The sequence below is a fragment of the Balearica regulorum genome, chromosome 2 (assembly GCF_011004875.1).
Source record: "Balearica regulorum gibbericeps isolate bBalReg1 chromosome 2, bBalReg1.pri, whole genome shotgun sequence".
Taxonomy (NCBI): Eukaryota; Metazoa; Chordata; class Aves; order Gruiformes; family Gruidae; genus Balearica; species Balearica regulorum.
The window spans coordinates 93,759,859-93,828,781 of record NC_046185.1 but is presented as its reverse complement, the minus strand read 5'-3'; the positions used below and the strand labels follow the sequence as shown (position 1 = coordinate 93,828,781).

Sequence of the window (68,923 nt, the reverse complement as noted above, 5' to 3'; positions counted from 1 at the left end):
CGTTAGTCCCTTGGGGAATCTTTTCAATGCTCAGTACAACTGGAGACTTGCATTCATTTCTCTGTGAGTCCTGTCTGCTCTGGGGAACTTCCCCATCTAGGGGGAAATCCACATTGAGCCACAGCTGGGGCAGTCCCAGGCAGCTGGACAAGAGGAGAGAGGGGTGTAAAGGACCTAGAAATTGCTTCAGAGAAACAAAGGCATCTGTGTAGACGATCTTCAGTTCACATCCGTAGACTTAACTGGACTTGGAAGACCTGTAGTCTTGAGAGCTAAGCCTACTCGTTGTTCCCTGATGAAACAAGCTGGCCACTGGTCCCACTCCCTGGAAACAGCGAGTTTGGAAAGTTGGTGAAAGCAAGTTGTGGGAAGTAATGGGAATTTTTGCCTGATAAAACACTGGGGAAAAGCTGAGTAAACATGTCAGGATTTCACCAGATGAAAGAAGAACAGACGAGGCCTCTGATGTTTGCAAAATTAAAAAATAAAGCTTAGGGTCACTAGTTGGAATGTAGAAAGTTTATCATCTACCATGTTGGGTCACAGGCTGGTAAGACATTATGCAAGGAAGATATCGATATGTGTATGAATACATGGGCAGGTACAGTACAACAGGAAGATGGCTATGTAGCTCAGCTGCTTGTGAATATACTAGAACCCATTCTTTAATATTTATTTTCTGGTCAAATTTTGATTACTGGCATTATGCCATTGATCTAACACATTACTAGGTCAAGCTAACTGTGGACACCATCCTATGCTTATGAGAATTTATATATACATTTGCCACCATTTAAGTAGTTTGTTCTGTGAGAACAAGTCAGAAAAAGAAGTTGTCTTCAACCTCAGTTTTGAACCTATGCAAACCAATGGAGGTTTTTCTATTTCTTTCACAGGATCTTTAGACCAGAATATAATTTTCTAGCTGAATGATAATGGAAGTGTTAGTGGTTTGATCTTACTATAGATGAAGGACTAGAAAGAGTGCAGTGCTGGGTTTTTTCCATCTTATGAAAACTATAAGATAGGTGACAGCAGAAGATGTATTAAAAAATATTCAAATGTTGATTAAAATGTTGATCAAATTTGGATCCCATCAGAACTTCCCTGAAAGGTGAAAAGCACAGGTTTCTTTTATTTTCCTTAACTTGGCATCTCCTTAAACAAATCAGGTATGTCACTCAGCAGAGTGTAGTGTTACATTAATTATAGCATGCCACACAGCATTTAACGAGAGCAAACTCATTCATTTAAATTCAGAAAAAAATCTAAAAGTCAAATTACTTCTGCTTCTTAAGAAGTTTGTATAATGTGTAGAATTTCTATTTCTTAAGCTATTTCTATCATTGCCACCTTTTCCTAAAATTTTTACATGTGTCTCTGTATAGTAAGTGGTTACATGATGTATTTATAGATGTTCTTGGTTGCCAATTCACAGTTTTATTTTCTAGCAATTTTAGGATATTCCTCTGTAGCTGTTGTTTCCAATTATAATGTTGTAAAATCTTATATATAGATCAAGAATCTGCACTGGTTAAGTAAATCTCTATATGTAGAAAGCCTTTTTTTCGGTCATGCAACAACATAATCAGCTCACATGGCACTCACATCATATTCCAGTAGTGGCATATGTAGCTGTATGTCTGCAATGCACTGGATGCTGATTTATAAAAAAAGTATTTTTTTAAAAAAACTGCTCAGATATAAGTGTTAGGGAGCTCATCAGAGCTTTTCATTTGCACTGTATTTATTTATTGGTTATTGATTTCCCAAGGTGTCCAGACTGAAAATGTATGTTGTATGGTGTTGCACCTGGAAATTAGAGTGAAGCTCATTTGCAGTAAGCTTTGTGCAACACTTTGCCATTGTAGTAGAGTCTTTACAGTATACTCATTTTACTTCACTCTGGTGGCATAAGGGAGCCACTGATGCATCTAATCTAGTAAATGAGTATGATTAAACAGTATAATTTGGTATAGAATCGTCTGAGTTATGCAAGCATTTACAAACCTTAGCCAGGATATTTTAGAAGCAAATTTTATTTGGAAATTGTGTAATTTACAGAAGTGTTACAGTGTTTAGGAATACTGTAGAGTACCATAGCATTAATACAAGGACAACATCATTATTTATTAATTTGTTTATTAATTTGCATATATTTCTATTAAAATTAGAATTATTACTCAGGTACTGTAAAACCCATTGCTATCAAGGTCATTCTCTCCTCTTAGAGCTTATAATCTAAGAGTAACTCAAAAAGGTAACAGAGGAACACAGCCTGGTAAGGAGGAGGAAACTTGAATTGATCTCACTATAGCATAATTTTTTAGGACTTGCAACAAAGGAGCATTTTAAAGGGAAATGTGAAGGTCTGCATCAGTAGGATAGAAGAAAATACAAGGGTGTAGATCTCAAAATTTGATAGATGGCTGTATCACAAGTTATTTGGAAGGACCCTCTCATACTCCCTCTCATACTCCTCTCATACTTTTCAACAGCAAACAACACAGTAAGTAGATTCAACTTAATCTAGACTATGACAGGTCCTACAAACAGAAGGCTAATGGGGTAACAATATGATAGAAAAGCAAGAATAAGAGGAGAGACATCTCAAGAAAGGAGAATAAATCAAAATATCAAGGTAGAAAATTCATCTTTGCTGAAATGTTTGCATGGTGCAAGACTCTGTTGCCCAAGCTAGGAAAAGAAACTACTGGGGGAGAATGATTAACCACATTAAGCTTACACTGATAATTACACATCCACAGTGAGTTGTCAGAAAGACAGGCTGAGTTGTTAGCTTGGCTAAAATGATTCATGCCTGGAGTGGAAACGTGGATTTGTAAGCGATGAGCATGAAGTTGTTAAGCGCAATGGGGGAGTGATTATTCAGTGATAAGGGGCAGAAGAAGAGAAGGGAAACCAAAACCAGAGTTTGACAGAACACCCCGTCCCCCTTGGAGCGCCGGAGAGGAATGAAGATGCCTCCAAATGGCTTTGTGAGCTGTTATAGAGAGTGGAGGAGAATTAGGAGAGAATGGAGACCCTGAAACCAATGAGTGTCAAATTTACAGAAATTACTTTGTAGTTGTGTCAAGAACAACTAGCAAACCAACAACGGGAAGCCTGCGGTGCTAGAATTGTAAGCTTCAGTTAAGAAGTCACTAGAGTCCATGGTGAAAATAGTTTAGTTGAATTCACTTGCCAGGAACTGAACTGGAGGAGGCCTAAGATGTAATTAAAAAAACAACTCTAGACAGCACTTATAGGTGCCATGTTCAACAAATTTGGATCATTTGAAATCATTAGTTAGGTTTACTTGATAAGTGAGACCACATAGCTATATAATTTTAAAGGAAAGAGCTCTTCCATGTTGGAAATATAAAGCCTGGAGGAAACAGCTGTATCTAGTTAAGGGAGAAGACTGGTAGTATAGGAAGAATTAGTTAAAAGAAATAAAAATGAATGTACAGAATAAAAACTGAGTAGCTGGTTTGGTAAAAAAAACCCAACCCAAACCCAAAACCTCACCAATGCAATACAAACTAGTCAACAAAAACCCAAACTGATACAGATAAATGATTAAAAGGGAAATAACACAGATATTGGAAATTAACAACTAGAAATAATTGATAGATTTCACAAAAATATGTTTTAAACTCAACAGAAAGAGCTATGTCAACATTGCACTGATTTTGAAGAGACAAATTTGCTGCTCATATTTATTGCATGTAAACATTGCCCATCATTTTAGGCATTTTGCCTCATTAAGAAAAAGTATATTTACCTGCTCCCTAATGAATCTTACTTCAACAGAGATGAGAGAGAAAAAAAGCTGTAGAAGCATCAGACTTACGGATAAAATCTAATCAAGGTTATTTGTGTTGGGAGGAGAAACAGACAGACAGAAAAAAAGGTTAAGAAAAAGGGATAGGGAGTGATGCAAGGAAGTGCAAAATAGACCAGAAGTTGGAATAGGGAAGAATCGCAATGGCAAGAGAAGATGTTAAATGAGGACAGCAGATAAAAACTTCTACTTGTGAGGTGGGAAGGAGGAAAAAGCTAAAGAAAAGGCATGAGCAACTGAAAGCAAGCTAAAATGAGGAGGAAAATCACAGCATATTTAATCAGTTAGCACTTGAAAGAAATTGATGGCTTCTGGTATGATTTAGCACATATTCCATAACATCCTCAAAGTTCTCAACCAGAAAGGAGTCCCATTCTGTTAGACACTAGATAGCTGTAAGGTCTCATCTGAACTCTTTTGCCCCACTGGGCTTTTTTGAGTGAAATCAACCTCTTTCCACAAGTATCTTCTTTCTGATCATAAATTCTAGCTCTAAGTTTACATTTTCCTTTCATGAAGATTTTTTATTTTCATCTGAGAAAGATGGTTAAAAGAGTTTACTTTGTTCTGGATTATTTGTTCACTCTCCAACTCTCGCTTTATGGACCCACCCTCTTATATTAGAAAGAAGTTCTGCTGATTATTACTGGCATGAGTGATCTTTCTGCACAAAAACATAGTGAAGCTATCTTTTATTTTTTCTTTCTAAAATGGTACCAAGAAGCTGCTGTCAGTATGGGTTCAGTCTGCTTCAGTCCTGTAGAATTCATCTCCATTGCCTGTGATGAAAGATCAATTTTTTCTTCCTCATTTAGACTAAAAGTCTTTTGGAAATCACCAGAAGATTTGTTTGAATGTGGTCTGTCTCACATACAGAGGTAACATTTTAGAGCTAACTTCAGGATGGCAGAGTAAAGGAATAGATCTGAATGATGAAATGAAACTTGGAAGTACTTGGAACACTGCAAGACAACAAAAAAAAATCAAATGTTGTCAGTTCTAATTGGAATGCACCCAAAACTAGCAAAATGTTTCAGTCAGGAGCAAAGGGTGAGAAAGGCTTTGGGAAGTTCCAGCAAAAGCTGAGATTTGATTAAGGCTAATCTTGAAGTTCCCCCACCCACATATGTCACCTGACATTCAAAAATACGCACAGAAAACAGAAACTGTATGGAAGATTTTAGTTTCAGCTGCATTTCCAGGCCTTACTTGCAGGACCAAGATGAAACGACAAAAGTTAATCTCACTGGTTCTCTTAGAAAGTAGGAATCTCTTCTGAAAGGCTGCAGCATAAAGATGCATTTCTTAAAAGACTGCCCTTTAAAAGGTGAAGCAGTAAAACCTGTTAGTGTTTTTCTTAATTTCTGCTTAAAACCCTACAGTCCTTCAAAAGAGTGGATATGTGGTTGTGCTTTGCAAACATCTAATAAAATATGTTCTTGGCTGCAAAGATCTTAAGATCAGCATAAGCAGATGAAGAAGGTAAGAGAGAGAAAAGAGCATCATGCCCATTTTCCTGATGTGCAATTTTTAGCATAGCCTTTGGATATGTTTACCCTTTAGACTTCAATAGATAAATAGACCCCAAGCATAGCTTTAAATAAAGAATCCTACTTTCACAATGTAAATTAGACATTTCAAAGTCTTCATGTACTCCAGCTGAACTAACGTTGTCTCTGAACAAATTCATACGAAGCTCTGCACTGTAGACCCACTGAAATACAGGAAATAACCCCGTTTTCTGAATCTCAAATCCAGTACCTTTGCTACCACCCTTCCTGTCATCCAATTATAAAGATGGGACATGAGAACTGGGAGGAGAACTAGGATCATGGAATTAATCTTCATTTTTAGCTTACGGAAATTATTTTTTTTAATTAACTGATGAGATGAACTCTTTTAACAAAAGAAAAAATAATGGAAAGAAAAAAAATCTGTGATACTCTAGAATACCTTAAACGAGTCATCAAAGACTGCAGAAAAACTACACAAAATTATGTATATAAGTATATATAGTACCAGGTATAAAACTCAGATGTCTTGATCCCTATCTTAGATCCCTGATGACTGAAAGGAAGGGATGAATGTAAAAGATCTGATGTACAAAGAAATTGCAATGTTTAGATACAGCTTGAGTATGTAGGTTTACAGAGCCGGGTAAGTAAAAGATGGCACAAAACAGTGAGACTGAGCTGCAGATGTTTGTGTTGCCATGATGACTGAGATTATGGGGAAGGTTTTTGGGAGAAAGGCTTAAAGTTCTGTCTGTGTTGTCTTTAAAGCTGATGTCTAGGCACCATGAGAAAATACCGCAACAGGGTATTCATTAGGATGGCAGAGGAAAAGTCCAGGGAAAAAACTGTGAAAGGCGAAGGGTAGCAGGGGAGAGCTACAATAGCTGCATTTTTATGTGAGATCCCTCCGCAGGAAGTGATATAAGGAAAAAAGAAGCAGAACCATTGAGTCCGAGACTAATTGAGGTTGGAAGAGATCTCCGGAGGTCACTTAGTCCGAGCTCCTGCTCAAAACAGGGAGCATGTCACAGCCGGATCAGGTTGCTCAGGCCTTGCCCAGTTGGGTTTTGTTACACACGGTCTCTCTGGGCACCTGCTCGAGTGCTTAACCACCCTCCCTGTGACCAGGCGTGAAACTCTAGAGGACTATGCTGGATGTTGGAGAATGGTACAATCATTTAATTTTAAAAGGATGATTTCAGCACTAGGATAAAGTGCCAGAAGTTGTCAGTGAGTGAGGTTTGAGGACTGGCAGGTGAAAAGCAATTTTGTATAAGCCCTTGAAGCATGGCACAGCAAGAGTCGAGACTTTTATAAAAAACTCCTACGAGCTCCTGCGATAAGAGGACTTAAATTTTATTCACATTGGTTAATTGACAGTTAATTCTTATGTGATTCTGCAGACATTATCTCTTTCAATGGCTGGCCTGCCCATATTTCTAACCCAGGTTTATGTCCCCATCTGTCTGAAATGTTCATGGTCAGATACCTTTCCTAACGTTTAAAGTATTCTGGGGAATGAGCGCCAGAATTAAAAAGGATTGAATTTAGCCAGAATGCCTTCAACAGTGGGTCTTCTGTTGAGAGGTTCTTTTTGGCTTTCAAAATACAAGATGAAATCCCTCATAGTGTGCAACCATCACCTAAACCAAAGTCAATAAAAATGCTGTTGATTTTGGTGGAAGCAGAGTTAGGCTGACACTTCGCGGCTTTGAAAATTCTACCCATAGATGACAATTGAAACTACTCAGAATATTAACTGTGGTGGAAAAAATGCATAAGTAATAATATTTGAGACTGGGAGTTACATCTCACAATCTAGTAATGTCGTGTACTTGTGTAGGTGCCAGACCAGCTCAGTTTTCTCACCTCTATGCCACACACACCCGGCCCGAGGCAAGGCAGAACTACTTTATTATCAAAGGTGGTCTCAGAGGACCACAAAATAATGAAACTATAGCTTGACTGTCACAAGCACACAACAAGCACGCAAAGCATGTAGCAGACTTCCAGCTAAACAGCAATCTGGTCGTTCATTCAACCGGGAAGTAAAAGTCATAGTAGACATAGTACACTTCAGGTTCTAGGGAGGGACTTGCACCTTGTGGAAGTTCTGGATTACCTGCTGGAGTGTGCTGCAGTTCCTTGCAGGTTTGTGCATCTAGGCTTCACTGCTGAGGTGAAATAAGAGTCGTTCTGAGGTGAAACTCCAGCCAAGCTGGTGTTAGGATGTAGCTAAGGTGGGTACCTGGTCTCAGGAACTGGATAGTTTTCTTCTGTTTCTTAATCTAGAGGTAACTTCAAGGCCTGTCTTTTTTTTCCAAGAAGTGTTGTGCTTCTGACTTTGCTGCTGTCCACATAACTGTCACCATTTCTCCTGTTTTTTTGCCACAAATCACAATAGGGTCACTGAAGGTTCACTAAAAAGAGATCTGTGTCTTAAAGCCAAGAAGACCGAAAGGCCTGTTTAAACATGGCTCTATTCTGAAGTCACCATGGAAGAATTCCACTTTCTGTAGGAACAGCTGACATCATCACTTGCATTGGTGACCAGAAAAGGGGTTTTCCCTCTATCCATCTTGTAGTCGTGACCAGCTAAAGGAGGTGATACTTGATTCAGTTTCAGTGTGAAAAAGTTCAGTCGTTTGCAGCAAGGATTTCCACAGCTTGACTCAATGTATACAAGAGCACTTCCTCTGTTTCACATTATATTTCAGTCACCCTGAAAGCAGTGAGTGTGCACAGAAAATATTGAGGGACATAATATGGTATTCTGGATTAAAATTTCAAGAAGGAAAGAAGCCATCGTGAGCTCTAGAGATCAGGCTGGATTTCCGCTATCATGTTATCCATGAAAATAAGGACATTTATGATGGGAAATACTGAAGATAACAAACATGAAGCCCCATAACTGGAAGCACTTTATAGAGTAGAACTGCCCTTGAGATGTTAAGTCTGGCTGAATTCATAAACAGAACAATACCTTTGGTGAGCTCAAGGAGCAGTGGGTACTGCTGTATACAAAAGATCCTTATTTTGAGTCAAAGTTGAAGAACAAAAGAACAGTTGTGCCCAATCAGACCAAATGTCCTTTTAGTCCTTTTCCAATGGCGGCTGACAGCAGATGCCTAGGAGGGAATTAAAAGGTCAGGTAAGGATATAATGAAACTTTTCTAGAATATTCTTCTGGCCTTCTGTAATGTGTAGCTGATGGACTTCCATTGCCAAAGGCTTTCCTATTCAGTGATCCTTTACAGGTTTTTCCAGTTGCTTACTGAGCCCATACAGCACCTTTGTACACACAGGCTTTTGCAGCAAGGATTTCCACAGTTTACCTCAACGTATAAAGGACCACTTCCTTTGTTCCAGCCTGCTCTGTGCAAGTTTTATCTGATGCCCCTTAGCTCTTGTACTGGAGAAGAGCCTAGGGATAGCCATTACCTATTCACCTTCCCTATGGCACCTACTATAATAGATGTCTAAACACATCCTTTGTCAGCCACCTCTTTTCCAGGATGGAGTCTTCTGAGTCTGTATCTTACACAGAAGCATGTTCCACACTCATGTAGGTAATATATGTACCTGTGAATATTCTCAAGCTCCAAAGCTTCCAGATGAACAGGTAGTTTGGAGGGAAGGCTTACTGACTTAAGATGTGTTTTCCCCATAAAATTTCAATTAATTTTAAATAATATATTATTTTCATGGAAAATTATTAATTTGGTGGTAAAAGCATTAAAGTTTTAACAATACTCATTCTCATCTCTCTTCATCCCATTTCTTCCCATAAGCTGGTTTAGATAGTAGATATTTTGGTTTTTTAAAGTCCAACTTTACTTCTATACTAGAAATCATTTCAGCCAGAAAAATTCGGCCACTCCTCTGGAAAAAATGTCCCAAATCAAACTCCTCTCCATGGTTGCTTCCATTTTCAGTGGCTGAAGCCCAGATTCCTGGAGGGCAGAAATGAAGGTAAAAGGCAGACTTTCATAAGAAGGGAAGCAAGCAGTCAGTTTTAACTAGTGTTTGACCCATTTACCCTTCATGTTTTATTCTTCTGCAGTTTGGTCTGTAGAGAATGAAAGCTAGTAAAGCTTGAAGCTGTGATTTGGGAGCAAGAAGGGGACTGGGAGGAATGGTGAGATGAGTGAGTGGCAAAGATTAAGGGGAAGGATAAAAGGGGAGTTGGATAAACATGTACTGCAGAAACAGGGTAATGTTCCTTCCACATACGCAGAAAACCTGTGTTTTGGCTATTGGATTAAGTAATGATTCATCACTACAACAGAATAAAGAAAAAAAATTATATTTTCTTCCTCATTCTGGCTTTGCCACATGGGCAGAGGAAAACAGCTTCTTGATTTTAAGATTTAGCATCAAAGTTTTCAGTAGAGAAACAAGTATGCGTTGAAGGTACCAGATTAATAGCACAGAGACCGAAATCATCTGTGTAACCACAGAAAGGCTCACAGAGGCAGCAGCAATGTAGAGTTCCCAAACATCAACATATAGCAATCTTATTCTGAGGGAATCACTCCTTCCTTCCTTCAATCCATCCATCCATGTGCAGTACTTGAAATGGTTGAGTGACCTCTTCTATGCCAGCAACTTGTCAGAAAACTTTCAGCCTTAGGGGCAAGGGATACAGCTCTGTTGATTTCAGTGAGTCCACTTGGTGGACTGGAGCTGGCTGACTGTCACCTTTTAGTTTCCAACAAGACATAAACTACGTTGGGAGTTTTTGAAGACACAGACATACAATAGTTTGATTTGACTCAGCAAAATCAACCCCTTTTACGAAAGCTCTATTTCAAATGTTTTTAGGGGCAGAGAGGCACTAAATGTGCAGCACGGACAGGGTGTCATAGCTCCTGTTCCTCAAGAGTCAGTACTTTGCCTTGTTCTGTTTCCTGATGAACTGCAGAAAACATTATTTCCTGTCACTTGTGTTCTAAAATAATCTCCGCTGTCAGAGTGAATAAACCAAAAGAAGTCTGTGTGTTTCAGACAGCATTCTGCTGCTACATAGATTGTTCACTAAAACATCAAATGGAAATACTTTTCTTCTGTGTGATCACTCCTATGGGTGTCAATTATGTATAAGTGGAGGAGGCTGCAGCACGGAGAGGACAGAAGAGCCAGTGGAACAGCTGTGATCTCTTTGTTTCCTGTATGAACTTTCTTCCCCTTGAGCTTCTTGGGATTGGTATTTCAACCGGCATAAGCTATTGCCACCTGGACTAGCACCAGCTCTGCTGCTCAGCTGTGAGTTGTAGCAACACACAGAGCAGAAATATGCCTTGGGAAAGTCACAGCAGCAACTACCCACCCCAGGGGACATGTATCCCAATACCTGCAACTTCCACTAGCCCTCCTCCTTCCTACATCATTCCTACTGAAGACTCTTCTTTCAGAAAAGACAATACACAAATGTTAATTTGCTCATCTCTTTATGTTGCTTCTCTGTTTCCTGTACCGAAGGAGCCAACATATTTGATTAATATAGATGTTAGCCTTTCGGAAATACATCTGTCATCCTGCTGACCCCAAGATGTGGAATGAAGGTGAATCTGGTGAAGGTGTTTATATTCATGCATTGGGTTCATGAAGTTCTTCAGGTCTAGCAAATCTGAAGTTGTTTTTTGGCTCTGGCTTTTCAGCCATGTTGTCGGGGCACTGAATCTCTGGAACCACCTCCAGGAAAAAGGATCTTGTGGTCCAGCTGCCCCAGCTCATTTTTGAAAGCAGTTTTGTTCTAGTAGCTTTTGTCTTTGTTATCTCTTTCCTACTGTGATATTTTATGTTCAGCCCTGCAGACAACCTGGTGCCATTAAGCCACAGCCATCCTATTGTTCTGTGGTGCTTCCAATTTGCATGGAAAATTATTCATGTTAATAACTCTCCATTGTTCATGTCTTATCTTCCTAAGTCATGTCAGAGAGCTACACAATACAAGCCCTGCTGTCAAAAGGCTTCTGTACACTTTAAGGCATGAAGTGATTTGTGTTCAGTGAATTCAAATGAATTCAAGGCTTTTAGAGACTCATGTAAAATCAGCCAGAATTCTTCAGATTTTCTTAATTTCCCCTTAGGTCATGTTGCCCACCTTTGCCTCTGATAGCAGTCTTTGACCCAAATATTTCTGCTACTGCTGAGCCTTGTGTTTCAGAGGGAGACTGCTTGTCATCCTGCATGGTGATGGAAGGAGTTCAGCTCGCAGTGCAAGGGAAGGGTACTTTCTCAGCTGGGTCGGGTTAAGATATCGAGTACAGATATCACCTGAATTCAGCAAACAATATTTGGCCTACCCTTGCATTCGCTGCAAAGGGGTTTGCCTGTTCCTACAAACTGACAGGATAATTACTGGCCATGTGAAGATACTGAGGCTTTTAGGTTCATTGCCATTTTTCCCCATTTGTATATATAAGATAATGCTCTGGAAAAAAAAATAATGGTTTTTAACAGTGAGGATCATGAACATGTTTTCCTAATCTTCAAAAACTGCTGACATGCTCATATTACAAGAAAAAAGGTAATGTTTGATAGGTATAATCCAAACTCCAGAAGTAACACTAATATAAGATGCAATGTTTTGTACATAACTGCAGAAAACTGTAATGTGTTTTTAGAGTATAAGGGAGTGCTTTAAAAAACATCAAAGCATCTTTTCAGTTGCTGTTTAAACCACTCTTGTTTCTCAGTTTTTAGGCACTATCACTCAGCACTGGTTTTGCTTCCTAATGTTGATTTGCTTTCAGATGAGCTTTTGTTTCACAAACTTTGTGAAACACACCTGCTTAAACACTTTGGCAATATGGAGCAAATCTGAAAATGGCTCAGTATCTATTATTTCATAACTGAAACCCAGTCAGGTTTCTTTTGTATTTTAGTATTATATTGTAAGCCACACAGGAAACCTACCTTCATTTCTATAGTGACTTATTCTAGAATATTTGGTCAGATATTATCAACTATATAATATATTAAAATTACTCAGTGTTGGCACCACTCCTAAATACAAGCCTGTCTACATGCATTATAGCTCTATTCGGATATTAAAAGAGTATAACATGAGTTTCATTTTCTGCCAGACGACAAATAAAGTAACCATCAAAGGAGGTGAAATAATAATCAAATGAAAAAAGACACTGTGAAATTTCCTGAAATGTCTTCTTTCTTTATTTACAAAAAGATTAGGTCAAGTGAATCTTTTATGACAAATGGTGTTCCTGTTCCTGCTGAAATCAATGACAAAGCTGAATTGGCTTCACTGGCAGCATAAGCTGTTCCTGTTAGGCAGTAAAAATACAAACCCTGACTCTGTCTTCGTTGACTTCGGTGTAAATCTGCATTAACCCTACTCAAGTCTAACTAGAGTTTGGCTACTGCATTCCCTCCAGGTGGGTTTGACTTTCTGAACAAAGTACAGTTGTTCACAATGCGGAGACCCAGTATTCTCGCGTACAGAACCAGGTTCAAAGACATGAGTTAACGAAACAAAACTTAGTAAGATAAGCAGAACAGTCAGCCTGTGTCATCAGCATTGCCAGATGGATTTCAGTGGAAATACACTGCTTTTTCACAAGTAGTGCTCTGGCAGACTACACAATTTTCTCAGGTTAAGGGGAAGCTCAGACATAAGGAAGACTAAAAACTTTCTGGTCTCAGAGACAAATACATCTCCCTGCTCCCCACCCTCCTCCCCATTCCAATTTCCCCCAGCATTTGTATAATGGTATTTTTCAGAGATCTTTTCACAGGATTCCCAAACCCCAAAAGGCTCATTAAAAAGCCTTAGTTTGAAGGACGGTCCTTTTGTGGGTTAGTAGCTGGTTAGAGGATGAAAAGCAAAGGTGGGAGCTACTGATCATTTTTCACAATTAAAGGAAGTTGCAAGAGGAAGGCAGTGGAAGGAGACCGTGCCAGGCCCTGCATTGTCCAACACATTCACAAATGGGCTGGAAGAGATGGTGGATAGCCAAGGTGGCTGATGATACACAGTTGTTTCCAACAGTCAAAACCAAAAGCTGCCTGAGAACGTAGTACAGGGATCTCATATTATCAACTGACTGGGTAGTAAAATGGCAGAGAAAATACAATGCTGATAAATACAAAACAGTGCATATGGGAAAAATACAGCCCTAATAAATGCAAACAGTTGTGAACGAGCAGTTGTCACTCAAGAAAGAGATCTTGGAGTCACTGTAATTGTTAACATAAAAACACCAGCTTAACATTCAGATCAGGGACTGGGTGTGCCCTTGGCTCAAAAAACTGACCCGCTGGTTGCCAGAAACTGGAAGATAAAAAAGGGGAAGGAACCCTCTGTACTCACCCTTTTTCTCATAGGTGTCCACTACTTGCCACCGTTGAGAGAAGATGTGGAGCTATATGGATCTTTGCTATGACCTGGAACAGCTGCTCTTATATCTTTATGTAAAATGAACTGTTCGAGAGAGTAGATCTAACCTGGAGTCACAAAGGAAAGTGAAACTACAGAGAAGTATACAACCTGAGAATCAATGTCTCAAGTTGTGCATGTAATCACGTCCCAGACAAAAGACAAAAGGATCAGAACAAACAAAACAGCCTCAGAAAAGACCACAAGGAGACCCTGAATTAACCCTCCACAGGTTAGAAGCTTGCTGGGTGTTGCTGTTGCTTTAGCACAGGGGATGACCGAGACTCCAAAATACCACAATAAAACATCACAGAAGCACTTGAAGAGCTGAGAAACAGATGCGAGCAATACACCCTGGAACTGCAAGGTGCAGAAAGAGACAGGCATCAGCCTGTACACTGAACAGAGTGTATACAGGGAAAACAGCATAAGCAGTTCCAGCAGTTCTTCCCTTCGAGAGAGATACTGGTTGGAAAGAAGATCAGTGAGCCATCAACCTGAAAGCAAAAGGGACCCATCCCAGACCAGCAGTTATCTTCTGTGACATAATTTTACTGATGACTGTGCCTGTTGTGCTGGACAAGGCATAGGGGATATTATAATGTCTGAAAATGTCTTTAGTTTAATGACCCTGAATTTACACCATGTGCAGTGGAGTACAGGTTTACATATCAACATCAATCTGTATTTAACTGGGCCATATCAGAGGAACGCAGTTTGTCAGCAGTCGATACTTTGCTCAGCAGACACCACAGTGCTCAGCAGGAGGTGATGTTAGAAGAACGTAGGATTTGCAAAAGTACAGGGAGACCGATATAGAGGCAGACCGATATAGAGGCAAATGATAGAATTTGAAGTCCTGGCATTGTTACTGCTTCCTGAGCTTGACATAATTCACATCCCCAAAGGTACTAAACAGTTGCTGAGAGTAATTGCAATCATATTGATCCAGAGTGTTAGCAAGTTGTGTCTCAGGTGGCTGTATACTTAGGGAGAAAACATTTTTTTAATAATTTGCTGAAGGTGGGCAGCCAAGGGGCACTGAGTCTGCTGCTTAACCTGAGAACATCTTTGTAGTTTACACTTACACACCCAGAGAGTTTCTTGGCTGTAAGCATGCTCTGTGCTCTACTTTCCACTCATCTCCTGTTCTCAGCTGCCCCACAGACCACTCACTGAGCAGCCAGTGAAGTGCTCTGGACACACAGAATCCCAGATGCACTGCAGACATACTGCCAGACTTTCTAGGTAACCAGGTAGCTTGGAGGCAGCTTTGGAGGGACTCTCTTGTCACAGTCAGATAGGTAACCACAGCAGGCCAAAATAAGCAAACCAAGGGACAACTCTGCATGGAAAATCAAATAACTAACTCTGGGTGATGACAGTATTGTATTAAGAGCAAGCCACCAATACAAGCAACAGTGCAAGGACCTCAAGAGTAACTGAATGTTCTTGGAAAATGTAGTGAATATATTGGAAATGTAAGTACTTGGATTTGTTTTTTTTTTTAAAAAGTGGTATTTAAGGGCTACTTAGATTTTGGCTGAGAAAACAAAATATGGACTAGAGAACTGTATCTTTCACTGGTTTCCATTTTTCAAACACAGGAAATCTTAAGACATATCCCATTAAGCAGAAGCTATTGGGAAAATGTCATCAAAATAAAGATCTCTGCCCAGTATTTTGGCGGGAGGCAGGCCGCAACTACTGAATACCACAGTCTACGCTGAGTATCATGTGATGGTGGAGGGATGGGGAACGACCTCCTGGCACTGACCTCAGCTGCTTCTGCGGCCGATTCAAACATTTCTGATGACTTTGGTGGGTCACACCCTAATGGCTCTCAACTGATGGCTGAATATCTCAGTGATGTTCACCGACTTTCAACGGGAACTTCAAAACTGACCTCTTTCTACTCTGAAGAGTTTTCATGGGCTCTATAAACAAGTCCAATGGATATTATGGCCTACTGGCTTCCTACAGAGAGGTGTTGTGAAGGCTGTGTTCTCCTAGGACCACATGCATACTAACTGCAAGCAGAGGTTAGGTTATTATAACATTATTTTGCCATTTGAGGACACTTTTTGACGTGTGCCTAGAGAAACAAATACATACCTATCTTATCAAGGGAACGCGTTTGGATATTTTCATTCACACTCAGCAATAGACTATTCTTAGTAACTAATAATATACATGTGCCTTGCAGTATGCTTTTTGATAGCTTTGTTTCTATTCTTTAGGGATCTAATATTTTACTATATTTCCAAAGAATCCTGGATTAAAAGAAAATATTTTACTCTTTTTATAACATGGCAGTTTCTCACAGTGAAAAATAAATAAAGCTGCTGCTAGGACTGATTTCTTTCTTATGTATGCATTGGAGGTAAAGGTTCAGATTGACCTGGTAAATATGTGCAAGTCAAAGCAGCATAAATTAAGGGTTAGAAGTGACTGCCATAAATGTTAAAGAAATTATGCGTTTTTAACCATTTAGTAAAACCAGATTTTTTAAGGCCTATTATTTTTTCTATCTCTATTATCTAAGTGTTTAAACCAAGTACTCCCCAGCAATTGCAGTATCTGCACTTCATTTGCAATCCGTCATGAGTTTGAAGGTGAATTCATTTTTGTTTAAAGCCTGGAGTACACACAAACAAAAGTATCGGCTGGCAGGTTTAGAGACATTGAAGTGTAGTAATTTGGTACATGGTTGCCATGGTAGCTAACCTACATCTAAATTATCCTGTATGCTTTTCTCAGCTATTCCCTAGCATTGTTCCTCCTGGCTGAATTGTCATTTCCTTTTTTTTTTTTTTTTTTGGGACCTGCTGTTTGCAAAGCCGTGCTTGTGCCACTTTGGCCTCATCTGCTGGCTCAGCCCATTCTTCCTGGCATACTCCATACTCCATTGATATTATCCGTTAATGGAAGGGGAAGCGAGAGGAGTACGAGGCAGAAGGAGACAGTCTTCCAGCTACTCTGCCGGTTGAGAGCAGCTTCTTGAAAGCTGATTTTTGCTGAAGTAAACCACAGTGGTAACTCCCTTCAGTTTCGGGACTTAAAGCTTGCTGTAACATCATCATTTTTGATGAAGTTACTGCAGATTCACAGTGACATAATAAAAGTCAAATTTGGCCTTAAGACAGTGACTTTATCAAATGACAAATGAATTCTGCTCTGTGGATACATGGCAGTAAATCAGGGTGATATCTCTTCTACCCAGAAAACAGGCTTTGAAATTCTTTAGAAATGTTTATTACCAAGTAGAAATATTAAAAGAAAAGGCAATGAGTCCTCCAAGCTCTTTCATTTCCATGGACCTCCCTCTCAGCACAGTTAGAAAACAAGCCCAGTGCTATTTATGAATTTTAAAGTTTCGTTATTTATTTCTAGTGAAGCAGTTCCTTTCTATCAAATTGCTCTATTTCAGAGGAAAACCATTCCACTGGCTACTTCTGACCAATCATCCTTTTTATCTCCCTTCTTGCCACCTCTGAGAACTAAGTTGTGACGCCGCTTCAAGGGAACCTAGCCCGGGTCTTATCAGTTCCTGACAGATCATGGATAGCCGACATGCTTTCTGCCTATGGCTGAATGTGAGCTCAGGGTTTACAGAAAGTGAGATCAGAAGATAAGAAGTAGAGAGTATTTACTTACTTATTTTTAACATGGTAAGCTTAACGTACTGTCAAAGCAGAAGTTTTGCCTAATTTTTTTAAGAAGGTTCAGTTTCGGTATCAGTTTGGTTGTTTGTTAGTTTTCAGGCAATTGCCTAGAAGACGATCGCTGCTGCTGAAGACTTGGCATTGCCAGATACATTTGCGTGCAACGTCAAGAAGCAAGGATTATTCAATTTATCATCCTCATATCACAAAGAAGTAGAAAAATCCCTGGATTTGTAGGATTACAGGCCATGCTAAAGCGGTATCTCTTTTCAGGGACACTGAAAGCTATGAGATTCAGCAAGAGTTTTTTGCTCTTATTTTCTGAGTTCATTTATTCAGTCCAGTCATCTCAGGATAGCTTGCTTTTTAAAAAGGACTTTCAAAATATATAAAACAGTGTGGATACCAAGCACAAGGAGCAAGATCCTGAGAGGTGACAATGAATAAACACTTTAGAGCAATTTAGGCTTGCTGAAGACCTGCCCCCCCCAATAAATGCATTATGTGGTAGTTTATTAAACAACAGCCGAAGAACTAAAATAATCAGGCTTTGGAATAACTGTCAAGAGAGACAGGTCTGGCAACAGTATCAGGATTCCCCTTCTAGACCTGTGGAGAAGAAAAGGAGATACTATACCTCATGGTAAATGTTTAAGAGAGAAATGGATTTCTTCCCACTGCTTTTTAATCTTGGCATTTTACAACCTCCCACTCTAATTTTTGCTCTTTCCCTGTAGAAAGCTGCATGCATGCAATAAAATTCTAATAAGGGAAAGCACTGCAGGCTGAAGTAGGCATCCTGAAGGGAGTCATGAAACTTGAAAATAAAACAGAGAATCACACTTCCCATTCAGAAAAATGGGAATGCGTGACACGTCCCATTCAGAAAAATGTCAGATACTAAGTTAGATATATTGTATTCCACCTGTATTGCCTAACAGAACAATTTCACATGAATTGTCCATGCACAGTACTTTTCAGGGCTCTTTGCAAAGGTCAGAAATATTGATATTTGCATTTTACAGATGGAGAAACTGAGTTCTGGGGAAGTGACTTTGAGCATATTGACCGCAAGGCCTTCCAGTTATCATGGACCTCTAGCACAACACAGATATTATTTATTGTTTATCCTTTTGTCTCACAAAAAGAAACTACTTGCCAGAGTTGCTGACAAGGAATTCTTTCATTTTGAGGGCACAATGTGTTTAGTAGTTATTATGGCAAGCTGTGATTCATACCATTTGGACCTCAGTTGTATTTTGCACGGCATGAGAATAAAGTAAATTACATTCTGGAGAGCTTTGCCAATGAAATATTAAAGCCAGTATCTGTGATAAAGCTCACTGCTATGCTTTTCAGCAGTATTGAGGGGGAAGGGAGAAGTGCAGTACATTGTCAGGTGGCTATCCTTTGTGGCCTCACAGAGAGACTGCTCTGATGCTTTTGAGGCCGATGATGACATGACACAGGCCCCAAACTCTGTGGAGCCTCAGGGAGGGAGATGATCAGGAAGGGTTCGAAAGCTGAATCAGTGTCTCCCTGGTGTTCCCCTGTTCTGCTGCGAGCTGAGGCAGGGCCAGGGCTGGGGCAGTCATGAGGTGAAGCCAAGGTCCTGATCCCAAGCAATCCAGGTTGAAGCATGCGTGGGTTCCTGCTGCCCTGCTGGCACGGTTCCACGAGGGAGACCCAGGGATGCAGAAAGCAGCGGGAGCTGGCTCACTCCAAGCCCCCCCTAACCTAGGTTGAGGTGTAGCTCGGCATGGCTCCCAGGGCCACCCAATTCAGAGCAGAAGTGGCCTAGCTTCAGCAGCCCCTGCTGCTTGCTTGCTTCTTACAACCCCAGAATAAGATTACGCAGCAAAGCTCTTGCTAGCATCCTGCCTCCTCACCAGTCACTCCATGCACCACTGTCATGGAAGTTGGTGCAACACTGCCCACCAGCTGCAGTCCCCTCCAGAGCCAGTCCTGCCTCAGCTGCCCTGGGCTGTGCTCCTCCAGCAGCGCTGCTCTGGGGCATGTTCCCTTCCCCTGAAATTTAAGCATCTGTGGTGACGATGTGGCTGTTTCAAGGCAAGTTTTCCAGCTTCTTAGGCAGTTAAACTGATGGCTTAAATTCTGTTGGCATTCAAGCGTGTCACTGGCTTCTGTGGGAGCAGCAGTAGTTTTTGAAGACACGGCAATCCAATGACAAGCCACTGCAGAGGCAGGTGGTCCTGCTCCCTGTCTCTGTGTGCGCTGGTCTGACCCCACAGGGAGCCGGCTGTCACCCCCCCAGCTTTTTTGTGGGGTTAGTTCTCTGAACGAGTCTGGTGTTGGGCCAGGCAAGTGTCAGGGTTGCTTAGGAAAGGGTCACAGCTGTACTGTTGAGCGTAGCGTGGAAGATGTGCAATTGCCTCTCTGGCAACAGCCGGCATTTGATTGCAACTGGAGGCTGTGAGATCATCCCTGTAGAGTATGCTCGTACTGGCAACCCAAAACTCATCTACCCATCATTTCAGAGTTCATCCATCAATTATTTGATTCCTGGCCTTGCTGCCTGTCAGCTTTACCCTGTTCTCCATCTTTCACCTTTCCACTGCCTACCTCAGGCTACAGATGCCCCCGGCCTGCTCAGTCCTACCGCAGTGTGCCCAACAGATGACACCTAGACATGACAGAGCTTTGAGTCACAGGTGACACATGAATACCCATGTAGTTATGTTTTGTTGATTTTTGTGGGTTTTTTTCAGTATAGTATTTGTTTACATAACAACAGTTGCTGAGAATAAAGATGCAATTCTCTACACTAGAGTATTTCAAGTATTTCAGTGTTTCACACTGACGCATGTATAAATGCATAGGGAACCTAAAGGTAGCTGCAGAGCAGCATCCGTCTTGCCTTTGCTTTGCGTTTGAGCCACTAAGGATTTCAGTTTTGGGGGTGTTATTGGGCTGGTTAATAGGAGAGATCTTAGATAGTAATGTCCTATCCCCATGTATTTAAACTGTGTGTATCCCTTAAGTCCTTGCCTGCACTCCCTATTATATTAACTCTTCAGAGTAAATTTCCGTCACTAATGACTAAATCCCCAATCACTACACTTCCCAAAACAAATCCCTGTGGCTAGCAGGATATGGCTGTATCATGTCATGTTTACCCACGCATTAGGGAGCAAAAGCACGAATCTAGAAGGACCGAGCATGGCCTTGCAGCCACGCTCGCCAAGACTGCGACGAGCATCTTTCCCTGCCCGAGGAGGGCAGCTGGGCCAGGTGGCCTCCAGAGGTCCCTTCCCACCTCAGCCAGTCTGATTCGGCCATGTTTGCTTCAAACTATTTGCTTTCTGCTCTCTGTTCATCTCGGTTAAGGACACGCACGTTCTTTGTGTACTTGCCAGCCTACCGTGCCTGCAACGTGGCCGGGATCAAAGACCAGGAGCCCAGGGCACAGGTCGCTTTGGGAGGCCCTGCTCTCCGTGCAGCCCGGGCCTCACGCCTGTGCCAGGCGCCTCTCCTCGGCCCAACACCTGGCCGCAGGCACGGCGGAGAGGAACGGGCTGGCAGGTGGGAGGCTGCTGCGGTGGCAGCCCCGGCGCCCAAGACCTGGTGCCCACTGCGCCTGCCATGACCCGCTTGAGGTCGAAACAAACCCGGTTTCAGTACCGCAGAGGCAGGCAGGCAGCACCTGCCCGCCCCGGCGCCGCAGCCCTGCCTTCCCCGGGCGCACCGGCAGCGGGCCGTTCGTGCCGGGGGAGCCGCGGCGCGGGTCTGTGGGGCTGCGCCCACGGGAGACGATCCCGACCCCGCCACCGGCGCTTACTCATCCCCTCAGGAATGGGGCGAGGCCGGGCCGCTCTGAGCGCCCGCTGGGTGCCGCCGGCCGCTACAGGTGGGGCAGGTCGGCGGCGCGGGGGACGCTGGGAGTTGTAGTTCCGGCGGGCGAGCGGCGGCAGGGCGGCGCGGCGGCGGGGACTACAAGCCCCAGGGCGGCCTGCGGCCGGCGCGCCGGGGCTTTAACCGCACGTGGGGGCGGTGGCGGGAGGCAGTTCCTGGTGGTGCGGCCCTACGGCTCGCCGCTCCCGGGGGTGGCCGAGCGGAAACCCGCCTCCAGCCGCCCGGCAGCTAGGAGAAAGCCCCGGCCAGGGCGGGGGGAGATGCGCCTCACCCTGCCCAACAACGGCAAGCCGCGGCCGTCCTTAATTAACAATTAGCTCGTCCCCAGTCATCCCCGGCAAGCACTGTCCCATGCACGCTGACCCGCCGCCGGCAGCTCGCTAGCCGGCAGCCGACGGCTCTTCCCGCGGTGCTGGCGTGCGGGTCGCTTAAGCCATGGGGAATGGGATGAACAAGGTAACGCCGCTCGTCGTTGTTCCTGTGCGTGAGTGCATGTGCGCGGGCGAGGCGAGGCGCAGCGGTGGCCGGGGGTGGCGGTCCCTCGCCGCGGCCCCCCTCCTTTGTCTCGCCCCGGGCGGCGGGCGCCGCCGGGGCAGTCTGCGGGCGCCCGCTTAAAAAGACGAAAGCCAGCGCAGGAGAGGCTTTTCCATTCAACTTTGGGGGTCCCCCGCCCCGGGGCGAGGGGGGGGGAGGGAAAAAGACCGTGGCTGCGCCGCTCCCTCGGGGCGCGCCTCCTTCCCAGCCGCAGCGCGGGCAGGGAGGAGGCGGGCAGGCAGGAGGGGGGCCCTGGTTTCGGTGATGTTCGCCCGGGCTTCCCCTCCCCGGGCGAAGCGAGCCCGCGGGGCTGGGGGCGGCCCCGCACCCCCAACGGTCGCTAACCGCCGCCGTGCCCCCCGGCGCTGGCTTCAGTCAGCCGCAGCGCCGGGCCCTTCCCCGCCGCGGGTCGGGGCCGGCTCCCGCCTCGCCCGTGCCCCCCGCTGGGGTGGGCTGACGTGCGGCAGGACCTGGAGTCCCGGGCTGTCAGTCCGGCGAGGGCAGCGAGTGCGGGATCAAACCATTTAATTTCTGCATCCCTTGCTCCCCTCCTCCCTCGAACAGGATTTTGGGCGCTGGCCCGCGCCCCCTCGGGGGTCTGCCCGCGCTCTGAGGGCGCAGAGCGACCGGCGGATACAGGCTGTGGCTGGAGGGCTGGCCCCGGTGCTGGTGGGACAGGAAAGCGCTTGGCCCCAGTGGAGATCGCAGCGAGGAAGGAAGATGGATCTGTTTTGCAAAGGGTGTTGGTCTTTTTGGCAGTGGGGGCTTATTGTAAGTGCCGATTCCCCTGGCATGTCCTGGTGGTTATCAAGGGACAACTGTGATTTTTCTCAGTATCTCCACCTCTCTTTTAAACCCAGGTTTGAAAGTGTGGTAGTACCTAGCCTTTTATATATAGCTTACTATGAGGAACAGAAGTTGAGTCATCTCTTCTGTCTTAACATCCTGCTTTGAGTACTTTGGGAGTAGCTTTGCTGTGAGCGTGGCCTCTTACAAAGCAGAGGAGAAGAGCTAGGGATAGCTGCTCACAAGTTACTCAAGTCTGACATCCTTGCTTCTGGAAGTCAGACTGGTGAACATCCAGAGTGCTTAGTGTGCTGCCTGGGATATCCTATGGATAGAGATGTCACAATAGAAACTTTAGGCAGGGGGAAGATCTGGCTGGTAGCCCAGCCGAGTTAGTGGGTAGGAGGTAGAGCCTCCCTTGGTCCTTCCTTCCATTTTTGGTTTCAGAGTCTGGGGATAATATTATGATATGTAGCTGCTCCTTGGAGGTAACTTCCAGGAGTGGCCAGTTAGGAAGAAACACAGCTGGAGATATTTCTTTTAGACTTCTGGTATGTTTGTAGTATTTTTTCTGGGAATGTTTGAAATTATCCAAACATTTAGAGTGACAGGATATGGGATGCTAAAGTTGCAATCTAGGGCAGGAGGGAAAGGACAATTCTCAACCCTTTGAAGCTTAGCATTTTCTGTGTTACATCTAGCTGTGGTACAGCATGGGCAGGAATTGGCAATCTGTGACCCCAGGCAATTTGGTCATTTTAATTCTGTGAAGTGTTGCCCTAACACATACCAACCAGAGCTTTTGGGACAAGCATAGCACTACTTTATTTTTTTTTCCTCCCTTCCTATGGCTGTATCCAAGAGGATGAAAAGTTCAGCAGTCCAGGAGGAGCTGGCTCCTTTAAGGAGGCTACAACCATGCTGGGTACTGGCCATCAGGGTTTATTTTTGTAGGGGTCCCACGTGTAGGTCTGGTACTTGCCACCTTCAGAATGTGCCCCAGGATCATCTGTTCCTTTTGATCTTGTGAGTCAGCGAACACTGGAGGGGCAAGAGGAGGCATGGAGTCATTGGCAACAATGTCGAGGGGAATTTGCTTGACTCAGTGTAGTCTATCAATACAAATTGCCTTAGTTTCCAACTGAAGTGTGTTTTTTGTGGTAGAGCTGTACGTAGACAGTAGGAGAAAATAAGCAGCTTATCCGATGGTGGATTATTTCATTTAGGGAATCTCTTTGTACTGGTGCCAGGGGAAGAGGATTAGTGGTGACCTGTAATGGGTATAGTAAGGAAAAGCTCAAGAGATTGCTACAGCTGCTGTTGCTGCTCTTGGATGCTGAGCCTTTCTCAGTGGCATGGTCTCCTCCCATTTTTCTGTCACATGATATTGATGTATTTTGTAGCAAACAGCAATCGCACCTGACTTTGTGGCCATTAGTGCTGATCAAGGGCTGGAGGCCTGGTATTCTTTTTAGGTGGGGTTTGTCTTTTGTTTCTAGTTTTCTCTGTAAAATTAACTGTGCTTAGTTTTTTTCCTTAAGCCCACTCAAACCTCCTGACTTTTCCCAAATGAAACTGAAAGCATTGGTTCGTAAATACCCTTCTTATTTTGCTCTGAGAAGGAGAATTGGCTAGTGAGTGTGCATTGACTTGGCTACTATTAATTTTCAGTGCTTTACTTTTTTTTAGTGTCTTTTAAGTACAGGATGAGTAATGGGGTCTGACTTAGGAAATTGTCTGGGTGGCCTGATTTGTCTTCAGACTTAATGTCTAACTCTGACTTGTATTCAAAGTTCAAGTTGAAGTCTGTGGTTGAAAATTACAGTGTTTTCCAGGAGCTCAAGTCTAGCAGCTGAGATGGTGACAAGAGATTGTAGTACTTAGATTTGATTATCTGTGAACAGGATATGCTTAGTGAAGAGGTTTTTCCTGGGTTTTAGTTCTTGTTAGTCCTGTTACGGTTAACTGTCCGTTATTCATGCGGACTCTTAAGTGGTGAGTTGAGTGTTATCTCTACAAAGAGAGTTGCTTTGTAAGAAATGTAAATCAGTGTGGATAGTTACAGCTGATGCAACCAGTTCTATGGAAGCCAGCGAAGCTGTGCCAGTTCATGTCAGCAGCGAATCCCTCTCCCTGACCCGTGCCGCTCTCCCGTACTGCTGGACAAGGTGGGCTTGTCGGCTACTTCTGCAGCGCCTGGTCATCTCACAGAAAGCCCCACAAACATCTCCAGAGCGCCCATCGATACTAGTGCATCTAGAAGCAGTGTCAGGCAAGGAGTTAGATGCTTTATCATAAGTGTTTGTCTATGTAGGAAACAACAGCAAAGTAGCCCTTTAAGCCATTTTCCAGAGCAGTGTATTTTCAGAGAGGACTGATGAGAAGCATTAGCAACTGGAGCAACTATAGTCCTTTGCAGGGCTCTGCCTCTGTGCAAGGTGAAGAACGTGAGCTGTTTTCATGCGAGGTACGAACGAAGACAGATGTTGGTATCCTTGTTGCTTGGTTGTGCAGTCCTCTACATCTGTTATTTAGTCCGTGGTCATTATCTCAATGTTTCGGATGATATAAAGAGGCTACTGTTTTTATTCATAAAGCAGTGGTTGAAAAGTTCACAAAAACAACCACCTTATTTTTCATCTCTTCTGCCTCCCACCCCTTCACTCTCACACACCCCTAGCAGCCATCGGCCTTCATTTTGCGCGGCCTGGAGTTGCAGTTACTGAAGGCAGTGTGAGATGACACAGCTGAAAGTTCCCAGCCATAGTCTAGTGCCGAAGTATTAGTCAGCACGGCATGAAGATTCACTTCTTTCCAGGTAGCTTTCACCCATAGTAATGTTTCTTGCTTCTAGAATGACTAGGACAACAGGGGTAACATCTGCCCTTGGTTGCGCTGTGTCCTAATTTCCTATCTAGCATACAACGTTGCTTCATGATGGACAAATGCAAACTTCTGGATTTTTCCTCCTTTGCCAGCACCACTTTAGGAAGCCTCATTTTTGCAACCCTCCGGTGTTTCTTGGTATCTTTAATTTATAATGCCTAGCCTTAATGATTGTGACTGGAATTTAAGCTTTTATCCTCTCTTGAGAGCACGTATTTGATGCAGAAATAATGTCCTGGAGTCTAAAAATGCCACAGTCTACAGTAGTGGTGTTATGATTTGAGATTTGTGTTGCAGATAGGAAGTACCAGACAGCTATTTAGAAAGATCAGAAAGGCTTTTTTCGTTTTTTTAACTTTCTTAAGCTTAAGTTGAGGGAGCTGACTGGAGTGATATGGTTGGTGAAATTCATTCATAGCTTGACTTTTTTTTTTTGCTTTAGAGCATGTTTTTTGTTTGCAGAATTTGGCCCTTAGCAATGAGCATCGGTACTCTGCTCTCTGGAGCAGCTACTGGCTTCTGATTCCTAGCCTGGTACAGCGGCCTTTGAGCTGCACTTTTAGCAGAATCATCAAGCGTGCTTAAAATCATAGATCAGTCTATGAAACCATGAGCCTTGTGCATGTGGAAGGGACAGCAGAAAGTTGCGACGGAGCTTTTTCCTACCTAATAACCTGGCATTGGAAACTGTCCTACTGTTTTTTGGGTTTTTTGTTGCCCTTATATGAATGTTGAATTTGTACGAATGAAAAATGAAGAGGCAATGAAAGGGGAGAAACCTGTCTGAGCTTATCTGTGCAAAGCTTACAGGTGCCTGTTTGTACCAGACTAAAGAAACATTTTCTTGTCTGACTGATGTTGTCATGCAGCCCTTAATTTGTAAGCAGTTCAGGTTACGGCAAGGGTCCCAGAGAAGTTGTCTTTCCATATTGGTGGCAGAATTGAGCCCAGTGGGTAGAGCTGGTATGACACAGCCGAGAGAGAGAGATCACCTAGCAAAGCTGAGAGGGAGGAATGTTTGCACAAATCAAAGCTGCAGGGAGTGTGAAAAGTGCTGCAGCCCTTCTGTTTTCTGCAAGGCTAGATAAATAAGACTGAACCTGACATTTTTATCAGATGAAAGCCCTGGAGTTAAGGCAGATCAGAAGCTATTTTGCAGGCCCTTCTGCCAGCCTGCTAACCTTTGCGTGGTAAGCTGGGTCACCTTTCAGCAGGAAGGCTGCAGTGAAGTGGAGGCTGGGGCGATAATCCCTGATGAAAAGTCCTTCATGGCTTTCGGAACTTCGCGGCTGCTGGACGGAGCAAAATGGGTGGAGTTTTCCCTTTAAATAGCTGTGCCTGAGTGACTGTTGCTGCTGTTGTGGTGACACTTGGGTGTTGCTAAGGCTTTAGGAAGTCAGCGCTGACATATCTGTATTGGTGGTATGCTCTGCATGCACCGAGGAAAAATGGATCATATGGTCTCACCACCACAGTTCTGGTTTCTTCAAAGGATGTGGGTCAGAGACTTCAGGTGGCAGAGAATGAAATTCTTGGCCAGAAAGCGTGTGTTTGGTGTGCTTAGGGGTTTTTCATGTCGTTATTGCCGTTCCCAAGTTGGAAGGGTTATGAGAGGGTGAGAGTGGTAGCACTGCAGTGTCACCTGCCTCTCTGTATGTGTGCATGCACGTGTCCTCAGGCTGAACAGGCTAGTCCTCAAGATGACCTTGAAAGTCCCCAGTAAAGGAAGTCCTGTAACTGAGACCTGTGCAGGCTTCTGGGAGTGTTGGGGTGAGTGGGCAGATCTGGGAGAGAAATGCGTAACTCAAGGACTTTCATCAATTCTCTATGTGAATACACACTCGCTGTTTGCAGTGATTTCCTCTATCAAAGAGCCCCGACTTCCATGGCTTTGCACTTCAAAAGACTTGAAGGATGTTGTTCTGTGGTGCTTTGTCCAGCTTGCTTAGCAACCTTAGGCAAATCACCTTTTCTGTATGAAGTTTCATCATTAGTTAAATGAGGGTGACTCTTATCCTGCTGGGGGGGGGAGGAGGAGAAGGAGAAGAAGGGGTGTGTTGAGGCCCACTCTGTATTTTTAAACCGCTTTTGCTATCCTCAGAGAGCCTCCATTATGTGAGAGTCTGCGTGATTAATAACCCCTGGCTGTCAACGAACACTCTCAAAGCATGGCGTACCTAAAGCTATGTAGTTTGAGAAGGTTGCAATAAGGCACAAAATGTTGTCAGCGCTTTTTAGACTGCATTTCACAATAGTCTGCTAAAGTAGTATGTTCCATCCTGTATGCAAATTGAACTTTGTCAAATTGTCTTACCACAAGATATCTATATTTGATACTATATTTCTTTCTCACAGATTCTGCCTGGCTTGTTCATTGGCAACTTTAAAGGTAAGATTAGTTTTATCATTATCTCTAGGATTACTTAGCAGGGGTCTTAAGGTGTTGTTTCGGAGGCCTACAGAATTATCTGACATCTCTGCAGTTTCTTTAACCCCATCTTGCTTCGTTTCTGGATTCACCTGGTAGCACTTAAAGAAGAACTTGTTTGCTCTCTCATCCGTGTGCTGTGCTGCAAGTACTTTAAGAAAAGAAAAATGAACACCATCTCCTCGGAGCATGCTTCAGCTGGAATTCCTAAACATTGGCTTGCCTTAAATCTGTGCTTGGCCCACAAGCCTGCGAGCCAGGCAGATTCTTTGTAAGGCTTATTTCAAGTCCTCCTTATAAGTAAAGGCTTAGTATGCCTCCTGTTCGTTGCTTTCATTATTTAGGTTATATATAACAACTGCTAAAGAGCTCTGTTATCACTGCTTGCGAGACCAATAGGTCTGCAGATTTCTGTCTGACCACTGATACTCATGCCATCAGTGTTGCGGATGTAATATTCACTGGATTTTTTTTCCTGTTTGCATGAGGTTCATTTTTTGTGTACAGAAAGATAGAACCATATTTAGAAGACACAGGAAATTTTATGTAGACATCCAAATAAATGACCTATTCTCAAAGCACTGTTAGCAACAGTTCCAGCTGACCGTTTCTACTCAGAAGTAAACCAGTTGTGCCTGTACAGTCGTTTTGATACATGTAGACCCTGTATTTCCTATGCTTGGGTACAACAGCAAAGCAGGACTCACAGGGGCAACCGAGATACCTTGCCCTTCCTGCTCTGTCTGATATCACAGCTGGTCTCTTAAAACTGGACAACGTCTGCATTGGATTTAGATGATGCCATACCTCTGCTCTGCCTTATGCCCACCCTTCCTCCCCATCCCAAAATCTGTGAGTTCAGTGGGTTTTGCCTGATCACCTTGAGAGGCAGCCCAGAGGTACATGTGAAGTTAAAAGCTGCCTTTTGCTGCACTGGGATACAAACCCAAGTACAACAGCTAGTGTGTGAGAGGGACTTAATCATGCTGTGGTAAGGAAAATGAGAGGATGGAGGCAAGTTTATAGTGATGGAAGTGGGTAATGAAAGGAGAAAAAAGAAAGCAGGAAAAAAGGAAAATAAGGGCAAGAGGATCATTTTGAAAACACTTTGGACAGAACACTGCATGGGCCAGTGACAAAACTAGCTACCTTGGTCACAGCCATGTTGCTTCCTCTTTTTGTTTTCTTTTTTGTCTTTTTCTTTCCTGTCAAGTAGTTTGGGAGAGGGGTGGGATGGAAGGATGTTTGAGAGTAGAGTCCTTTAGGTTTCAAACTGTCTGGCAGGATGGGCCCCAGGGAACATGGCGCTAGGTCAGTCCCTCTGTGCTGGTAACCCCTTGCCAGTCTGCCCAGGGGAGCAAAACTCAGCCGGAGCATCTGCTTCTTAGTGCAGTTCTGTTTTCAGCTGATGAAAAGTTTGACCAGCTGAGGGGAGTTGGCCAAGGTTACGGAGTGAGTCAGCATCTCTGCTGATGTCAGGACCTGCAACCCTCTCGCTCATGCTGCTCTGGCCACTCAGCTGTGCGCCTTGCAGATGGTCCTTAAAAGGCATGTCGGGTCACTTCGATGCCTAGAGTAGAGGCGTGCATATGAAGGTGGCGTGAGTGGGCAGTGTTTCTGGGAGTCTGACTGAAAAAAAGCAGAGGCTGAAATGCTTCAGCTACCTCCATAAAAGAGAATAAGGGTGGGTTGGCTTTAATCTCAGTGATTGTGTTATGGAGTCTGTTTTTTAAATTGCTTAACACAAACAAAATGTTGGTTTATTGCTATGACCTTTGCTCGTGCTGCATGTAATCATTATGTTCTACTGTTATGAGTATCTGTTGTTACAATATCAAATTAGCTAGTGTACCTGCAGAGGAAGAGAGAAGATTGGTGTTACAGTACTTCACTAATAAAACCCCAAACTTTTATAATTTCACTTCTTCTGCATCCCATGCCCTTCAACACCACCTTTGCCTCGCTGCTTAAGAGCAATTGCAGGGAGCTGTCTGTGCAGTGAAGTCATCCCATTTAGGAACAGGCTGTTGGTTAATCACCAGTGTATTTTTCTGGAGGAGTTAGATTACCATGTTCTTTGGGCATGTTCTGATTTGTGGCACGTTTTCAAAAAGTGACTAATGAATTTTGAGATTGCCATAAAGGGGATCGTTGACTGAGAAATACTCAGCAGCATATACAGTTGGGATTGGTTTGGGTATCCTGAGTTGGGCAGCTGAAATGACTAGATACTTTGAAAGACATGGGTTTACAAAATTATTTCCTGTAACGCACTTTTGAGCAGTCTCCTATTTCTTCAGCTTGAGGCTGATAGCTTGAATTGAATAAATCTGGTTAGTACGAGGAGTAACACTGAACCCCTGGTGTTGTGCATCTTGCCCTGACACAGGGCTGAGGCATCATGGCACCCTCCAGGTCTCTGTGGAGGGAGCTTCTCCAGGAGGTGAGTCAGGGGAATCTCTCTGAATCGCTCTGATCTGCCCTCTGGAGGATAGCCTCCCCTCCTTTCTCTAGTGACTCTTCAGGGAGCCTGAGCAGGCAGGGTTTCCATAGCTAGGAGGCAGAAATACCCTTCCATGCATGCTCCTCTCCCTGCTGTATGGGAGACCTCGTGACACCAATGGACTGGGAAGAGGCACAGTTGTTGCAGCTGGATGCCTTCCTGCTGAGTGAAAGCAAGGTGTTAAAGGATGTTCAACACTGTCACTGTGGAGGACTGTTGTCTGGAGAAGGCATTCAGCAATTGTTCCAATTGGGGAATTACTATTCAATGTTCAGAGAATATCTCTATGTATAGGGTTTCTTACTGTCTTTTTAGGCCTAATCAACTTAAAAACAATGCATGACAGAGGAGGTGCAAACGCCTCTGCATTTGACTGGGAGATAAACTGAGGGCCAAGAAAAAACTTGTGAAATAAATCCATGGCAGAAATGAGAGCTGAGCTTGCTACTACTGGTTTGTGTGCTGCTGCACAGACCTTCAGGCACATAGAATAAGACGGGGTTTTGTAACCACCTCGGGGCCTTTAGGATAAAAAGTTATTTGTAGTCCTGATTATGGAAAGCACTGAAGTACTGGTTGAAATCTCACTAAGCCCATGTAACTTGAGTATGTGTCTGGAAAACTTTCCTGAAAAAGCATAGATCTAGGCATGTACTTAAGTGTTTGTTATCTTACAAGATCTATAAGCATGATTCTACTCATTAGTAGCACATTAAAGTTGTGGTATGTTCCCAAGTGTATTTGAGATTGCACAGCTAGAGGGCAGAAAAATTCAAGAAGAACCACAGATGTCCATACAAAATACCGAGACTGAGTTTGGTTTGAAAGCCCAGAAGGAAACAGAGCTCTTAGGCTTCTTCAGTGAAAGTTAATGAGGAGTTATTTCTTTGCAAGCTGAAGGGTGGGAGGCTGGGAGAGTAAAATGAGGGAAGGGAAAGAGGAAGTTAACTCTTCTTCCCACCTCTAGTTTTGGGGGAATTTTGGTTTGTTTCAGTTGTACCTTACAGATGAAATTCAGGCCTCTCAAAAGAAAGAATTTATTGTGGGATTGTGTGCCCATGTGTCTTCTGCACTGGAAACCTGATGTCCTTTGAAAGGCACCTGTGCTTATGATGCAAATAGGTGCTTTATTCCTTAAGAGACTGATACGACAGGGTTTTTTTAGCCTTTGCACGAATAGAAAAAATACCATTTCTTCTGATATAAGGTTCTAAATTAATTCTTGTTTGGTTCCAAACCAAAGGGTGTAGCAGTAGCAAGCACCAGAAACTCAGGAGTGTTTTTATTTTGAATATTAAAGAGCTTGTGTTCTTTCTTGCTTTTTATCGTATTTGGAAGATTCAAGTTTTTCCAGGGGAATATTTGGGAGCTTTTTGATTTGAAAGGGAAAGCTACCATATGAGATCTAATTCCCCCCCAAAGAGTCCAGTGGTGCTGTGGATGAGCTGGAGAGTCCTGGGAAAGTTTCTGCCCTTCCCATTACTAAGTGTATAACAAGGCAGTGCCCACCTAGTGGTTCTGCTGTTTGTAGATCCAATTAATTCCTGTTATCAGCTGCTTAATTTCTTTTGGGGAACAGTTCCCTTTTCTAAGGCTTTATTCCAGGTACTGAAAACAGGAGAGGGTGAAGATACCGTTTGCTTTTTTTTAGGTTCGTCTTTTGAAGGAAGACATCTTATAGGTACTCTCATTAAACAGAGTGCTGGACCCTTTTCCCTGCCTTTCTCACTGCCCAGAAAGGTCCTTTTGAGAGGCTGGGACAAAGCATGTATCAGAACATAGTGTGAAGTGAGGACAGGAGATGAGGAGGTTTTGTCCATGCGCTTAGTTTCTGTGTGTGTGTCTGTAAGTGTGGATCACTTGAACTCTGGAACAAAGCTCTCCTGATGGGAAACTATTCTCAGTAATACCTCTTAGTGCTCTGAACCACTGGAGAGGAGGTTCTCCCTTAGATATCTGTCTCTAATTCTCTCCAAAGCAGAAAATAAAGTGTAGACAAAAAGTGGCTTTATTTAAAAAATAAATAAATCTGGTGATGATGAAATTGTTGGCTTTGTACATCTGCAGATTGAGACTTAATACTGTTGTACATATTGGGCTGACTTGCTTCCTCTAAGCACTTGTTTTTGTATGCATAACCTAAAATATTACACTGAAAACTTAATACTTACTAGCTTACTGTGTTAGAGGAGCATGTCTGTCTTTTCAGATTAACAACTAAGTCAGAAATGTGGGCTTTGGAGGAGGAAGAGGGGGAGATGTCTTTAGTTTGGGATAGCTGGCTAATGGGAGAAAAGGTGACAAAATGAAAATAAACTCATCTCACTTATTTTGTGGAGACATTTAATCTTCTAAATTCATAGGTGAGTTGCAGTTAGATGTTGTAGATCCAGGCTCATATCATTGTTATGCTTTTTTTTTTCCTCCTGTTTGTGGCAGGATGCTTTTGTATTTTCTTGTTAGCAGCAGAGATGGAAAAGTATCTACAGCTGTTTCTTCCCATCGAACCCCACAAAGGAAGAAATCTTTATTCCTCACCTTGCATCTCTGTGGAGGTTCTAAAAAACTAAAGTAAGAGAGAATGGTTGTACCTACATTTGAGACTTCATCACCCTAGTGTTGGAGTCCTTCAGTTACTGATGTGTCTTAATCGGAGTGGTTGGACCAGTATCATCTCCCTTTTGCACATGGGCGGGTGGAAGCACAGTATGCTAGGGGATTTGCTCCCCAGCCACACAGTAGGGCTTCCCAGAGCTGCAGGGAAATAAATTCGGACACACATATACACCGGTCCCATTTTGATGACTCTGCCATTGCTTTTGCAATTAAGTGTTTGCAGCTCTCTGCGTATGAGTAGAAGTTAAGCTACAAGTCGCAGGATGACATTGAGGGAAGAGAAGCTAAATATAGATGTGGGAGGGAGAGAGGAAGACTTCCCCGTTGTCAGTTGTCTCCTTTTGTGTGAGGAGAAGAGATTCCTGAAGACTTTACTCAAAAGTCCACATCAGCTGAGAAGCGTTTTGCAGTATAAAACAGAGTATTAGGTAACCTACTGTGAAGAATAATACCATGTTCGAGGGACCCTTTAGGGATACACAAGATGGACTCTGATAGGCTTCTTTCATCTTTAAATTTGGAAATAGGGTGTTTCACGACGTGATTTCAAAATGTGAGCCTGCATGTGGTTATACAGCACCGTGGTACAGGAAAGAAGTTAAAATTGCTGTGGTAATGGTGATTCTTCTGGCTTTTGGTGGTCCTTTATATAACCCAGTAAATTTTTTTTTTTGGTAATTTATGGTATGAGACCATGAGTGAGGATATCTCATTTGTACTGCTGTTTAAAGAGCTTTGTAGTATCTGTAGAGACTTAATGTGAGGTACCAGGGGAATTTCCCCTTTGTAAGCTGTTAAAGTTTAGATCCAGATAATAGTAATTGGCTGGGAAGCTTTTTCTCCTGTGCTTTTGTGATTTGAATGATTGTTTCCTAAATATATTGAGGACCTACTGGCTACCCTGGGATGTAGGGCTGGGAGAGCCATTTCCAGCTTGTTCCTAGGAATATCTGAAATCTCGCTGTCTTACTGTATAGTTTTGATTTGTTGAAATTCCTTTAGCCTAAGTCCTCAGTTAACTGAAGAGCTAAAAGCTTTCAGTCCTTTTGAGTTGTACTGTGTCCATTAGGTCTTTTGGCCTGGTTCAAAGCAGTCCACATTTAATTTGGATCATATTTCCTTTTAAAGCTGTTTGTCTTGTGGGGCAAGCCATTTATTACCCTGTGGGTCATACTGATAGAGATTGGGGTCTTGTTGTGCTAGGTATGCATTAACACTGTGAGTTCCAGCCAGAAGGCTCTGAAATCTGCCCTTAGCCTTTGAAGAACAGAAAGCAGTGATTTTTTTGGGGCACTTAGGCTGACTTCTGGGCTTCCAAACCCTTGCCTGTTTAGGTGTTCCCTGAGGAATCAAGACTGTCATATAAACTGTTAATAAATCTGAAGGTCAGGTGGATTAGAAGACCTCTCGGGGCAAATATTAGCCTTTCTTCTTTGAAATGCTCATTCTGAGATTTTTAGAAAAATTTACTTGTTCTGTGAAGCTAGACCTGAATTCTGTTTCAGACAGAATTTGTTAATTCTCTCCTGAAGGATTAGGCATCTATTGATCGTGCAGGCTCGACCAGTAGCAAGTGAAATTCATGCAGCTTTGACTCTTTTCTCCATTTTATTAGCCTTAAAGAAGCTTTCATAATTGGATTAGGTTTAAATTTTATTGCCTGTTACTGTGCTCACATGGATCTTGTCTATGGGGCAGTATAATTAAGTGTCCAATTCCTCTTTGTGATGTAGAAAAGGCATTGCAACTTTATAGTAGAGTGGAATAAGATGAAGCAAGAGATGCTAATTGAACGTTTGCACGTACATAAAGAATGTACAGGTGATGCTATTGTTATTTTTGTACCTAGAGAGAGCCGGTTTGAAACCTTTGTGGTCAGTGCTCTTTTTTTGTGTGCAACCAGGCTAATGTGAACAGATTGTATGGGCAGATTTGGAAGGCAGGTGTTCACATCACAAAACCACTGCTGTAATTGCCATGGCATACTGTGCCATTCTCAAGCGAAAAGGTCAAAAGTAAATGGACACAAACTAACTTTTACCTGTATTAGTGGCTCTTTGAGGTCATTTTCTGGCATGCTAATGGTTTAGTAGGGGGAAAATTGCTCACTGATGACAGAATCTATTTTACCTTCTTTCTCATAGAAACAAACCTATGCTTTTGCAGTATCTAGCATCAAATTTTCAGTCGCCCCAGTTTGCTTTCCAGTTTTGAATGTTTGAAACCCCTTGGTTACGGGTCTAGGAACCACCTTTTCACAACTGCACTTCCTTGCTGTAGCATTTTTCTTTTTCATACGCTCGATATCTTTACCATCTCTATTTCTCTTCAGACTTAAAATTATGGTATATATTGGATAAATGCACATTTTTCCCTGCTAGTCCACAGGAAGTAAGAATCTAGTTCTCATTTTGGCTTGCTCTTTAATACTTCAATTCAAGTGATAAGTTGGCTTCACTTCTGAGATCTGGATGTCACAAGGTCTACCTCCCAAGTGAAAATATATCTCCTGAAGGGGGATTTGTGGGTAGAGGAGGTAAGCTATTTCTTGTACAGCTCTGACTGCTTGATCAGATGGCCATCACCTGCACACAGGCATACGCAGGCTTACATTTCAGATGCAAAATACATGAAACTTCTGACTTAAGAACACATTCCTGAGTCACTTAAGCTTGTTCTTTATATAGTATATAATTTGTTTTGGAGTTAAAGTGTGTCTTCCCGTTACCCACACTGATGTTCTAGAACAGCTGCATTTGGGGTTTTGCTTTACTTTGTGAAGCTTCAAAAAGAGATGTACCAATGATAAGTGGTTTTCAACGTGCACAATGGAAAGGGGAGTGGGCTATTTCAAGAGATTAAAGAAATTATCTTCATTTTTCCCTTTATCGCAGATGCCCGAGATGTAGAGCAACTGAGTAAGAATAACATTACGCACATTCTTTCAATCCACGACAGTGCCCGTCCTATGCTTGAGGTAAGAGGTGCGGGAGACTTCATGGTAAATTCTTACTTTGCAGTTGACTGTTACAGTCATCTTGGGGTTAATTTCTTGTTCCGTACAATTGGCGTTTTGAAACTGATTTTCTTGTGGAAGTGTTTGACAGCTGTAGTTTTGGGATCCAGTCACAGATTTTATTATTGCTGCTGTTACAACAACAACAAATCTAATTGATAAAGGAAGAGAGACAATTACAGTGTCAATCAATATAACACAATAATGGGATTGTGTTAATAATTTCATAACAGAGGTAAGTTTCCTTCTGTGTGGAGTTCAAGCATCACATAAACAACAACATTCCTTCTCCCCCTTCCCCACTACCAACCCTCCTTTGCACTTGGGCCCCTTTCTTGAGTCTTTATAGCAGATGGTCGTGTAAGAGGTTTGCAGACCTTTTCTGTGTAACATAGCCATACTTAGGCTTGGGGTGTGAGAGGAGCCAGTGCTCTCTCATATAATACATTTAATATAGTAGATCATCTGTAAGTCTCCCACACTTTAACATGAAGTACTATTCCCCATTTTACTGAAGGGAAGCTGATCTGAAGAGCTGAAATGACTTGCTGTGTCATCTTGAGCAGCAAAAGAGTTGGGACCGGGTTGCAGGTCTCTTGTGTTGGACTGTTGGGCTTTCTTTACATTAGCTTACCTTGGAAGGAAAGGAGTTGGCTGGGCTTTGCTACACCTTGAAATCCTGCTATTTGATTGATGTTGGGAACTGTTGTCCCCTTAAATTTGTTTTATCCTTCCCTGCATTCCACTTTTCATGAATAGTGGGTAAGGCAGTTGCCCCTCCGATGCTGCTGGGAATCTCTGCTTTTCATTCTCTTCATGTAAAAAGTCTCTAGTGAATTCAGACCTTAAACTACAGAATTTCCACCTCTCCCAGGCAAGTCAATATGTAAGCTGAACAGAAGGTATCCCTAGTATGTGATGATTAAAACCACAGTTCAAGGTCAACCCTGAATTCACCATTAACTTGACTTTGAAGTGTGCTTTAGTTGTTGACTTTATCGTACTGTCCATTTGACTTCTGTTGTGCTTGATGCTTGCTGAGTCTGAAACATACTGATTTTCAAGCCTCCCCTTAGTTGAAGAGAGAAACATTAGTACTAAGGGAGATGTAATGTTTCCTCTAGGGTGCTAGTCTCTAAAATGAATAGAAGTTTGCTTTGTTTTATTACCATGATTAGACAAGTAGGAAGACTAATTATGGCACACATCAGCTGCAGCCTCAGGCCAGTGTTTCTTGTGGTGGTGGTAGATTTGGCCGCCCACCTGCTGTGACCTCGTCTGTGGCAGTGCATCTGTTTGTGGGGCTGTGTGGTGAATAGATCTGGGAGCTTTTGTGGGTTACATATAACCAAGTCACCGTTTCTTCATCTAGCTACCCCCACAAAAGACACGAAGGATTATATTTACCCAGATCTGTTGCCTGTCTGGTTTGCAGTAGTGTCTGTGGCATAGGAACGAGTAGTGGCTGGTTGAGAATGGACTTGCTTTATTCACCCCTGCACCTAAAGGAAATGTTTCTCCAACTGTGCCTTCTATTTTCTCATCATGCAATATATGCCTTTATATGCTGGTGATCTGGAAAACAACTGTTAAAACTTTTTTTCCAGTTCTTAACTTAGTGGAAGGATTGCAAGTTCCATTTGTTTGGGAGCTGAGCTGATTATTAATTACTTTGTCATTCATGGTCTTACTGCATTGCTTGTTTGGAAATAAATGCTTCTGTTTAGGAACATGGGCCTAGCAAACATCTGTTAAGTTGTGTTACTTCCTTTGTTATTTACTTCTTTGCCAGGTTGTAGGTAGATTTGTTTACAGCCGGTGTATCCACACTGTGCTTGGGGCTTGTTCTCAAGTCCACTGAAGTAAAATGAGAATGCTTTCCCTGTGTATCACCCTCTTCCCTATTGGAAAGTGAGGGCTTACGTTTGTGTTCAGAAATCTGCCTGATGTTATTCAGACCTTTAAATGTGGAATTGCGGTGGTATGCAAATCTCCCTCCCCTCCCCCACCACCCCCCGCAGATTCCCTGCTTTGTGTGTGTATTTATGTGAATGTTGATCAATGGTAAAAAGCTGCCTTTTCTTGGACTGTGGTAGTTGCATTTGTCTTTTACTAACAATATTTTGTCTCAAGTATTTCCCAGTCAACCTGTAGGAAATGCTACAAATATTTAATTAAACAGAGCTTTCTGTGCAAGGCATGGAAGGTAAGTGTTTTTAGATATTGAAAACCCAATAGTGTTGTAGTAACACGCTGTCAAAGAGAATTTGGCCTTTTTTTGGCTGTGGACCAAACAAATATTAGCTCTCAGAGGTGACAAATGACCCACATCTTGCTTGTCAGATTTTGAAGTTTGTCATGACTGTTTTGATGCAATAATACTTCTGATACAGTACTTGAAGCTGATAGTGGTGGGTGAAATTAATGAAAACTATTAATTTGGCTTCATTGTCCATACTCAAGAATGCAGTACTCAAGAAATAAAAGCAAACGTCAGTATATGTGGTGAACATCAACTTGCTACAGATTGTTAAATTGTCTTCCGCTTTTTAGTAACTTACAGCATTGCCCTTGTCTGTGATGTTACAGACCTTTTTTCTTGGTTGTGTTTAAAATATTCACAGTAACTTTTAAAAAGTGTGCTTTCCTCTGTGCTTTATAGACAGCAGTGTTTGGATATATGTTGCTTTAGTTCCTCATAGCTTACCAACTAGAAAATGATTGAAGAGTTTCACAAAAACATATTTGTTGTATTGGTTTAGGTTTCATAGTGTGTGCCTGTTGAGAAGTACCTTAAAATAAAGAATGTTTTCTTACCGAAATTTGGTTTCAGACATTATGTCAGTGATCACTTACAAACCATTCATGAATGTCTGATTTACCGGTGGCTCAATCAAAGTTTGACCTTAGGAAGTTACTGCATACTTTCATGCTGCAATAACTGGAAAAAGTAGGTTTAAAAGTTGGTTTGATTCTAAGCCTTTTTATACCTTTAGACTTTGGCAGCCTGCATTAAGTACAAGACAGAGAATTGTTTTGTAAGACTTTGTAAGTGGTTTAGACTGGAAGGAATTTGCCAAAATCTGGCCTGAACTATATTGCAATGTTGCCACTTAGTTGTTTTTGTATAAACTGTTTCAAGGAAATTTGTCCTCTAATAAAACCAAGTTTGAAATTAATTTATATTTAGAGAGCATCCTAAGGCTGCTATTCTAATGAAGTACACCATTGTTATACAAGATCTCAACCACTTAGGTAAGCATTTTGTAGTTTAAAGATGAATGTTTATAACTCCATCAGAAAAAACTGCAGGTAACTGGTGGTGTGTCCAAAAGAAAGGACTGCATGCCATGTGGAACAAGGTTTGTTATTTCAGATGCACAGAAGTCAGCCCCTGAGTAAGAGCGGTGTCCAGCAGCATCCCACAGTGGCACAGAGGCAATGGCCCTGGTGAATCAAGTTGACTCCTTCAGAGCATTTTGGATGGCTGCCCGTGGAACACTCACAGATGTTTTATAAATCCACATAAGTCATATACAGAGGAGAATAATTAGGTTTCTTGCCACCTGCTTTCTAATCTGTTTCTCAGTTCAGGTTTTAACATCTCTGTTCAGAATCTGATGGACACTGAAAGGCGGATGAGGAAACAGGTATCTCAGTGTGTGCTTTAAATAATAGTATACCTGGCAGTCACTTTGTTGGATCTTGTGGTAGAAGTCTCTTTTTAAAGCTAGGACAAGTAGCTGTTGGGGTTGGAGACCAGAAGGTCTGACTGTTGTGATACCCATATATCCTAACCAAGCTGGTGCAGTCAGAGAATGTGGAAGCACTTTTAACTAATCCTGAGCAATTCTTCCTGTTGCTTCAGAGGATGCCAGCCAGGTATCACTCCGCTGCATTAGATCTGAGTCTAACAAATTTTGTGCTAGTTGATCTAAGTGAAGCAGGTAAAGGCAAATCTTGTTAATCTTGCCAAAAAGAATCTGGTTGCAGGTCCATTGAAGCTAAGAGTGTTTTTGTGTGGATTTTCTGGGTGTTTGACCCTGTTCTGGGGGATGTTATATGGAGATGAATGTGGGCCCAGACCAAATAGTATGCTGGTGTGGATTGTGCAGCTGCTTGAAAACAGCTGCATCCCATTTGAGAAAGTGTGTGCTGTGGTGGATAGTTATGTCCAGCAGCTGAAGGTCCAGCATCCTTAATCTTTACTCTTAGCCTTCCCTGCCCACCTCCCCAACCACACACACACACACTTAAATACTGGCAAAGGCAAGAATGCTTCCTCCAGTGCATTGGGCAGCGATTGCAGTGTGTAATGCAGGAAGGAGTACAGCATGAGTCCTGGGGGAGGAAGAGATGCCAGAAGGTCTTCTGGTCAGACAGTCATTCAAGCCCTGTCTCAGGGAGGTATTATCCACAGAGAGAGGCAGGGGTGGTCTGATGACAGTTCATGGGTTCCCATGCAGAGAACCCACCTTAGAGAACGGAGTGATACATATGGCTGACAAACAATGTGTCACACAGATTCAGACTGGAAGCAAGCAAGGCCTTAACCATGAAGGTAAGTAATTGGTGAAATATGTTGCCAGAAGCAACAGTGGATTTTCTCATGTGCTCCATTTTTGTGTGGTAGTTGATTCAAGTAAGGCTGGGTTACAGAGGTATGAGCTTCACGCTTTAGAGTCAGAGCATTAGTCCTTGGTTTGTCTGAGATGCTTTGAGGTGCCAGTTGTGGCTGTTGTGTGCATGTAGACACCTGTCCGTCAATCAGGAAATGGACTCAAACTACCAACTTCTTTCACATGGTCCACCACACATTTGTCAGTTACTAGTAATTTTACTGTTGCTCTTGACTTGCACCAGAGGTTTGATCTAGTAAATGTATGCATCCTGTTACCAGTCACCTGTGGTTGTAGAGTCCTTTGGCATTAATTTATTTATAGCATTATCATTGTCAGACTGACCACTGCTGCATCATAGGAAGCTCTGTATGCTGCAGTCATCCTGGAGACATCGTAATGATCACAGTAATGTAGATCTTAAATCAACAAGAGTTTACCTGGGCATTCCTTCACTGTCCTCTGCCATAAAAGCTTTCCATTGTTCGCTCTGTCAATGAGAAATAGCATTGAGTAGGCTTTTGCATGTGTGCCACTTCTATATGCGTGTCAATTTTCTTTCTTTGTTTTCTGTTGCTACAGAATATTTGTTTTGTTCTTAGTGTGGTGTTTTTTCAGATGAGGAAAGAATATATCACATATGTGATAGTTTCAATTGAAGTCATTTGGATGAAGCATAAGTAAATGAAATCCCAGCAAAACATGCACAATTTTTTGGGTTGGGGGGTATTGTTATCTCTCTCTGCTCAGTACCAAAGCTGTCATAAGTTTTAGGCATCTCTATCTCCTGTGAATAGCCGACCTGTGTCCTTGTGACACTCATGTACCAGATGGTTCTGCTTCAAGTCTTACCCTTTGTGGGATTTCCTCTCCAAACAAGAAGAGTGATCTTAAAGCATTGTATGGAATTTTTTTAATGTTGCAATAATGTCTTCTGTTTGCTGAGAAAATACTCTGTGGTGTCTATGAAACATTCAGTCTTCTTTTGCTCTAAATTTCTTAAAATATTAGCTTATAGGTTATGTTTTTCCCCCTCATTCTGCATAGTTAACCAGAGCACCTGCAGAGGACAGTTAATGATTCTTTTTTCTTTGTATTCTGATGCCATTAATAATACCATCTTAATCTGGTACATGCTGTCTCCAGAGCAGTGGTTTTCCTTCTGTTTTTTCCTGAATTGATGACTACCTAAGTAAGTGTTGATATAGTAGGTGGGTGGAGTGGGGGAGGAGGTAGAGAAAAAGCTGATTTCTGACTGAGCTAAGCATCTTTTTTTGTCTGGTCTGTTAGCTTGTGCAGCCAGCATAACTTAAATGAACTGCATCTTTGAAAATAAAAAGCTTCACAGGCCAGGTCATCTTATATAGAATATTAGATTATTTTTTTTCCTTGCAAATTTTTAAATTTTAATCAGAGTATAAATAGGGTTTCAAGTACTCAGTATCTAAGAAGCTGAACTGAAAGGGAAGAGCACAGTTAAAAAAACCTGTGCTGATCTTTTAGGACAATTTTTTATACTCCATAAGTAAAGAGTCAAATGCATTAATAGAATACAGGCAACAAAAAGATGCTGTAACTGGAACAGAACCAGTAAGTGTGAGGAATAGAAGCTGTAGAAAAATAACGATGCTATGAAGAAGCTGTATAACTTCTCTGCACCAGTTTTATCTCTGCTGAATGCCATGATATACCTGTTTTATAAGGTGTTAAGGATGAGAAGTTGCAGCTGGGGAAATCACAAGAGGAAGTGCTGGATCAAGTTTATGAATTAAAAAAAAAAAAAGAAATTACGGCTGGCTGGTGAATCCAGACCTTTGTAGAAAAGTGAAGAGCTAAATGACTGAATACCTATCAAAAACTGAGAAATGTTTCTAAGATCAAATAGTCATAGCCTGCAGACCTGGTATAATGCATTCATATCAGCTTGCATTAAGATCTGGAATATTGTTTCATCTTTTTTAAGCCTGGCTGGATATTGTAAAATTTAATGCAGTTTTAGCTGGATATGATAGTCCTGCCTGTTTACAGATGATCTTTAGACTGCAGATGTGCAGGTTTTTTAGAAAAGGAAAACAAACTAAGCTATAGAGGAACTGAACTGGTAACTCTGGCACAATGCAAGCAATCTGCTTAGCATAGCTTATGGATAATATTTTTTGCAGCTATTTTGGTTTTTGCTATAGAAACCTATCATATCTGCTGTTAGCACTGAATGTGATGAATTTTACTATGGGGCAGCTTTTACTGAAGCTTTGAAGGAGAATAGCCTCATCTCCTTTTAGTTTTCCAGTTCTTTCTTTCCATCACCAGTTTGTGGAAACTTCTTCCTTTCTCTCATGGTTGGACATTCTGGACTGACTTCATTTTTGTGTGTATGTGTATAAGAGGGATTACCCTGTGCTAAAACAAAAGAAAAACTTGTGTCATGTCCCCGGCTCCCCCAGCTGATAACTCTGGAAGTGCTGAAAGCTGCCTCAGTCCTTTCTTCTTTGGTTCTGTAATCCGAAGGAGTATCCTCACATAGACACCAGTCCAGAAAACATTTGTCTGGACTCAAAAGCATACCACTACTCAACATGAAATAACTAAATAGGGAAATATTGGGAAACCAATCAGCCCTACTTTGCTTTTTTAAAAAAAAAAGCATATGCTAATTCTGGACAGATGCTGCTCAGCAAGTGAGAACCACCAGTCTATTAAAACCATGTTATGATGTTGGATAGCATACAGAAGTCTCGAGCTGTAGGAGGCCATTCATATATGAAAATTGCATCTTGATGACATGATGAGACAAGTCCCTGCTGGGTATGGCTAGGCAACGTGTTCTCTGCACAGACTTTGCTGTCTTTGGTATCTGGCCCAAAGACTTATGGGAACTATTAAAGAGGGAAATGGCAAGACAGCCTTCAAAATTAGAGTTGCTAATATCATATCACGTGGTCATTGCTGTTGTATAAAGATCAGCTCCGCAAATTAAAAATTCAGTCAAGTCAGACTGTTGCATTTCCATCCATGACACTAAGCTCTTGTATGACCAGCGTTGGAAGCTGTTGATTTTCAGCCTTTATGCTACTATCAAGAGGAAGCGTACAAACGCTTCTTCTAATAAAACTTAACTTTCTTCTATGATGTTTCACTGCCTTTTCATGGTAAGGGTTTCCCCTCATGAGATGTTTCAGAAGACCATGCTGAGCAAAATAGCTACCATTTTTCTTTCAGGTATAGTGATACCAGAAGATTCTTTCTAGTTTGAAGTAGTGCCCTCCCTGTCTGGCATTGGCTCTGCTTGTGAAGTTGGGATCTGTGACTAATTTTTCAAAAATGACTTTGGTAGCCCACTAAGAAGCTTCCAAGAAACTTCCACAAAGTAGCTTTTAAAGTGGGTCAGGCTGGGCCCTCATCATGAGGTACCCTTGGCAGAGGCTGCTGTGATGATGCACTAAATTAGTTCATTGTTTGAATTGCCTGGTACGCATGAGCTGTGTCAGGGGAAGCACATTCCTGTAGTGGCAGATTGCAGGGAGGACAGGATGAGGACTGTTTGAAGTTTTCAATGGCAAGCTGTTTGCACAAGAGATGTTCAGACCAGTAAATGCCTGGTGTTTCTCATTGCTTGGATATGGTGTGGGCCCGGAACAGAACAAATGCTCTGACCCATTCTGTGCCGAGGAGAAATGTGGAGAGTGTGTAAATCCATGTTTGTATTGTGAGCGTATTCCAGAGGGGTAGCAATCATGTTCCAGCATTCCCTGAAAGAAAGAGGAAGGTGGGATATCTTGTTTTATTGTAGTACTCAGGGATCCCTGAGGCTTCAGGGACCAAGTGTGATGGGTAGTGCCTAGATGTTAGATTTGCCCTGACATGCCTGGGGGCTTGAATACATCATCTAGTCAAGGCAAGCTAACAAGGTTCTCCCTCTCAGCTGAAGTATGTAGTCCGGTAAATATTCTTGGTGTGTCCTAAAAGAAATGAACCACAATTTAGTATAAACTCAGTGTTTTCTCCCACTCAGCATTCCTGTAGGTGAGCCAGATTAGAATTGGAATTCAGGGTTAAAATTAGAAATATGCACAGCTTTTTGTGCAAGTAAAGTAAAATCCTTAACTCTTCAACATTTCCCTTTTATAATTTTAGAAAGGCTGATAGAGGGGAGAGGTAGGGAAGGAGGGCTTTAACAGTACACTTTACATTGTGATTGGCACATTCCAGCATTAATGACACAGACTTTTCAGAAGTGTCACTGAGACTACTTCCTAAGAAAATCATGAACAAATGTTGCAAAAGAACCCAACTTTTGACTTGTAAGAACTATTGTATTATTCAACACAATACAAAACAAATGTGTAAGTTCTATTGCAGGAGCATCCTGCTTTCTGTTGTTCATATTCTTCATGTAATTTCAATTTCATTTATGTTTTTCAAAGGCAAACCTGAGTGTGTTGTTCACTAAAGTCAATTAGTGGTTGTTTTTTGCTGAAACACAAATGTATTTTCTATGAGTCATTAATAAAATCAGCACCAATGGTGATTGCTACAGAAAGTAACTGAAAGGACAAACAAACGGTTGAACGGTTTTCAGTTTAGCAGGTTCAGTTTGGTGCATTACTGGACAAAACCCTTGATAAACTCTTGTTGGTTTGGCTTGAGGAAACTTTGTGCCGGCTGTTTCCCACTTTAGCTTTTTTGCTGAAATGCCCCTAAACAAAAATAAGTCGTCCTGCCCTCATCTGTTGATGTGACGACTCAAATTAACACATGGTTTTTGACTAACCTGAAAGAACTTGCCAGGTGCTGGAGGTTTTCTATTTGCATCTGGGTTCACAAATTTAAGTTTAGGGGTTTAGGTTTAAAAAAAATTTCTTGGAAGTAATTGATGGTGTCTTTACATAAATTTAAATAGAGGCTTAATGCCAAAAATACAATCCTGCTCTCTTTAAATATTTTTTTTTTTTACAACCCCTTCCCCCCACCTCCTGCCATTGGAGAACAGAAATTTTGTAATTTGAGGTTCTTTCCCCCTCTCCTTGCTTCTTAACATCTGAAGTTCTAGATCCAGGTTTCCAGTGCTAACTAGAACCTCAGAAATGTTTTATATACAGTAGTGGTAGGGGCAACGTTCTTCAGAACTTTTGGCAAACCCACTAAACATGAAATAATAAGTAGCATTTTTATCGCTTCCTCTTATTCTCATGCATACTGTTTTGCTAGAATACTCGGTTTTACATAAAAATCGCTGGACAGTTTTCTTTCATGGATAAACTGCATGTTAGAGTATAATCAAACTGAACATCATTCTTAATGACTTCAGAACATCTTTGATCATCACAAAGGAGCAAACATCCATATAGGTGCTGCATCTCACAGTGCTACTGTTCTTTGCACCTTATCCTGTTCGGAGTCAAAATTATTCTTGGTATTGTGCAATTAAATTTGTGTGTGCTCTTTAGAGATCCTATTCTCAGTCACTGACCCATTATCTGACATGTAGCGCTTGTAGATGTGTCATTTTGCTACTGCAAAATTCTACATGTTGTACTGAAAAAACCCAAGTGCCAGTTTTTACAAGTTTAGTTAAAAAGAGGCTGGAGTCTTTTTAAATAGATTATAAGTAAGTAGAATAGAAACAGTGTGTTCCTTAAACTGGACTGTTACATTTCCTGAGCCTCCATGAAATACTACATTTAATAACAAAGATATAATTACCTTTTTTAGAAGCTAGTGATATTAGGAAGGTGGTGTTCTATAGTCATACTGACTTTTCCAAATGTGAGATAACTGTTCAGTTTCCAATCTTATTATATTGACCTCTACAATAATGAGAAACTTGAAAATGACTGCAATTCCATGAATACCTTAACTGTAGCGTAAAACCTCTGCATGTATATGTGTGCACCTAAACCTCTCTTATTCACTGCAGCAGAACTTAGTTCTAGAATCTGTGATGAAATTCTGCAAGTGTTGTCGTTGTTTCTCAAATAACAGTGAATTTTAGAAATTTTACTTAACTCTCGCTTGTTTCAACTTTGACAATCTTGAAATCGGAATACTTGCTCTAGTTTTGTTAGCTCTCACTGTATCGGTTTAACTGTAGCATTTAGTTTCAGGGCCTAAGAGAGACAGAAGTCTAGTTTTGGTGGTTACTCTGCTGAAACAGAAAACAGAAAAGTAAATTATATTATATTTTATTTCACTGTTTGGGTTTGTTTAGGTAATCTTAACAGGTTAAAGACATCGAGAGAAACGGGACTGCTGCTTTTATTTGAGGGCATCAGTTAGGATCATCATGTGAATAATAAGGAAACAGTTGAGAGGTGTGTGTGTTGGAGGGTAGAAGTGCTTGGTGGTAAAGGTGATTGATGGAGAAAGGAAAGTGAGCAATGACTTAAAAGTAACAAGTGGAAAGTAGTAGTGAATCGAGATGAGCAGAAGAAAAATGTGTTCAGCATCTCACTGACCTAGAAGCTTGGGGTTGAACATATTCCATATGTATGGAATGGTTTATTACCTAAGAACATACATAACTGCTGTTTAATTACAAAGGTTAGATTTATTTATTTTAAATGGATAATCTGGGAAAAAGCTTGTTTGGATGGATAAGACATGACTGACACAGCTGTCAGCTGAAGAAATGTTTGAATAACAATACATTAGCAGCAGTATTCAATAAATAAAGTGGATGTATTACTTCATGCAGGATCTACAAGAATATTTCTCTTTTCATCAGTTTTTATAACGGCAAGCTTTTCTCTTTGCTTTGAAGAAATGCCATGTTTTGGGATGAGTTAGCTATTCTGTGGCACCTAATTTAGTGTGTTTAGGAGAAGTCGTACAATACCTGGTTTGAGTTGTTCTGTCCTTCCTCCACTGAATAATTTTTAGAGAACTGTCATTCCTAGGGAACAAAACAGTTAATTTAAAAATAAATTAATAAATAAAGACTTCCATATGCTTGACATCATATTTGTATGTTGTCTTCCCATCTTTATTAATATGCAGTTTTGGGGTTCAACTTTTGGCTATTGCATTTGCAACCAGATTCAAGTTTAGTTAATGAAACTGCAGACTAGGTACTGATTTGGAGCTTGTTGAAATTTTCACTAGGAGCTGGTCTGCTTGACTCTTCAACAATCTTTTGATTTAGCTCACTCTGTTTTAGTCACTGTTTCAGTGATTGTTGCCTTCTTACATCTTATGCTTTGCAGTTTCAGAATGGCAAACAAACTGCTAGGTAATAAAACAGTGATGTCTCTTGCATGCTAGTACACCATCTAAAATGTAGGTATTTACTTGTTCAGTTGGCATAAACTGTTCTGCTTTGAAAGGTCCCTTTGGGACAGTTCTTAGATGTTATCTGCAGGTTATGTACACAGGAAGGACAGCAGTGTCTTGGGGCACAAATATACAAATAATATTACGGGATTTTTTTAAAAAACAGTCACAGACAGCAGTGTTCAGTAAGTATCTTCCTATTACCAGTATGTTTAAAAAAAGAAAGTCTATCCAGCATATGTGAGGAAAAGCTAATTTCAGCAATCAACATATGAATATCTACACAGAAAAATGCCTTGAAGTCTCATTTGTGAATACCTGCCCCATACAGTCTCATGGTGGTGTTGTATTTTGGGTGTCCACTTACAATGAATGATGTTTGATCCTATTTATTTGCATTGTTATTTCAACGAAGAGAAGCAAAACTTGATAGTAGGGTGGGATCCTCCGGAGTTACTGACTCTGGCCAAACTGCATTTGGGTTGAAGGCACTGAGAGTTTCACTGTTGATTTTTGTGGGAGTCAGGTCACTGCACAGTACTTCTGAAATCCCACTTCTAACTATTTCTGAGTTGAGTGTGTGATTATTTCCTCACAGGGAGGAGTCCATCACCACAGCCTTCCAAAAACACCATACGAGCGACACGCATCGGTTGAAATACCACATTCCAGTAACTTTAACCATCTCCCATCTGAAAATCTGTATTGATAAGGCTAATAGGCTGATGGTGACCATTTGCAAGTACAGTAGAGAGAAGAGTGCTATGGGCTTCACTGGAAGTTGTAAGTGCTGAAGGCCTCCGGGATCAGGCTCTGGATGAGCCATTCAGTACCATGTGCGGTCTCTCATAAGCTAGTTTCATGCTTGCTTGCGGTAGTGGGAACTAGCCAGCCATGACAAAAAAAGAACGTTTTGGGTCTTAATCTTGTGCTGGTGCTACTTCTGCTTTTAAAGTGAACATGATCTGAAAGCCCCTCTGCACTCAGCCTGTGCCGTAGCTTCTGAAATCTGTGGCACAGCTTGCGTCAGTGGATGCTGGAGGAGCAAACCTTCTGGCATGTAGTGCGCTCCAGAGTTAACCCACTTCCTGCCTTTGCTTTTCTTCCATTTTTTTCTCCTTGGTGGTGCAGAGCTAGTGGCATGGAGTTGTCTAGAGGTGTGGGGGAAAGAATAGTGTGTAAATTTACTTTCAGGTCACAGGCCCTTGTTCTACTGGAGTGACTCAATTGAAGTGATACTCGTGTCTGAGATAAATCTCTCAGATGCGTCATACGAGATGCTTATTATCGTAATTAATCTGTCACAATATAATTATCATCCTTGGCTCAGCAGCCTATCAGTTACTGCTCCATCATCTTTCTAAATGATCGTATCCGTGCAAGCCATTGTGGATCAGCTTATGGCTGTGGAGCCACCCTGGTCTCCCACTGCAGACATTCCTTCTCCTGACAGAAGGCAGGAGGGACTGTTACTTGCGGAAGCTGCTGCCTCCGGCAGCAAGCTGCTTTGGTTTGCAAACTGCCTTCGTTCTCTCTCCCCTCAGCCACGTTTTGCCATGCAGCTCTCACGCAAAATGCCACGTGCTGTCACTGGCTCGCTGTTGGCCTGACAGTGCCTTCTCCCTCGTCAGGCACTGCCACGTCTCTGTCTCCACGCTTAGGAGCCTTCTCCACTCTGGCTCTGCCTTCCCCAAACCAGAAGGCCATAGACAGCAGGAACTCTGCTGTGGTTGTGGCACGCTGAGGGTGGCCTGTCAGAGCAATGAAGTCTGGGAAAGCACGGAGGGGACAGCAGGCTCTCAAATCTGTGTGGCTGTGAAGATACTGGCTGAAGGGATTCTTGTGGGTTGAGAAAATGGCTGGTGCCATGTGTAAGTGGTGGTGAAGAGATGGGGATGAGGTATCACCACATCCTTTCTGACATAGTGGTGAAGTTCATGCATCTTGCAGAGGATTAGCATGATGGTGTATCATAGTGCCAGAGGTCAGGACCTCTTATAAAAGGCATTGCTCTTTGGTGTAAGATGGCAAGTAAAGTAATAAACTAGGTGTAGGGGGAATCAAAGAGGGGTTCCTGAGCCAGCAAAGGAGGTGGTGGTGAAGATGCTGTCTCAGGTAGCCACCAGAGTTGAGCAATGAAAATTCCCCAAAATTCCCCTGCCCTCCCCCCCGCAGCTGGCAATTGAAGTGCCTGGTAGGTGCATGTTGTGTTCTATCTTGTTGGCAAAGGAACTCTTATAGATAATGTGTGACTTCCCGTGTGCTGTTGAATGTGCAGGATTATTACAGGGGTCTGCATTGTTACAGAAACACAAATTGAGGTGCATTTTATGGTGTACCTTTTGCTGTGAATCCTTGTCTTTACAAGTACATCTAACAAATTGATAACTCTGCATCTGAGATAAGTCGAAAAGACTTCCAGTGAATGATTTAGTTTTTGTCTGTCTGAGCTGTAATCTATATTCTTGGAAGTCCTGTTTGAGAAGTTAGCTAAATATGCTTTCAGAAGTTGTCATTTTCTTCACAGTCATAGGAGCAAAATAAGCTTTGAAAATAAAATGACAGTTAAAATGAGCGTTGACAATGCAAAACAGCAGTGTATGATTATAGTGGTGTTTTAAATATACCCAGTAACATTTTTAATGCATCAGAAATGGTTATCTAACTTCCCTAATTGATCTTGTAACTTACTATGATAGCTGACTAAGAATGTGAGGCTAACTTTGTGGAAGAAGACTGAGTTTTACAGTTGTCCTTGAAGTTTACAAAAAGTAAAACCCAAACCCTGTGTCACAAACGTGTTTCTTCTCTGAAATGCATTTTGTTTGGTTTATCAACCAGGTAAATAAAAACGATTGCGGGATCCAAAGAAATTGCTTATCATAATTTTAGGTTGTGGCATCTGTTCAGAGAAAGGGAAGGGCAGGAGAAGATGCAATTTACTAGAAGTGTAAGAAGAATGAGATTTTGAGAGAGGTTTACACCTTTTTAGTAAAGATGCTTCTGTTTTAAAAAAGCTTGCTATTGGACCTGGGGATAAGCATGACTAAGCTTATTGTGCTGGTGTCTTAGCAACAAAGCAGATGTGAAAACTGTTTTAAAACCTTCCTGCATGGAGATGATCTCTGTCTGAATAATGGTGTGCCTTCCTCAAAGTCAATAAAACTGTACCAATCTAGAGCAGGACTTGCATGGTGGTAGATAAATGTATTTAACTTGGATATTTTCTTCTCATTCCTCTTTGCTTCTTTACACAGGGAGTGAAGTATCTGTGCATTCCTGCTGCTGACTCACCCTCGCAGAACTTGTAAGTTTTCTTTAAAAATAAATCGCAAAACCCCAGAAATCCCTCAGTACCGTGATGCCTGTTTTGCAATGAACTGAAAGATGTGATTCTGATCTCTCACAAGTATTATACAAATGTGGTTTTTAATCCGTTAAGAAAACACAGTAATGCTTTATTCCAGCCACTTTGATTCAGACCTTTGTTTTTGTGTCTAAGGGTTTGTTGGGAGGGGTCAGTACGTAAGCACACTTCTTCACTTGTGGCCTTAAACTTCAGGAATTCTTTAGTGAGTCGGCTCCTAATTTAGTCCCAGTTGATTATAGCCATTGTTTTTGTAAGTCTTTTTACTTGGCTGTTCTTTTTTTTGTTGTTGTTAGCACTATCTCCAGCCATTAACAAGAAGAAAATATATGAAAGAGGTATGAAGCCTGGTGCTTTAAGGGTCAAAATAAATTCCTGAGAGTGGGCCTTCAAGACAAAGTTCCAGTGTGCAAACTGCCCCTGCCACTGTCTGCTCTGGACTTCTTGAACCTGCCTTAGAAGGCCCTGCTGCTCTTAGTAGTAGACTGGCACAGTGGGGAGTTTCTGCCCTGTAGTGACTCTTGCCTTGGGGATATATGCACTGAAACTAGAGTGTCCCAGCCTCGCTCTTTCTCATCTCCGCTAACGTTCATGAAACACTAATTGACTTGCCCTTGGTTTTAGTGTTTTGAACCATTGAGCATAGCAAGTCTTGATTCCAAAGAGAAATCAAAACAGGTTTTGTAAGGGAACTTGGATGGTGACCAACTCTTTCTTCTAGAGCTCACTGTTTATGTTGGGGAGAGGTGAGGGGGGTTTCAGCCACATCCTGCTACCAAGTTTTGTAGAGAAACAAGTAGTTGAAAGAGGCCTGGCAGGTACGGAAGGAAATGCAGCACTGCTTTTCTCTCACATCACAGCAATATTCCGGCTCATGCTTTCGGGGGATATTTTTAGAATATGTGTTTCTTGTACCCTAGAAAGATTCCCACGTGGCATTTGATGTGTGGTGATTTGTCTTTTCATTCTGCATTTCTTTTGTGATTTTTAGGGGAAGGGGAAAAAAACCTCAAGAAAGTCCACCACACACACAACTGCCCCCCAAAACACCTAAATTTCAAGACAGGTCTGTAATGAGAAAGGAGACAGCTAACTGCCTTTGTCATGGACAACTTTTGTGGCCTTAATGCTTAAATAAAAATAAATTTTTTAAAAAAATCCATTTTGAGAAAGAAAATAGGAGATTAGAGGGAAACATTCACATGTCATATTAATTGTTGGTATGCTGAGATCTGTGTAGTATTTCTGAAAATGTTTTGCAAATCTGCTTCCTTTGTTAATAGAGATCTGGATCAGTTGGGAATGGAAATAGAAAGGACAGCATTTGTGATGAATGTTAATCAATGTAAAATTCAGCCCCTCCCTCACTGTTAAATATCAAGGAGTTATATTGAAAAACCACCTCCAGCACTTGAACTGTCTGGTGCGGTACCAAAGCTCTCAGAGCTTCAGTAAGAAGATACAGTATTTGCATGAGTATTGTTTCTGTTATGCTGCAGGCATCTAAAATACTTGCTTTGGTATCAGGTGGTTGCAAGCAAACGTCATTACTTCTAATACTGATACACTTTATCACTTAAAATAAAACTTGATGAGTAACTGATTTGTCTTTTTTGCTTTACACAGTCCAGATCTTCAAGTAAAATCAAATCATGATGCTCGCAAATAGCAATGTTGCTTGCTTTACACATACAATCTTCTGAAAGTGAGAAGCAGCTGTCTTTGTTCAGTGTGTGAGGATTTGACACAAGCTTATCTAGGAGCAGTTAACCAAACTGCCTGTGTCTTCTGCAGAGGGAGGGATAGCTGGGGAACAGGAAAGGGAATTGGTCCCTCTGCAATATCTTTGTGTATCTACCCTCTCCTTTCAAAAGAGGGATTCTGATGGTGTGTGGGGACAGGGGGAAAGCAGCTTCCTGTATTGTAGGTCCTTGTGTTTTGGCAGATTGATAAGGTCCAACTGAATTTTGGGACTGTGAGCTCTTAATTCACTTCAGCTCAGTTTTTGTGAGGGAAAGTTCTGGTTTCTTATGTGTGTAATGCACACTTACTCCTGGTAAGCTTGTTTAGCAGAGGTCGCTTCCTCAGAGGAATGAATTGCCAGGGAAATACAGCAGGGATTCCCCTGTTAACATGTGTGTGTTCGCTGAAGTGCTCAAAAGCTTGCCTCCACTTCCATGTTCTGCACCTACCAAGCATAGGAATTGAGCAGTTGCTCTTGAGACTCAAGGTGTTACCTTGGTGTTAAATGGACTGTGAGAATTTTACATTGGGCTATTGACTTCTCCAGAAATGTCATCTCCTATAGAACCTGTTACTAAAAAAGTGAATTCTATAGAAATCAAATCTTCCCTTCCTGTCCCATTTCAGCTAATTGTCTTAGGCTACTTGTTTCTAAGGAACTAACCTCCAACAGTTAGGTTGTTAGTGGTGATAATACAGAAGCCAGATAACCTATTAAGAAAATAAATTTAGGTGGACCTTTGTTGAGCTTACATTGCCAAAAGGAAGAAACATCAAGATGTTTCTTCCTATCTGATTTGGATGCTTTCTTTTTAACCTTTATAATATTTGTAGAAGTCTGACTAGCAACAAACGAATATGTAGATCTGGTATCGTAAATCTGCCCTCAGACTAGTTTTGGATTATCCAGTTTGCTAATGCGTAAGTTTAGAGAACATTTACAAAGTGCTGGTAGGGGCACTGTACTGGTTCTTCCTGTGGTGTTTTCCCAGTGTGAAGATGATGCAGTTGAGGACCCAGCTTTAAGCTGGGAGATGTAAAAGCCAGATACCATGTAATAAATTGTCTTGAAGTAACTGTTTAGTCCAACAAATAGGCTGCAAATCAATGCATTTGTCAAGTGCTTTCCTGTTACTGATGATAATCAACTGTTCTGTGGTTAATGTAAGACTTGCCATTCTTCTTTGTGTCTGTGGCACTTGCCAGACAGCTAACTGGTCCTCAGTCTTAGGTTTCATGTAAATATGGTTTGTACCATAACTTTGAAAATTAGTTTAGACAACTGTGTTGTCTGGAGCCAGCAGAGACCCTGATACCATAGGGTTGCAGAGGAATACATTTCTCCTTTTCTCTGATTTGAGGTGAGGAGAGCCATGGTTCTATGGAGCAGTGCTAATTCTAAGCTTGACTGTTTGTCTTCTCATTTTCGTGAATGCCTGTAAACACTTACACTTGACAGTTTTTCAGCAGACCGAGTGTCAGCAATAAGGAAGGGCAAATAAAACTGAGTGAATGGAGTTTACTGCTAGCTATATTTAGTAATTTGCAAAGGTGTTATGCTCATTCGCAGATATTTTTCAAACCGAAGCATTGAAGTGTTTAACCAAAACTTGTGCTAGACCATTGAAGTGAATTCACTGGTGCTTGGAGCAGCGCTGTTAGCCAGATTTTCTAGAGAGAAAGAGAAAAGATGAGTGTATAATATTGGGCTGTTGTCAATCCAGCCCTAACCAAGTTTCATCTGACTGAATCCGTTAAATCTCAGATAAGTGTTTCTTATTGTGCAATAGCAATGCCTCTTGCACACACAGCCCAACATCTCATTTGTCTTCTGACTTCATTTATGTGAAGCTGCTCATGCTCCCCAGGCAGACCTGAGTGCCATGACTTGTTAGAACTCAGCCAGTGAAAATGTTTTGGAGTGGCAGTCTGAGTAGAAATGCATTTGTAAGGCTTCATCGCTCTTCTTCACTCATCTCACATACTTGATTGGTTTCTTGAGAAACATACGGTCCTGAGTTGACATGCTATCCTAAAGCTTGGGATTGCATTGTGCCTGGAGATTTTCCAAATAAGTCACTCAAGTTTTCTCCAGCTGTGTTCTCCATGTTGTACCTAGTGATGCAACAACTGCCTCGGAGAGGGAGTCCTGGGCTTTGGGATCCCTCTTTTTGAATATTTCAGCTTAGACATCATTGCCTTTGCAAGTTCCACAGGCTCTGTCACTCTGTTGCATCACTGTCCTCCTCCAGGCCTTGAGTGTTTATAGTATCAGCAGCTGCACTGTTGGGCAGGAAAGGAAGCTTCCTTTTATGTGGGTATTCCTGATTTTTGTGTGGCTGCTGGTGCTAGGCTGAGGTTTTTTTTTTTCTTTTAACCTTGTGGTATAATATTCACCCTGAGAGAGGAAACATCTTGAATACAGGACGTTGTGTTTCATGGGTGTTGAGCGCAGTGTGCTTTCAGGTTTGTCTTTGCCAATAAACCTGGTACTGACTGCCCCTTTCCTCTGTGCTGCATGCATTACTACTGCTTGTAAGCTTAAATTGCAAGAGCACTCAAAGGCCACAGTGAACTCCAGCTCTGTTGAACTAAGAGGCGCTGCTTGCACCTGTGATAAATTGCAGGCAGCCCCAAAGGCTTTGCGATCTGAAAGGCAGAAGCAGGGTGAGCAACTCAGGACTGGGATGCAAAGAGGTGATGCTGCTGATTTGCTGAGATGATGACAGCTGCCCAGTTACTTTCCTTCAGACTTGCCCCACTTAAAATGAAGAGGCATGTGTAAAGGATAATGAGAGCACAGACCTTATGGCTTGTCAATTGAGTCTTTATCTTCTCCATATTTTCTCCTCCCCTGCTTTAAAAAAGGTAGGCTGTAAGCAGGGGTTGGCTGACACCCTGAATAAGGGCAGGCAGAAGGGGTACTGCAGTCTGAGGGGAGGAGACTGGAAGGAGCTGAAGCCAGGGCTTGAATTGAGATTTTTTTTTTCATAGCAGGGACAAAAGGGAGAGTTTTCATATTGTAAAGAAGAAAGTCATAATGTTAGGTGTGTCATAATACGTGGTTTGAAGGAGGAAGTGAAGTCAAAGTTAAGTGTAAGTTTGGGTGTCAGGTAGTGGATCTCTCTTTGTGAGAGACAATGTACCTTGAGAACTGTTTGTGTAGCCCTGCTGAGTTTCGTCTGACATCTGAGCATATGCAAGGTCAAGGTACTAGTTTAAAGAGGAATAAACCAAACTGAAATACAGACTTAACAGTCATCAGAATAAAGTGTTTGTTAATGTTTATCACACTGTAGTGCCTAAGATACCAATTTCTTCTTCAGGTACAAGTGGAGAATAACTATGCCAGTGAGTTTTGCATTTTGTGGCAGACACTAACTTTTATCTTGTATACACCTGTATTCAGTACTAAATTCTAGAAACAGTGTTAAGTGAGCTTTCGGATACATTTCTCTCTTTCTAAGTAGTGATTTTACTAAATAGAGCACTTTCCTTATTCCCCTTCTGCTTCTGTTTTCAGGGCAAGGCATTTCAGAGAGAGCATCAAATTTATCCATGAGTGCCGGCTTACAGGTGAAGGCTGCCTAGTTCATTGGTATGTATACTACTTGCTAAAAAAATTTCTTCAAGGTTTCTCTACCTTGATTTGGATGGTCATCATTTTACTGATAAGTTAGTGTCCATCTCCATTTTATAGCAAAATCCTCTTGGGCTGAAATGCCCCCTTTATTTGAAGAGCCCCAAAAGATTTGCAAATGCTATTAAAGCCTCATGCTAGGACTTTCAACCCACTGGAGTGGGCAACTGTCTGGAGATAAAAGGAGCCCAAGAAATTCTTCTTAACAAACCTTTTTGTAGTATTGATTTGACTAGAGATGTATTGACTAGAGACATATTAATTTTTTTCCCATGACTTTAATCACTGTATTTCTAAAGATTATTTCCATAATCCTAATAATTTGATTAGTTTGTATAATGGTTATTTTGGTGATTTCAGAGTTGTTAAAAAAAAAATTTCCTCTAAGCAGAAATCGATTCCCCCCCCCTCTTTTTTTTTCTTTAACCTGCTGAAGCATTCAAATGTACGTTTGTTAATAGCGAGTCTCTAATTGGAGAGATGCTCCTGGGACTGTAGAGAATAGAAAAGGAAATCCCACCCTGGGTTTTTTCTTGCTCTCTGCTATTGGTTGTATGTCCAAGTGATATATCTGAGTCTATATCTGGAATCAGTCATCTCATGATTTGAACACTGGACTTACACACAGGCCCTGAGCATAAATCCTCAGTTTGCTGCTGACTCATGATAGGGCTGTGCACGAGTCATTTGGTCAGTCTTCATGTATGTAAAATAGGGATAATTAGTCTGAATCCTGATAAGAGTTTTAAAATACATATATTTAAATTTGTGAAACATTTCAAAAGCATAAAATGTTCATGAAATGCCAAGTGAAAGAGTCTGACGCAAATGTAACTCAAACACATTCTTTATACACGCAATAGTAATAGCTGGGAGTTTTTTGTCCAGTGCTGTTAAACCAGTAATAGTGAATGATTCTTACTTTATCCCAGCACTTCATGTGGGGCAACCGGAGTCCAGAGAGTTGAAGTTGCACGGTGCGTGGATACCAGAAATAGGAAAAGAACTCAAGCAACCAGACATCTGTACTTCAGCAGTTCAGTTAAAGTACATTTTGGCCCCATGAAATTGAAGCCTTTATTCATGGTGGAGAGGGAACAGTCTTATTTCACTGCTCTGATCTATAAAAGCAAAAGAAAGTGGATGACTTATTTCTAGCTTATTAAAAATCAAATCTAACTTTGAATGTGTGCGCTATCACCTGCTTTTGTGAGGACTTATACTTGTTTCTTCCTTTCTAGTCTCATATGAATTACCATTCAGAACCCACTTTCTTGATCTTGTCATACGTTTGTTCTGATATGTTTCAAAAAGCAGCACTAAAACCCTTTGACTCAAACATTGTAATATCTCATGGCAAGCAACACAGCAGTCTGCTGTGACATTGGGAACCGATGGTTTTAGCTGTGATAGATGAAGTACAGCACTACTTCAGTCTTATTGCGCTTCCTTTTTCATGCAGCCTTGCAGGTGTCTCCAGGAGCGTAACACTGGTGGTCGCCTACATCATGACCATCACAGAGTTTGGTTGGGAAGATGCACTGTCTGTTGTCCGTGCAGCGAGATCCTGTGCCAATCCTAACATGGGCTTCCAGAGGCAGCTACAGGACTTCGAAAAACATGATGTTGATCAGGTAAATGAACTACAAACAAATGGGCTGCAAAATGCGACGCAAGTCAGATCGTGGGTTACTTCTCATCATTTTGTGGCCTGGGTGGTTTATCTGACTCCATTTTTGCTTTGAGGGAGCAGCTTCTCGGCCAAGCCTGCTCCACTCTGGAGGTGCGGATAGAACTGAAGGTATCAGGGAATGCTGGATGGGAGAAGAGATGAAGCATAACATCTAAACACCTTCTGCCCAGCTGTGCTCTCAATCCAGTGATTGCTTCATGTGTGCTAAGGCACAATACAAGACTGACACCTTTAGAGGAGGTAAAAACTAAAGAGTGAGTTGCTTAGAACGCAGCAGAAAGACCAGCCTCTAAGTACCCCTTGCGTAAAAATAGTGGGTTTCCCCCCAGCACATTCATTTGGAATAGTAAGCAAAGATTTCTGATTATGATTTCTTTCCTGCTATCCAGGAGTTAAACCAGGTTCTCATTATGACTTACATGTCGTGTTCCCTCCACCTTCTGTGGCTGAGACTTAATACATTTTCTGATGTGTAGAACAGTCTCAAATCTGACCCTTTGAAGACTTTGTAGGACTAGGAGAATGGAGGGAACACTAAGACTGCAAAGTGGTTTTCATAAAACAAAAATTAGTTTCTTAACCCTAAAAAGAACCATCCCACACAGAATACCTTCTCCCCGTGGGTGATTGGTGACTTCCACTTATGTTAACAACCTGCTCTGGCCGTCCCCTCCATTTTCCATTGCTCAGCATGTTGCTGTTCTCTGGGCTCTTGTGCCTATTGTGCTTATTAAATCAACAACAACAGAGGCAAACCAAAATCGGAAAGCAAAATACACGGGGCAAAGGATGTTGGGTTTTTTATATTCCATCGCTGTCATTCTGCTGCAGAAAGCTCAGAGTTTAGAAATTACCATTTGTTTTGCATGATGCAGTTTGCAACTGTAAATATTTGCGTTTTTTTAATATTTAACTGAATGTTTCCTGGATCGTTTGGAACGGGTGTAAATGGTAGAGTAACCGATTTTTAAGAGACAAAAGTCAGGGGGGGACTTTCCAGACTTGTCTCCTTCCTCCCTTACAGTCATTTCTACTCTAATTGGTCTGGGCTAACAGTGATGACAATTAAGGCTATATGCAAATAGCCTGATAAAGACAGTAACGTCTCTCTTTTTTCATCCACCATGGACGGCACATTCTGCCTTTTTTTTCACTGAGGGGGAGGCAGTAGGTTGCAAAAAGAAATATCCACCTGTAGTCACGGGCTGGGCTGTAGTTTCCTACTGTCTCTTAACAGCAACCACATCCTTAGCAGGTGTCTGTTTACACACCTGATTTCAGTGGAATAATGCCATCTGCCAAGGGCGTGAACTTTTTTCTGATTTCAGCAGCATGGGTGTTTTGCTGTGCTGCTATAGGGTAGTATCCTGTGGGGTTTCTGGAATGGGGTCCTTTAGATCTTGGCCTTCCAGGAAGGGGTTTAGTCACTAAGGTCGCAACATGGTTTGTACGGATTCCAAACTTCATATGGTAGCCTGAGCCTTCAGATTTGACTTGGGACCTTACGAGCTTTTAGGAATGGGAGGGGACTAACTATGTTGAGATCTTGTCTCCCAACGTCCTAGTAAATGGTCTTATGGATAAAGCTGTCCATGAGCCCCAAGCCGGACCAAACTATGAAAGTTAAGGCTTGAAAAATGATCACAGGAATGTTATCTGCACTGGGACGGAACAGCTGGGGTCTGTGTCTGCTTGCTGCTTCTGCAGGGAAAAGCAACAAGATTGCCAGGAATGACTAAGTGGACTCACATTCTTCAAGTGGCAAAGAAATGACAGAGAAGGATGCGATAAAGGTCTATAAAGTTGAGTGGACTAGAGAAAGTGAAAAGGTGTGCTTTCCGCTCTTCCCTGTAATGTGAGGGGAGCTATCAATTGGCAGGTCCCAATCAAGCAAAGGGAGGGTTTTTTCATACAATATGTACTTATGGAGCTGTTGACATCCATGTATCTTGTGGTAAAAATTTGTGCATTCAGAAAGTGATCTCATGGCAGAAAAATTCATTTGTTGCTATCAAACACAAAGATACTGCCTCACCCCTGAAAATACCTGAGCTGAAAATGGCTGGAAGCTATGGAAATGAGCAGGGAACAGGTCCTAGCATTATTGCCATGCCACTACCTGGGTCTTTCTTCAGCATTTATATCTGGCTAATCTCATACTGGGATACAGAGCTGGGTTGATCTTCAGCTGGACGTAATACATTTGTTACCATGTACCAGATTCAGTTATTCATGTCGGTAACATACAGGGTCCTATTCTATAGCTTTTAAAGCTCCTGGTCTTTTCTTCCTAGAAGATAACCTTTCCTGATACCTGCAGTACAGTTTTTACTACTGATGTTTGTGGGCTCAGGATGAAAAACCCATATGAGTGGTTCACTTTCTGATCTTTAACCTTCTTGCGGCCTGTTGTGATGGGCAAGTCGGCTGATCATATTAGCTTACATCATTATTCATCTCATTGTATATGCAACAGGAGGAGGGTGCTTTTAAGACCAGGATGTCCTTGCCTGGTGGATGCTCCTTACCCTCCGTTACTCTAGTCAGCCAAGCTGTTATGCACGTGTGTCATTTTAGGGGACGCAAGGGATCTCAGGGATTTCAAATGTGTGTTCCTGTGCCTGCGTATTCTGTGCTGCTCTTGAAGGACAATGCAATATTTGGTGTGCTTTTCTTTAAACTACTTGTGTTCTTAAAGGCTCTCAATTTTGTAGGACAGGAGGGAGTATTACTTCTGCATCAGTATCATGTTATTGTTTCATCATATTGTATATGTATGTTCAATTTCTGCAGTTCAGGCAGTGGCTGAAAGAAGAATATGGGGAAAACTCTTCTCAGGATCTGCAAGAAGCCAAAAATCTTCTGAGCAAATATAAAGAGCAGGCAGAGCTGCAGCAGAATACTGGAGGAAGACAGTGGAATAACAACTTCTCATCTGTGCCATCTCTCTCATACAGCAACTATACAACAGAGACCTAAGTGTAGGAGGTTGATTTTTGTTTTTCTTTCTACCTTTGAAAAACATCTTGCCATAATTTCCATCCCATCTTCGAGACTCTCAGCAGTAATCATGCAAACAGTTGATTTGTGGAAAGCTTCTGGATGAAAATACTACATTGTGTGTGTGTATGAGTGCGTTTGACACAGTTTTATAATTTTGGCAGGATCAAGCTCTGTGTATGCCCAGAGACACGATTCAATTACTGTGGCCGAGCCAGTGTGTCAGCCAGCCACAGCTATTATCCCCTTATGCCCACATTGCCTGGCATTTGCTGTGAGGTCAGCTCAACTCCTTTCGTTGTAGGCTAGCAAAGGGCTCCGAGAGATGAAGTCTGGTGATTCAGGCTGTGGCAGTTTGACATCTCTGTGCTATTAATGTGACAAAGATGTTATTGCAGCTGAAGAAGGGAACTCAGGTCTGCATCTCTGCTGCTCCTGTTCACAGTTCATTGGCAAGTCATACCGTGGAGGTGGGCTTGAACTTGAATGCTAGGCTGTGAACTGGAGCAGGTGAGATATGGGCACATGTACCTTTCTACCAACAGTAGCATCTAGGAGAGAAGTGGGACAGACAGCTCTGAGTAATAACATCTTCAACTGCCACAGTTGTACTTGCTTCAGTGCATGTGAGACAGAGCTGTCGGTAGAACTGCCACAGACCAAAAGCACTGAGACTGTTACCACAGCTCAACTGATGTGCAGTGATTTAAGCCGTGGTCCCTTGATTGTGCATCTGGTCTCCCAACATAAGCTTCTTTGGAGAATCATTTATCAAGTCTCCAGCGCCGCTGAACTTCATTCCCCGTGGAACACGTGCCTCTTCAACACATGTCCCTGCGCACATGATAACGTGTCTACAAAGAGTGGGCTCGGTGTGAGTGCGAGCACCTGTTTCTTTGCTTGTGCTGTGGTTTGCTCTTTGACTTCAGCTACCTCAAAAATGCTGTTCTTGTCATTGTGGTTGTAAATGCAACCTTGAAAATTGCCTTGTGTAATCTTAATCTGACACTGAGTGAAGTAAGTGGAGGGGGGTGTGTGTGTGAGAGAGAGTGTGCGCATGTATATTTCACAATGTCTGTATTTGAAAAGTTTATTGTTTTCTTGCCCATGTTTCTCACTGGTTTAAAAATTGTTTGAATTTAACTTTCTGCCATTTTACAACCACTATATATTTTGCTGTGATCAGATTTGTAGGAATGCATTTGTAAAATACATTTTAAACTAGGTTAAAACTAGGGGCCATACTCTGCTCTCGATAACTGTGTGTGTTTCTGGAATGGAGCCATTGCCTGACTCAAGTGTATTCAAAGAGTGTAACTTCAAATGTGTCACCAGGGATGTTGGGCAGTGTATTGATGTCTGATAGTGTAATGGGGTGTGGCACTGATGCCAAGATCATGCTTTCTTGTCTTTGACTCAGAGGATAAAAGGCCTATTTTTCTTGAAGATCCAGAAAATAAAAAATACCTCCCAAACAGCCAGGATATTTCATAAAGAGAAACAAAACCAAACCCCTCATTTGTTTAAATGTGGTCTATATCAGAAAAAGCTGAGCACTGAGTGAGAGGCAGTCAACATACTAAATAGACTGTTGTCTCTCTCAACTTCTTCGGTATTCTGACCTCCCATTCCTTTACAAAATCCCTCTTCGTGCGATTTCCTGCTTGCTTTGATGGCAGTGAATTCTTTGGATGGGAGCAAGGCTTTTGGGGTCAAGTAACCTCTGGCTGTTAAATATCTGTTGTTAAATATCTTCAAAAAATATCCGTCATGGTTCGGGAGATAAAGGGAATGGGGTGGAACTGGCCTGACCATTTCATCTGAGTCCAAGCCTTCATCAGGGTTCTCATTGCACCAAGTGCTTTAGGTGTACTGAACACGAGAACAGGATAATCATGTCTGTGTTGCAGTAAGGGATGCTGTTGGATTTGGGAAAGGTGCTGGAATTTACTTTGTTTTCAAGCTTGTAGCTAAATGAACCACTACCTATTTGGGATATCTGGTAACTGCTCTGTGTTTGCCTGGTAACAGAAGTATTTGGCTTTCCTGAAAGATGTTGATCTGCATATAACTGGCTGTTTAGGAATTCCAGCACAGTAGTGGCCACATTGGCAGTTGCCTCTGAGAGTGGACGTGGTAATTGGAAAACACTTCCCTTGGTAATGGGGTCTGAACACGTGTTCAGGATGCTGGTCCGTTTGTTCAGCCCTCTACTCGCAGTAGGATACGTAGTGCAACTTCAGCCCGTCCTCAAAGGGCGGGTTTGTCAAAAGCATTCTGCCTACGCTCTTGCAGGTATCCAGTCAGTCCATCCTGTAGCTGACTGCCAACTATATGTAGGCCATAACATTCCTGGCACTCCCGTCCTTGCGGTAGTAACCATGTGAGTGCTGGTAAGTTGGCAATTACTTTTCTCTATTCTGACAAATACAAGGCAGAATGGGATACACCTGTTAATATTCATGTGTTCAAGATTATTTTGTACTGATGTTTTTTAATACTTTGGTTGTCCCCAAAGTGTCAGTCCCAGAAATTTATTTTTTTTTTTTTAAGAACTGAGCTTGGCTTTAGGGCCATATAGCTGCATCCATGTGCATTATGCTGCAACTGGAAAGCAGATACAGGGTAAAGCAGGAAGGCGGGGGGAGTGTCATATTGTTAGCAAGTGCAAGTGCTTCTCTCTTTTTTTTAAGGCAGAAGAGATATTTTCTGTAGCATCTTCATTGCTTAGTGGGCTGTGCATACTGCATACCACATTTAAGAGTGGTAAAAGAGCAGCAGCAAACTAAGAAGACTTGAATTTGGCTTGCCTATGTAGGAAGCAGAATGATAGCATTTACTCCTTTATTACCACAAGGTGCATAAGAGAGAGTAGTTACAGTTCTCACCTTTGGCTTTCTAGAAAGGGAGAGGAGCTAACACAGACTGAGAAAGTGACATGATTTGTCTTCCAACCAGCCTTCCAGTGGCAGTTCGTAGGACTTTCCATGTCCATCTGGAACATGACCAGACCCCAGTCCACCTCTCAGTAGCTGGGCTTTATAGTGTGGATGATGCATTCAGTTATTCTGTTTCTGTACTTCAAAACATTGTCCTCAGTTTGATGTTCACTGGAAATTGTATAAAGTTTATAACACCTTATTGGATATCCAGATTTGAAATGTATAATTGACTTTTTTTGGGGGGGGTAAACTTGATATCCATGTGTGATTATAAGCAAATCTTTAGTGTTATACAATGTAGGTAATGGGTCAATGCATTAGTATTTATTGCCCTGGTTTTTAACCTAGAAAGAGTTGCTTCCTTACGTTTTGTGGTTGAGTGGGAAGATATGGCAAATCATATCTCTGTTTTTTTTAAAAGGACAGTAATAACATTGGTTGCTATAATGGTCACTGCCTATAAAGAAGTCAGTGAAAAATTATAGTAATTACTTCAGCTAGCTTAAAAACTCTAAACCTGGTAAGCTTCTTGATTCTCTGTCTTCCTCTTCCTGGGTATCTTAGCGAAGCCTTGATTGCTTTTTCCAAATGTTTGTATTTAATACATTCTACAATTTTTTATAAATAAAAGTAAATGTTAACACCTGATCTGCTCGTGTATTTCTTGACATCAGTAATAGTGTCTGAAGGCTTCTACTCACTGTTTGTATCCCTCTAGGTACAGTAAGAGTAGAGGATGAACTCATTTCGGTATTTAGATTACTTGTTTCTCCTCCACACAGACTTCTTGAGACTTCTCTCCACCACGTTCTCCGGGTGAGTTCAAGAATCTGCAGCACAAGTGTCTCTTGTTAGTAGTGGCACAAGAGGATGTTGCACAATCTATTTATTGTTGCTGGCCCATCATTGCCACAGGGTATATGGTGAATCCACATTTTTTAATCTTTTGAAATACCTTTTCTATAGGACACTGGTTTAGGCTTAATTAGCTGTAAAACTTAGCTGGTTTACAGACTGCCAAGACTCGAGGCTCTCAGTGGTTTGTCAGAGGAAGCTGATGTAAGTGGTAGATGATGATTCTCGGAGTGGGGGGGAAATTAAATACTTAAAGTGTAAGGAGGGGAAAAGCCCCATTTAAATTCCCAAAGATAACACACTGAATTTCTGCTTTGATACTGCCACTGTTAAGAGGGTAATTCTGGCATTCGAACAATTAAAAAAAAAAAAAACCCTAACCAAAAAAAACCCCAAAAACCCACCAACTTGAAAGTATAATCAGTCATGCCTAAGTAGCCAGACCTCATGGCCGCTTTAGTCATTGCTGAAGGCTGAACTATGTTCTTGCAGTGGGACTCCCTCATCACGAAGGCAAAGCTGGATGCTCAGGCACAATGGGGTTTGGGTTTATTTTGCCCTCCTCTCCTCCCTCTCCCAACACTCATTAGTTTATAGACTGCTGGGAATGTGTGAGTGTTTCCTAAGGGATCTCAGGGATTCAACTAATTTATAGTATCCTCCACTAGAATAAAGTTACTGTGTCCATAGGTAGCTTTGAATGTGCAAGATGCACCTTGTTCATAATATATTTCAGTTCATCTCCAGTGTAAGTGGGATGGCTCTGGTTTTACTAATGTGTGTTGCAGCTATGAATTGCAGCTTGAATTAGTTACGCAATTACCTCCTTTCTCCCATCTGTTATCCATAGTAATGTCTTAGATATATGTGCTATAGCACTGATGAGACAGAAAACATGTTTAAAATAGAATCTCTTCTGAATTAGGAAAATCTCTTACGTTTTAGACGAGGCTTCCCCCCTACCCCCAAAGGAAAACAGCAGTTTCCAAATGAAAAATGCACTGCTGCTTTGTCTTCCTTTTGATAGCTCGGTGCTTCTCAAGGGCAATTTTTATCCAAATCACATGTAAAAATTGTGCTGCAGCCATGGTGCCATACAACTCTTCCCAACTCTTTCATATGATTCAATGTTACATGTAGCTGTCGTGAGTTGTAGAAAATAGCAGTTCTGATTTGATTCACGTAGTCCAGTCCCTCCACGCAGCAAATGGAGGGAACGAGAGGACAAACCCATGTGTCCTTAGATGTGCTCATAACCTGACAAGGAGTTTGGGCTTTGCCAGCAAATTATGAATGTCCTTCCATCTCCTCAAGAAGATTTTACTGGCGAAGGGAAAATGATGAAGATTCTCTAGAAAATACTAGATAGCATGTGGAAGATGATCTTGCACTCTACAGTGTTTCTGTAGAAACCCCTGGAGACACAAAGCATGCAACAGAAACAGCTATTTTCACACATTGTTCTCGGCAGAGCTTTAAATGTGGCTCTCGTTTTCCATGTGCCCCAGCTCCGTGTATTTAACTATTTCATTGCTACGGTTAGTTGCAGTCCGGAATTATTCAGTCGTCTGTATACGTGTTTGAACGCGTGTAAGCTTAGGTTTGCCTTTGCTCTAGTGAATTATGCAAACTGTACCAAAAGTGAGTAGCTAGTGAGTAGCAAGATGGCTTCCTGTAGTTTCCATGTAGTTTCTAGTGTAATTATTTGGAGTAGATATCTAATGAAGTGTGAGCAGGAGGTGCCTTTTTGCCATTGAACTACCACATAGCTCAGTCCTTGTAGGAGACTCGATTCTGCTCGTGTGAGCTGAATGCATCTGCAGTAAACTGGGAGTAAAATGCATTTGCAAGCAGTATCAAAAAAATGGGATTTTCAGCCAGACCTGCACCCAGTTTCCATTTCAGTTGAGGCAGTGATGCATGTGCAGGTTTGTACTCTTCATTATTCATCGAACTATGAATAGAGAGAATCAGAACCAAGACATCCAAGCTACTCAGTGCAAAGTGTTTGTAAGTTGTTGCTCGCTTGGTCACACAGGCATTAGCAAAGCACAGTTCTAGGTCTGGGCAGATGCATTTACAAACGGACCCTTTGAAAGTCTGAGTTCTGATTCCTCCTCTGCCCTTCTTTCTCTGAAAGCAAGTGAAGTTTTTTTTAATTTGTCAGATGCAGGGGGTGGGATTTTTGTTACAATTTCTTGAATCCCTTCGTTTCCCCTATTTTTCTTATTTTTTTGTTGTCATTTTGTGATTATTCTGGTATTTATCCCGAGAACTCTTGAGTCAGGGTAAGTGAGTGCTAAGGTGTGGCTTGCAATTTATTTCCTGTAAATGTGTAGTAATAAAAAACCTTGTTACACAGTTGCTGATTTGATTGATTCTGTTAACAAATACAATTCTGTTTGTGCATCGGTCCTGTTACGATGGTGGTTGTCCGCCAAGCCTGCCATGACTTCTGTGGATGTCATCATTTTCTGTGGCAGTCGGGCTACCGCACAGCACTGGATGTTTTGGAAAAGTAACACTGATCCGTGACCGTGTTGAACCTGACATTTGAAAAATTAAAGAGGGATATTTAACTTTTATTCGTATGCCAAAAAGCAATGTTCGTTGGTGGACCAGCATCAGATACAGGTTTATGGGATTACGAGCAGCCTTTTGCTTGATTCTCTGCAGTCCTTGCTTTTCAAAGGAAGGTGGGACTTTGTTGAAAGCTGGTAAGTAGGGGAAAACTGCCCTGTGTTTAGCAAAAGTGTGTGTTGAAGATGTCAGAATTACAGCTGTGTTTCTGCATGCTCACCGTGTGTTTTCACAAGGATTGCATTTTGGATGTCTTTGCAAGTAAGTCTGCAGCATGTAACTTCCCAGCGAAACTACTTAAGTAATCCCGGAGTGTCTCAAAAGAAGAAAAGAAAAACAAAAAAAAACCCCAAACCCAACTCAAACCTGAGTGCTATGCAAGCTTTAGTCAAATCCTCAGATTTTAAACGTGAGATTCTTGTGTTCTTAGGTAACTTATTTACTTGATAATGTCTGGTTTGCAGTGAGGTTCTTATCAGACCTGATAAAGATCTCCATTCCACTGGAAGATTGGGTATGTCATTGTGTTGGTTTTGCGTGGCAAGGTTTTGGTGGCGGTGGGGCTACAGGGGTGGCTTCTGTGAGAAGCTGCTAGAAGCTTCCCCTGTGTCTGACAGAGCCAATGCCAGCCGGCTCCAAGACGGACCCACCGCTGGCCAAGGCCAAGCCAATCAGCACCTCTGTGATAACATTAAAAAACAGTTAGCGCTTTTGCAGCCAGAGAGAGGAGTGAGAAGATGTAAGAAACTCTGCAGACACCCAGGTCAGTGCAGAAGGAGGGGGAGGAGGTGCTCCAGGCGCCGGAGCAAGATTCCCCTGCAGCCCGTGGTGCAGACCATGGTGAAGCAGGCTGTCCCCCTGCAGCCCATGGAGGGAGGATGAGGGGGTGTAGAGATTCCACCTGCAGCCCGTGGAGGACCCCACGCCGGAGCAGGTGGAGACACCTGAAGGAGGCTGTGGCCCCATGGGAAGCCCATGCTGGAGCAAGCTCCTGGCAGGACCTGTGGATCCGTGGAGAGAGGAGCCCACGCCAGAGCAGGTTTGCTGACAGGACTTGTGACCCCGTGGGGGACCCACGCTGGAGCAGTTTGCTCCCGAAGGTCTGCACCCCGTGGAGGAGACTCACGTTGAAGAAGGTCGTGAAGG

The 68,923-nt window shown here is 42.1% G+C and overlaps 1 protein-coding gene and 1 long non-coding RNA gene across 5 annotated transcripts; one reads left to right on the top strand and one right to left on the bottom strand.

Moving 5' to 3' along the window:
* Window positions 1-8,811: 8,811 nt before the first annotated feature.
* LOC142600441 (uncharacterized) lies at window positions 8,812-13,859 on the bottom strand. The gene is made up of 2 exons (XR_012833919.1): window positions 13,697-13,859; window positions 8,812-11,797 (listed from the first exon to the last, which is right to left on the bottom strand). It is a non-coding gene; the product is annotated as an uncharacterized LOC142600441 (long non-coding RNA).
* A 7,562-nt stretch (window positions 13,860-21,421) lies between these two features.
* Window positions 21,422-64,990, top strand: DUSP22 (dual specificity phosphatase 22). 4 transcript variants are annotated; one of them, XM_075744944.1, is made up of 7 exons: window positions 21,422-21,756; window positions 27,862-27,895; window positions 35,948-36,030; window positions 51,215-51,264; window positions 56,591-56,665; window positions 58,170-58,341; window positions 61,194-64,990. In XM_075744944.1, exons 1-7 carry the CDS (start codon window positions 21,736-21,738, stop codon window positions 61,377-61,379), a joined length of 621 nt encoding a protein of 206 aa, XP_075601059.1. In that variant the 5' UTR covers window positions 21,422-21,735; the 3' UTR covers window positions 61,380-64,990. The 4 variants fall into 4 exon arrangements, with proteins under 4 accessions (XP_075601059.1, XP_075601060.1, XP_075601062.1 ...); XM_075744947.1 differs by lacking the exon at window positions 21,422-21,756 and adding an exon at window positions 36,161-36,304 and having other exon boundaries at window positions 27,856-27,895; XM_075744945.1 differs by lacking the exon at window positions 27,862-27,895 and having other exon boundaries at window positions 21,449-21,756.
* The last annotated feature ends 3,933 nt before the right edge of the window (window positions 64,991-68,923 follow it).

Coding starts and splice junctions, on each gene's coding strand:
- DUSP22 (XM_075744944.1), top strand. CDS start 21,736: ATGGGGAATGGGATGAACAAG. Junction 51,265..56,590: donor GACTCACCCTCGCAGAACTT/GTAAGTTTTCTT, acceptor TTCTGTTTTCAG/GGCAAGGCATTTCAGAGAGA. Junction 56,666..58,169: donor GAAGGCTGCCTAGTTCATTG/GTATGTATACTA, acceptor TTTTTCATGCAG/CCTTGCAGGTGTCTCCAGGA.